Source organism: Erigeron canadensis, chromosome 1, assembly GCF_010389155.1.
Source record: "Erigeron canadensis isolate Cc75 chromosome 1, C_canadensis_v1, whole genome shotgun sequence".
NCBI classification, from domain to species: Eukaryota; Viridiplantae; Streptophyta; class Magnoliopsida; order Asterales; family Asteraceae; genus Erigeron; species Erigeron canadensis.
The window spans coordinates 42,632,850-42,693,797 of NC_057761.1; the positions used below are offsets into that span (position 1 = coordinate 42,632,850).

General features: G+C 33.5%; 5 protein-coding genes and 1 non-coding gene across 6 annotated transcripts; 5 read left to right on the top strand and 1 right to left on the bottom strand.

The window, feature by feature from the left end:
• The first annotated feature begins 1,737 nt into the window (after positions 1-1,737).
• On the top strand, positions 1,738-2,770 carry LOC122585912 (zinc-finger homeodomain protein 11-like). Its single transcript, XM_043758030.1, has one exon. It carries the CDS (start codon positions 1,862-1,864, stop codon positions 2,720-2,722), a length of 861 nt encoding a protein of 286 aa, XP_043613965.1. The 5' UTR covers positions 1,738-1,861; the 3' UTR covers positions 2,723-2,770.
• A 7,288-nt stretch (positions 2,771-10,058) lies between these two features.
• Positions 10,059-13,883, top strand: LOC122592834 (TMV resistance protein N-like). Its single transcript, XM_043765155.1, has 6 exons — positions 10,059-10,669; positions 10,776-11,874; positions 11,970-12,251; positions 12,433-13,395; positions 13,510-13,808; positions 13,868-13,883. Exons 1-6 carry the CDS (start codon positions 10,059-10,061, stop codon positions 13,881-13,883), a joined length of 3,270 nt encoding a protein of 1,089 aa, XP_043621090.1.
• An 18,545-nt stretch (positions 13,884-32,428) lies between these two features.
• On the top strand, positions 32,429-36,857 carry LOC122585545. Its single transcript, XM_043757673.1, has 5 exons — positions 32,429-32,713; positions 32,850-34,240; positions 35,340-35,753; positions 36,068-36,300; positions 36,402-36,857. Exons 1-5 carry the CDS (start codon positions 32,457-32,459, stop codon positions 36,654-36,656), a joined length of 2,550 nt encoding a protein of 849 aa, XP_043613608.1. The 5' UTR covers positions 32,429-32,456; the 3' UTR covers positions 36,657-36,857.
• A 4,511-nt stretch (positions 36,858-41,368) lies between these two features.
• On the top strand, positions 41,369-42,727 carry LOC122585006 (60S ribosomal protein L34). The gene is made up of 3 exons (XM_043757099.1): positions 41,369-41,534; positions 41,622-41,701; positions 42,392-42,727. Exons 1-3 carry the CDS (start codon positions 41,456-41,458, stop codon positions 42,593-42,595), a joined length of 363 nt encoding a protein of 120 aa, XP_043613034.1. The 5' UTR covers positions 41,369-41,455; the 3' UTR covers positions 42,596-42,727.
• Positions 42,121-42,210, top strand: LOC122586222. Its single transcript, XR_006321927.1, has one exon. It is a non-coding gene; the product is annotated as a small nucleolar RNA R12 (small nucleolar RNA).
• A 14,916-nt stretch (positions 42,728-57,643) lies between the features above and the next one.
• On the bottom strand, positions 57,644-59,236 carry LOC122592845 (adhesive plaque matrix protein-like). The gene has a single exon (XM_043765164.1). The coding sequence runs from the start codon at positions 59,234-59,236 to the stop codon at positions 57,644-57,646; it is 1,593 nt and encodes a 530-aa protein (XP_043621099.1).
• Positions 59,237-60,948: the final 1,712 nt, after the last annotated feature.

Sequence of the window (60,948 nt, forward strand, 5' to 3'; positions counted from 1 at the left end):
TTATGTAGACAATGTATTTGATTAAATATCTGAATTTTTTTTTTAAAAAAAAATTAACTACAGGGATGAAGATTGTAAAAAGAACAAACCACGGGGATGATTTTAGAGAAGTGGGAGAAAAAATGAAGTGAAATTACGAAAATACTCCTCACGTGACTTGCACATGGAGGGATTTAACAGAAGTAGGAACGAAGTGCAAACCACAAAAATGATTTTGGCTAAAAAGTTATCGGAGAATGAAAACTGCAAATTTGACAAACCACATGGATGATTTTTGTACTTAACCCTATAATAAGTTTATTAGTAATACAAATAATGATTTCTTTATCAAACTGTACAACATTTATAGCATTCTATACAAGTCAGTAAGACATATGTGTGGTAAATATATCAATTGTTTTGGTATGAATATCACTTCCCTTTAATAATGGGGTTAACCATCGATTTTAACTTTTAAGTAGCAAGGAAATGTTGTTTTGTAATTAGAAGACGAAAAAATATTAGCTGAACTAATCAAAATATTTCTCATCATTGTTTATAAAATTTTAAATCATTAGAGTTTACCGGCAAGTTTTGCATTTTCTCTAAGTTGAGTATTTTAGACTTTGAGAAAGACACCCCAAAATAGAATAAAAGGGCTATGTTAGTTTAAGTGGTTTGCTTCTTTAATCCGTTTATAGCCACCAATAAAGGGGAAAAGAACGGAATATATTTAACATCTAATTAACAAATACATAAATATGGTTTAGCAAACTTAAAGCAAACCTGCCGCCAATATGTACCTAACTACACATATATCAGCCTGGATTATAATAATATAAACTTCTAACCACAATCTATGTTGCATTATCATTGTGATAAAAAGATTATAAATCATCAGGATTAACAGGGAATAACAATATCAATTGTTTTCGTTGCTCATTTACAGTTTTGCATGTTGTTATCTTCTTCTTAAAGTAATATTTATATATATATATATATATATATATTTGTATCATAAACTTAATACTAGCTAAATTTCGTTCGTATTCTAAAATAAACAAATGTACACTCTCCCTTTAATTTTTTTCCACAATTTAAACAAATTAAGACATATCACGTGAACTTGCGTCAGCTTCAAAAACACTACAAAGTGAATATCGGTGGTTTAGCCTCCATTGTGAAGATTTTTCTCATGTCTCACTTTCTAAATTGGACGAGTTTATCAACTCTTTTTGCTTACCTCACAGTTCAAGTCTTAAGATGTATCTAAGATCGTTGTTCCATACTTCCATATGTTGATCTCCTAGATATTGCAATCGACTTTGTAACCCTATTTAACATTTAGTATTTTGCTGGAAGTCTGTTTATTTTTATAATATATATGTTAGCCGTTCTAATATTAAAGAGTTTCCCGGCGCGGGGTCTTTTAAAACAAATTTTTTGTCCATATGATAAGGAGCATTTGATTATTTGCTTTTAGATATTCTCAAGCATATGTCTATGTGTAGAGTAAATATTCTTTTTCAAACTTCAATTGTAGAATAGTAACTAATCTATACATATATCCAAATCCGGATGTCTAATCCACTATTTATCTATAATTTATTAAAAATAATTAACATACATAAATTCAAAAAGTAAACAATTTATGATATTGGAGAGATAAAAAAAAAGCGGGTGTATATATACACGCAATTCCTTAAGATCCACTTTATTATCCAAAGTGCTTTTCATTTTCATCACATATATATAAAGTCTCTCCAACACATCCAAACATATTATGTACCAAAAACACAACACCATTTAGCTCCAAAAAAAGAGCCATTTCTCTAAACAACACTTTTTGTAATATTTAGACCACAAACATATATATATAATAATGTACCAAAAACACAACACCATCACCACCGCGGATAGCCCGGACACCGACGGCGAAACCCCACTTCATTCTCAACTAATAAAACCCTTGTCCAAATTTCCTAACCACCACCAGCCATCGCTAGTGGCATACAAAGAATGTCTTAAAAACCATGCAGCCACCATCGGCAGCCACGCCTTAGACGGCTGCGGCGAGTTCATGCAATCACCAACTTCCGATCCAAAACAGCCCACATCTCTAAAATGCGCCGCGTGTGGCTGCCACCGTAACTTCCACCGCCGTGAAGCCACCACCAAACCGAACTTCATTGACTATAGCTATGCATGTGCACCTCACGTGTTACTATCTCTAGCTGATCATCATCAAAATCATATGGTGGCGGCAACATCACCAGGAACTCCGGCAGCATTCAAGGTTGAAAATCCTATTGGAAGAAATAAAAGATTTAGAACAAAATTTAGTCAAGAACAAAAGGACAAAATGTGCAGGTTTGCTGAAAATATGGGGTGGAAAATGCAAAGATGTGATGATAAAAAAGTTGAAGTCTTTTGTAATGAGATTGGTATAAGGAGAGGGATATTTAAAGTATGGATGCATAACAATAAAAATACATTTGGCAAGAAGTTGGATAATGATGATCATACTATATCTCCGACCACCGCCGTTGCCGGTGATGTGGACAGAGTGGTGGTTAGTAGTGAGTGTGATCATGATGAGAAGGATGATGTTAGAAATAATGTTGATCATCATCATGGAATATTATGTGATAATAGTACTAATAGTAGTGATGAAGAAAATGGTGGAGGTGGTTTTGGTCATTTACAAGCTTCTACTTATAATGGATCATCATCTTCATGTTGATTTTAGTTTGTTAAGTTTGTATTATGATATATAAGTTTGTTCATAGCTAGGGGGTTACAATCTTACTTTATCATCTTATTTTCTTTTTTGTATTAACAACCCTAGTGTTAAGGAATTTAAGTAACTTGAAAAAGAATTAAATTTTAATAAAATGATCAAAGTTTCTTTAATTTATATAGCTCTATAATCGATCTGTACCCTTGGTTTTTCTAGGACTAATAATGTTTCATGATCATTTTGCTTTTACCAATATATGGTTTGTTTTTTTTTTTTTTGTAACTTTTTAGTGGAAGAATTTAAATTTGCAATTGCATTGCCTCAATGTGTTGATGTCAATTACCATATTCCAATTTGTACAATTAGACAAGTTTTGGAATGGTTGAAAATTATAGTTTATTTATCATCACATCCATGTAAGTAGACATACTAATTAATTTTAAGGGTATAGAAATGAGGCTGTTATGCATTAAATTTGAGTGAAAAATCTTTCATGTACTAATATTTTAATATTTTGAATAAATGTTTGTCCTCTTATTTTTATGGTTTAAAAAAATATATGTAAGGAATTTTTACCTAACTTAGGTACCTAACAAACTCATATTCTCTTTCCCTTGAGGGTATGGTCATATATTTGCAAGTATTTTGGTCATTTCTATTTGTTTATATAATTGTTTGTCTACGAATTGAAAATGTACTTGTTTTAAGTATTTGCATTTGATTTCACATTTCAGATTTTGGTCATTTCTATTTGTTTATATAATTGTTTGTCTACGAATTGAAAATGTACTTGTTTTAAGTATTTGCATTTGATTTCACATTTCATAAAGAAACCAATGTAAAAAATACGAAGTAAATAGAACAAAATATTGATGCAGAGCATTAATAAAGTGATAAATTATTCAAATAATGTCTACGACAAGAATTGTGACTACAAAGATCATATCGTTCGTTAGTTAGGAGCTATTCGATCATTCCGCCACATGCCGATTGCCGAAGGCTCCATGAATGAATAAAATAAAAATTAACCTCCAAACTTGTAAGCTCGTCGGTTATACATTAAATGCAGCATTCACATTATTCGTACATTAATATCGATTAAACCTATGCATATTATATATGATCATTCATTAGCCATAGTTGAAATATCCTCAACTCATGTTGACGACACATCTATATACCCTTTTCGTGTCTCCCATAGAAACATGATAATTGATAGATATTTACCTTAAAAAAATGAAGATAGATATTGCTCTAGACACAAAGGAAGTAGTGCCGGTTTAACCAATTTGTGTTTTGTTTCATTAAAACATATCTAGCTAATAACAAAAACTACCTGGTTTATTGGTTGTCACTAGGGATGAGCACGGGTCGAAACCCGGCCCGACCTGCGACCCGCGAGATCACGAAAACGTGAATCGTGACTCGGACCGTGAAGACACGAGTCGGTTCAGTTCGGACGGGTCACAGCTTTCCTTCACACTTTTTTCAGTTTTTGCCTTCACCCGACCCGGCCAAACCGTGACTCGGCCCGTTAGGGCTTCGGGCCGGCCGGTTCCGGGTCGGGCGCGAGTCAACGGTGTTTTTGCTCATCCCTAGTTGTCACAATGCTAGCAAATCATTCTTTCATTATTTTTTGATATGGAAAGTATACATTTTTTATTCACGTTAAATGCAAGCCTTAGCATTTTCCTATAATTAAACCAGCCTCTAACTCTCTCTAATACGAGTACTATACACTAAATTAACGCTCATCATATTATATGTTCTATAGCTCATACTACTACTACAAAGGGAAGTGTTATTAATCTGTACCGTTGTACCACAAGTATTATATATATTTATCATATAATTGGCGCGTTTGGTTCGCGGAATGTTTTTGGAAGGAATGAAATCTTTCAAAGGAATTGAAATTTGAAGGAATGGAATTTGACGGAATGTTTTTGATTTTTTGAAGATTCAAGTGAGAGATGGAATGAGATTCCTTCTCCCAACCCCAAGGAATGGAGATTCCATCAAATGAGGGAATGTTAACATTCCAACGGAATGTGATTTCTCCATCTTTAACCAACCAAACACACTAAGGAATGAAATTCAATTCCAATAGATTTCATCAAATTCTGTGAACCAAACACGACCTTACTTTATTAACTTGTAGAGTATGTTATAAACATTATGCACCACGGTAAAATATCAATAATAGTATGTTATAACCTCATTGTTAAGTCATAATATACATCTATCTAACATTTTAACCAATGATTGTTATAGATGGATAAAATGTCATGTGGATTTATCACCACGTACCCTTCAAGCTTTAATACTATATCCCAAATAAAAAATTCACCATATGTTTTTTTAACTCAATAGATTAGAATACCATATAAGATTTCCATACATTCTCGATTTCCCGTCATATAAGTTTTTTTCCATTTATATCATAATCTGGGTGCTAGGTTATATATATAAAAAATAAAATAGAAGGAAGGCAGTGGTTGTAAGACCAAGCAAAAATAAGACTCCCTCCATAAGATACTATGTTAAGCGGGTTTCAATATTTTCTTCATACATGATATATCAAGGTGTAAAATTTTTATTATGGGATCGTCGAACAGTTTTTATAATATTAATAAGTGTAAAGTTAAACTACACAATTCAATTACTAAATGAGCTATCAATTACCTGAAAAATGATTAAATACTAAAAAAAGTAAAAATATTAAATTTTATGAAAATTATGAGAATGCTATGACCAGTTGACCACCCTTAGTCACCACTTTTCAAATTAGTTGTACATGGAATAGTGAGAAGTGACAAATGGTTTAATGTAGACTTTGGTCCATCCTTTTTTTGTTTTGTTTTTTTTTAATTTTTTGTTGTAGCAACTTATGTGCATGTCAGGCAGCACACACTTGCCTTGCTAACCAATTAATTTCGGTAGTTGGCATTTACACCTATTGAATTTTGGTTGAAGCAAACCCCACAACCCTAATCCATTCTAATTGTCCTCCTCTAATCATTGCATTTTGCTATTCATTTTAAAACTACAAATAATTTTACGCTTAAGAAATGTCTAAAAATAGCTTGAGTCTATGAATTTATATTGAATTAGGATAATGATAAATCGACCTAATCGGTGTGCCTAAAAATATGCCTAATAGTAAGATGATGACATGTGAGAAAATCATGGGGCAAGATTGGGAAAGAGAATTAGTGAAATCCACATGTTAAATTTTTAAGGTTTTAGTTTAATTTTTAGACATATGAGTTAGGTTGATTAATCATTATGTTTAATTAGTTTTAAAACAATCAAAGGAGCCAAGGAGGCATTTATGTCCTTTTGTTAATTTAAATATATACTTCGATTTGAGCTCGGTTACCTTGATTTTGAAGAAATTTTTTGAACAAAAGCATTTAAATAAGACCAACTTCATGTATCATACAAAACTCGTCTTAATTTATTCTCTAAGCCTGATAATGAACTTGTTTATATGAACTCATAAACAAGATGTTTTGATCTTCAACTAACTATTGTTCTGCCACGATTGATTGGTCACTCACAAGCTAGTATGTTAGCCGAGCCTATGAGGTGCAGTGGCGGATCTAAGAATAAAAATCACTGTGTTTAAATTTAGTTTGGCCAAAAAGTTTTTTTATAATTAGCGGTATGTTATGTGTGTCCAAACTCTAAAAGTTTGGTGGTATGCTTCTAATGACCAATTATGATTAGAAGAAGAGCGCATGTATCTTACTATAATGTTTTATTTTATAACTAACGGATCTAGTAACAAAAACTACGTATATCTAACTATAATTTATTTACTTTATATAAAAGACTTACTTTATAATTTACCTAGGTCCAAACTCTTAGATAACATGTGTCCAATCATAATTTTCTGGCTATAACAATTCCGATCTAACGTAGGTATGTGGACCTAGTTTGGACCAACATGTAACCGCTCTTGATGAGGTACAATGAGTATAGCTGTACATGATTGGAACCGTAGGGAAGTTGAAATGGAATGAAACTGTCATTGTTAGCATATCAATTGATGTGACGATGGAAACGCAATGAAGAATGAAATTATCGTGATAAATTTTTTTTTTTTTTTTTGTTGTTGTTATGTTCTTTTTGATAAATAGAAGTTAAAGTCTAGCTTTGCTCATGACTCCTTATAGTATCAGAACCTTAATCTGTTAAATAGTAGCTTTGACGCGGCTGAGAGGTTTGGTCGACCTCTTAGGTCTTTAATTCACAGTTTGGTTCTTTGGGGTAATTAAATAGTATATGATTATTGTATTTGGGTTGAAGCAACATCTCGATCCCCCATTTCATTATAATCCTGTCCTTCTCCCAATTATTATTATTATTTTACTACTACTATATATCTTGAACCTTTAGTTGGTCGTGTGTCCTTCTTTAATCAGAAACACTTACCAAATTAGATGTATTGGTTCTTGTACACTTGTTTCATGGTCACATTTTGAGGCAGCTTAGTTAGTTGGAGTATAAAATATTTATTGATGCAAGCTAGCCTCTCAACATTAGTATTTTTCTTCCCCCTAATCATTATTTTATAAAACTCTATTGAGTAATTGGCCAATCTTAATCCTGGTGACATTTACTTTTTCCAATATGATGCGCCACTAATCAAAGATTCAAAGTTTTAAGCATGGCGCATCAAATACACAATAATACAAGAAATATATTAACTTTTCTTTTGTCATTCCACTTTTTTTGCATAAGAAGGCTTTTGTCCCTGATTTCCATACTTTGATACATTAACTTTGAAATTATGGTCCATCGATCAATATCAGATCAAGGTCAATTGCTATTCAACATCCTCCGACTGTCTATTGTCTAATTAAAACATTGTTTCTATAGGTTTAAGAATCTTTTCGATAACAGGTGTAATATCAAATTTGCCTTTTTGAACGTACATAAACGTCGATCTAGTCACACGTTACGTAATTAATTAATTTGATGTCGTGGTTTCAAAACAAGATCAGATCAAAATATTCCCCGTTTAGTCTAAACTACTACTGTTCTGTTAATTTTCCCTTCATTAGTGAAGGGAGGTTAGTAGGCTTTTTGACACTTGATTTAAGCACGAAGCCTAAAGCAAAAAGCCTAATGGCCGTACAATTAGGATATGGATGAACTGTGAAGACCCAGAGAATAATATAGTGTATCATAATCTGAACATCAAAGAAGTTGAATTCGTAGTTAGCTACTTGCTAATTACAATATAATATTAGCTTTGAAAATCGCAATCCTTGACCCTTTCTTTATGGGAGATGATATACGTACCAATTTACCATATATTTTTGATACATTTATCACACTTATATATTACTGATTTATGTGTTTTAGAAATTGTATATAATCGTAAATGTATGACACTCATAGTGTGGTACTTGTATTAGTTTTTGGTTGAAATTAAATTGTTGGAGGCAACTTTTGTTTCTACTATTTGCCTAAATTTCAGAATCTAAGTATTCGACAAGTTTTTATTTTATTTTTATTTTTTCACCTTTCTATGACATCTTGTTCAAATCAAAATTTAAATTCTATGTGATTCATTTAGATGATGACAATAGTTATTTCCATGCCTAGCAATCCACCAATAACATACCTTCACATCATTCCATGCCTAAGTCATGTCTAACCATGTTTAACCCATAGCAACCATGCCTCAACATTCATTTTTACTATTTTCCTCTAATCATATCAATTCTCTCTCCTACCCTCCTTAAATCATTAAAATTCTTAATAAAGGGTATCTCGTTAGTTTTTGACAGACGGAGCTCGTTAATTGCCACGTCATCATTTTTGTTGACATGACACTTAACTTTGACCGGTCAAAGTCAAGTCAATTGCCACGTCAGCAAAAATGATGACGTGACATCGATGATGTGGCACTTAACGAGTTTCGTCTGTCAAAAACTAACGACTTACCCTTTATTAGGAATTTTTTGAAAATAGGATCCTTTAAATAGACGAAAACAAAATAGGTTACCTTTAATAAAAAATTCGTGTAAATAGGTTATTTTTTATGGATTTAACCCAAAAATAATCTAAGCGTATAATTGAACACCTCCGTCCCACGATCCATTTCAACCAATGAGATTTTAAACGTCTAAAATAATGCAACCAAATATGAGCAAGTTGTCAATTTAAATTACGTTAACCAAGACAGAAGTAAGCACGGTTGATCATAACTAAGCTAAATATTATTGCCACGAAAAATTAGGAAAGACATGACATAACTTTTTTAAATTTTGATTAGGAGTGAGGCATCCTTACTTAGTTATATAAAAGGTAATATAGTTAAATCGTGTGGATATTAAATGAAAATATTTTACCAACGACATAAACCCCTTACAGGATGAAATGCTGAGGACCAATGTGGTTCCGGAAATAAAGTGTCCTCGTTAACCCCTTTTTAGACTTATAGTCATGAATTTATAGTACTATACTACATTACTACTAATACTATAGTTTGATGAGTAGCTATTGGGCTTGATTGACCTTAGCCTGATAATGTTTTGGGCTTCAGATTTTCTGGTCGATTCATTTTTCAGTGTATCTTTGAGTCAATTTACTTGATACAACCGTCTCCAAGTTTACTGCTTGTTCAGTAGTTCAGACTTCAGAGATACCATGATATCACTGCCGACTCAGGGCAGTAGGTGATGACGTAAACTAACAATACTTTATGGAAATTATATTGGTACCATTCGTTTTTATTGATATACCATACATGTGCAATACTGATTTATACAATCAACTGTAAAACTTATACATTGTGATACATTAATAAAAATAGTGGTATGAATATAACCTCCCATACTTTATATATTAGAAAAATAAAAAACCCTTGTTAGTTCAAAAAAAATAGCAAGTATAACCCCCAAAATTCATATGGAGCAAAGTGTACGCACCTAATTAACTTTTACTGAGAGCTTAAAAAACTGTAATTGGCTAAACCCTTTTATTTATATTTCGTTTTGTCTCTTTGACTTTGAAGGCAAAATAGTGTTGAAAACAAAAATAACAAGTTTACCAGGAAGCTTCGTATATGCATTTTCTATCTCAAATAAAGAAACTGTGCCTCCTTTCCACCACGCTACCATCTTAAACAAAGATCGGATCGGCTTTTGTGATGAATAATTGAATATATATAAACAATTCATGAACGACGACTTTTATTTAATTAATTAAAAAAATAAGTTGGACTTTCTTCTTCAATTCATACATACATGTAATGTGACAGAAAACGATTATTCGTATTCTCGAGAATCAAAACCATATCATAAGTTCATTTTGTCTTTGATAGATGACAGAAGTTACGACCGGTGCTCTCGTTGTTACGGCCGTTGTGGCTATACTTTCAACAATATTTTTGATCGTTGTGATCGTGCTTTCACGCAGCTCACGAGTCGCTAGTAGACCGCTTCCAAACACATCAACTATGATGACATCTTCGTCGTCTAGGACGACGTCATGGAAATATGATGTGTTTCTTAGTTTTAGAGGAGAAGATACCCGCAAGACTTTTGTAGACCATCTCTACAATGCACTTGTACAACAAACAGTTTGTACCTATAAAGACAATGAAAAACTTTCTAGGGGTGATACCATTGGTCCGTCTCTCTTGAGGGCTATTCAAGAATCGCAAATTGCACTTATCGTATTCTCTAAAAACTATGCCGAATCTTCTTGGTGTTTGGACGAACTTGCATACATTATGAAATGCAAGGAGGAGAGAGGCCAAATCGTTATTCCCATATTTTATGGTGTGGATCCCTCTTATTTAAGAAAGCAGAATGGGCAAATTGGCAAAGCTTTTTCCAAACATAGGAAGTCAGCTAGATTTGAAACATGGAGAAAAGCACTAAATGATGCAAGTAACATTGCTGGATGGGAAACCAAGCACATTGCCAATGGGTAATCCTTTTTTCCGCCTTGTTTATCCATAAATTGTTCTTTTTTAAAAAAAAATAGATTTAGTATATATATGTTAATTATCTACATATATATTTTTGATGTGTAGGCATGAAGCAGTAGGCATCAAAATAATTGTCGGTACCGTTCTAGATAAATTGTTATATGTGAATTCAGATGTTGATGAAAACCTTGTTGGAATGGGGCCTCGATTTAAATACTTTGAGTCACAATTGCAAATTGGGTCACATGGTGTGCGAATGATTGGGATATGGGGAGTTGGGGGTGGTGGTAAGACGACACTTGCCTTTTCTGTTTATATGAAAATTAGGGATAATTATCAAGGTCATTGCTTTATTGGAAATGTTTGCGAAGAATCAGGGAAACATGGCTTACAAAAACAACAAGAAAAAGTTCTATCAGAAGTTTTGAAAACAAAAGTGTTGGTGGGGAGCGTTCATGAAGGAAGATACAAGATTCAGAGTATGTTATGTCGTAGGAAAGTGTTGATTGTTCTTGACGATGTTGATGACCTTGAGCAATTGGAGGCATTAGTAGGATCACATGATTGGTTTGGCGGGGGGAGTAGGATAATAATCACAACTAGAGATGAGCATTTACTAACAACTCACAGGGTAGACGAGGTGTGCCCTGTGAGTTTATTATCAGATGATGAGGCTATTCGGCTCTTCAAAAGACATGCATATAAGGAGAACAACCCCGTAGAAGATTATGACAATCTTTCTTTTAGGGTGATTTCTTATGTTAATGGGCTCCCGTTAGCACTTAAAATATTGGGGTCTTTTCTTTATGACAAAGACAAGAATGAGTGGATCAGTTGCTTGGATAAGTTGAGAGAAATACCAAACCGTAAGGTCACAGATCAACTTAAAATAAGTTACGATGGACTTGAGCATGATGAGAAACAGATATTCTTAGATATTGCATGTTTCTTTAGGAGGTGCCAAACAGAAAAGGCGATGAGGATACTTGATGCTTGCGGGTTTCACCCTCACATAGGGACAAAAGTGTTGATGCAAAAAGCTCTCATAACAATTTCCTCAGAAGGTTTTTTTGATATGCACGATCTGGTTCAAGAAATGGGCCAACACATTGTTAGAGGGGAATATCCCAACAATCCTGAAAAACATAGCAGGGTTTGGCGATCTGAAGAAATTGAAGACATTTGTTCAAGGAATGCAACAATGGTAAGGGTCCCTTATGATATATCAGTAAGATATCCACTAAATGATACAAAGTCACAGGCATTTGATCTTTTCATTGTATATTATCTTAACTGCAGGAAAATAACATGATTGAAGCCATCCAATATGCTAAAAATGATCCTCCATCAAAAAACTTCACCACCCTTGTTTCCAACTTGAAGATACTAAGATTCCTTGAAGTGATTACTTGGCATGAGGACAGCTATGATGAAGGGCCTACCTTTATTTCAAATGAAATGAGGTATATGGATTGGTATGGGTATCCAGCAAGTCTGCTTCCTGAAACTTTTGAACCAAGGAAGCTTCTTGTTCTAGGTTTAGATTCCACCTTGCAGATAGAACTTTGGAAGGGTCAAAAGGTAGATCATTTTTTCTAAACTTAAACCAACATTTTCTTAGATATATAGATATACAAGTGTTTAATAATTAAGACTCACTTGAAGCATGGACCACGAAATATGTGTATGAGATGTATGTAATGCATTAAAATGTTATTCCTCGTATCTAATATCTATATTCTCTGACTTGCGTGTGCATCAGCATCTACCGTGTTTGAAAGAGCTCATTCTCTCATATGCGAAATCACTAGTAAAGACACCTGATTTTTCTGGACTCCCATGTCTTCAAAAGTTGATACTCCTTAATTGTGACCGTCTAGAAGAGATTGATGCATCACTTGGAAACCATACAAGTGTTGTTAACATATATGTAGGTCATTGTGAGAAGCTTATAAGGTTTCCAACAATTGTTCGGATGAAAAAACTGGAGATTTTCGAAGTTACAAATTGCAATGCACTTCTTGAGTTTCCAAAGATAGAAGCAAACATGGATAGCTTGGTGAACTTGCATTTAGAAAATGTTAGAATAGAAGTTCTCCCATCATCAGTCGGAACATATTGTACCAATCTTATTTCGCTAATGTTGAAAGATTGTTCAAAGCTAAAGAGCATAGACAGCAAGTTGCATGCCTTAAAGCATCTGAAACAGTTTAAATTAACTGGTGTTACACAACTTGAGAAGTATCCAAAAGATCTGTTCGATGAAAATTGTTTTCTAGAGGAGCTACTTTTCGACCTGAAGTACTCTTCAGGAATGAATAATCTACGACCCAATCCTCCTAAATTGCCACGTTTGTTAAAAAAGTTGAATCTCAGTGGATTCAAACTGAAAGATGGTGAAGTACCCTGTGAGATCAGTGAATTATCCAACTTACAAGAGCTATATCTATGTGGCAATCATTTTTCACGACTGGATTTCAGCCTCTCACAGCTTACTCGGCTTAAACTCCTCAACCTGAGTCGTTGCCACAACCTTGTTGAATTGCCCATGCTTCCATCAAATATAGTTATTCTTCAAGCAGACTATTGCTACTCACTTGAAGCCATCGGATATGATATATACTCAAACAGTAAATGGTTATCTCAAGTCTCAATTACTAAATCAGACGGGGAAGGGTGCGGAAGCTTAGTTGGTGGTGTCAAACTACTAGAATCAATGCTTCAGGTATGTATGCCTCACTGTTCTCTGTACGTTGTTGAGTTTAACACCTGTTAATACATATGTAATGTAATATGAATATCTAATTAAATGCATGATTTGTTTTCAATTAATATTCAGGGAAAGAATATTCAAAATCATCACTGTATGAGCCTCAATCTACAAGGCTTGGAGATTCCTAAGGCGTTTGAGCCTCGTTTGGTTAGAGGGAATAGATTTAGATTGAAACTTGCAGAGAATTGGTACAATGAATATACTGGATTCCTATTCTGCGCTGTTTTGAAGGAATACAACCGGAACCGGATTGGTCCTGTAAAGATAACAATGAGGCAGGAGGTGGTGCACATAAGAATGTGGGATTCTCAAGTGTTTTGGGAGCAGGAGAGTGTTAATGATGATAAGTTACACACATGGGTTGGGTATGTTTCATTTGGGTCATTGAGATCTACCGTTTGGTTGGATCAAACATCCACTGCAGTCGACTTTTCCATTGACCTTCCGGATTTATCTTATGAGTACACAAATGGTGAGTCACCTATTAGTTGGTTTGGAGCTAGACCCGTCTCCAAAGAAAATCAGAGGGAGGAAACTACGACGACAAATTCATCCTCCAAAAATTCTGACGATGATTATAAATGTAAATTAAATATCGACCAAGATTCAATGTCTCTTTTGGAGTGTCGAGTTATGCCGATATATAAATCTGACCCTTTTTATTAATCACGACCTTACATTATACACTAGTTACCCTACACAAACAAACACCAAATCGGGGAACACACACTACTCCGCCAGTACTTTATTGGAAACTCGCAGTCAAAAACATACACTGATGTACAACTGAATTCCAGTGACAGTCGCACCACCAATGCCTTGCAGGTGAGCCTTTGATTTATTTTTGATAGTTTACTTAATTATTATTGTATGTTAAGTTGGTTTACTATTATTACTAGTAATTTGTCAATCTTTATTTAGGTTATGTTATACTACTTAATTAAAATTAAAAATATGGCTGATATAAACAGAAAAAGCTTGTTGAAGGAAAGAAAATATAAAATAAATTGTTCCAGCTTTTTTTGTCTACAAATTTTGCTACTTTACAAAATAAGACAACTAACCATCCTTTACTTGATGCTATAAATCTTGGTCCACAAGATTATTTATAAAGTGAACCATTGTGGTTTACCATTTTGAGGTGGAATCTTGATACAAATAACTGCATGAGCTGACCCGATACCATATGTAGAGCCAAAAATATGGATCATGGGGCAAGAACAGTGGGTCAACGTATGGGTTAAGATTACCATTTCCTTACTTTAGGACTACCAAAGCTAACTTGCAATGTACCAAGAATTACCTGTTTTGACTTGTTATCCGACCCAGTTGATCTACCTATTTGGGCAACTCTCTTTCAGTGACAATATGTGAACTATTTGAACTTAATTGTGATACAGAATACATTGAAATCAACTTGGACCCTGCTGGAAGGCGAGCTTTCTTTGAAAAGTTATTCGAGCTTGAATCTAGCTCGAGCCGAGTAAATATGAAACAAGTTGGTCCTAAATTTCTGATACTTGGCTCGACTCGACTCTCTCGTTGACACCCCTAATTGTAGATATCAATTGTCATAGATTTCAAATGCCTGTTACTCATGTATACCTAGGAGTGTGTGTGCCTGTTTTTTTGTCTTCATTGATCACCAGGTAATGATTTCTCGTATTTGTATTCCATGTTATGTAAATCATGATCAGTTGCTTACAATTGTTCAGTGTCAACTTATTTCTCGTCTCATGTGTTCTGTGATTTCCAAACTTATATACTACAATGTGGTCTTGGTGTTTGGAGGGAATGGTTTACAAAAACAACGCTAAAATGTCACATTTTCTCTCTTCCAAGCGAGCTCTATATCGTCATGTTTTCCTCAATAGCATCCCATTATCAACCACAACATGCCCATATCAACAAAAAGAAAAACACCTTACTGTTTAATTTTAAATAAGAAGTTGTCAAAATGAAAATGAGAACATTGGTTTACTAGGAATGGGTGTGTGATACCCACTAACCCGCTTGACCCAAAACAAGAAAACATTTGAAACTCAGGACAATGTAGCATATCCGATTATTTATTTAATTTCAAGTATCCGTGGCGGAACCGAACGGAATATACTGTATGCATACATTTATAGGCACACATACATATACATTGAGGGAATCTAACTATTATATATTCATTTAGTTAATTGTGTACATTTTTTTTGCTCAGATGTTTTAAAATAAAATATCAGACAGTCATATACATAAGTATCAGCATGAATGCGTACTTACACGACATGTCCCACCACTAGTACATACTTGAAAGTAGAAACAACCAAATTAACTGACAACGGGATAGATATCAATGTGGCACATCACTTATTGATGCAGCACATTCACCTCAAAAACACTTTAATGAGGCGTATTCCAACTTTCTAAGTATGCTACCAGCACATACATACTTAAACTTGGACACCATCCATCCATATCCACAACCAGAACACACTTTCAACACATTAAAATCTTGGATCTCTTCTATACGACATATGAAAGACTTCCTATTCAGCTCTTCCCAAATTTGACACCAAAATTCCAAACGGGCCAAATGACCAAACCTGGATTACTAAGCTCATCTTTGCTACATTATAGCCAAACTCCATCACATTTACATCAAAATTTGCAGAAACCACACGGTCATTTCTGGCCACATACATACCATATACTTTTGACCAAAACAAACATCGATGTCATTAATCAAAAAGGGACTACTAGTATGATTCATAAAGAAAATGCAACCCACAAGATTATACACGCTCCCTCTTAAGAACATTCTTCCAAGCCCTTTGCCCAGTTTCACCACTTAAGTTCCCGGCACCATTAACAGCTAAAACAAGAAGCAACAAAGTGTAGTGAATACATAGAAATTAAACATAAAGTTTATTGCCATAATATCGAACTGCCATAATATACATAAAACTGCCATAATGTACACCATAATAATCAACATAGTTTTTGAGGATCTGTATTGCCATGACATATTCTGGCTATTAACACCTTAACTATTAGACATAAATCACATACAAATAACAAGGAATAACTGCCACCAATGCTGCCAACTACACGATCATATTAAATCTCTTAGTAATCCGATTCCGTATGATTGAATAATTGTCATATACTCAACGACATGTCAAATGATGGGAAATCTACACATGATCACTTTCGAGCCCACTTAACAATATGCTAAGAACAAATTTTCAGCCCATAATCATATTGACCAGTAAAGTCAAACTTCATAATTAGTCACTAACTAATGCGATAATCCTACTTCGTGACTATCAAAATCAAACTTCAATCCAAATTTAATACATTTAAATGAACTTGTTTAGCCCACTATAATCATGGGTTAACATCTTTCTATCCATTTTGATCATTTACATAAATCAAAATCATTAACCAATTTCAATCTTATACAAAAAACCTTTCAAAAATCTAAAGTAATGTTTCCTAGATGTTTAATAACATCACTAAAATAAAACCCATGCTTTAATTAGTCTAATCCTAACTTTCCAACCCAAAATCATCATAATCTTCCATTTTAGCTTTACTTAGTCATGAACTAAAAAACAGTTCCTCATTTAGTGTATGGGCATGCGACATTAATTAATATATACTACATGTCTACATGATGGGCAATGACATCCACTTAGTTTAGGTTGACTATGAGCCAACTTCTTAACTTTCTCAAAACAATACATCCCTAAAACCTAAACAACTATATTAATCAAATTTCCAGTCAAAGTGATCTTGATATGTACTTGATGTAAAGCTAGCGAACATTTCATGAATTACCCATTTTCTTTTGGGAACAAAGTTAATAAATGTAATTCTATTTATTCTATCATCCAGAGTCGCATATAGACGTGGTATATTCCCCAGGATCAATGCTACAAGGTTATGACACCAATATCAGACTAATCAAAGTCTTCAACTTAGATACAAACCAGGGAATGCTGGTATGCTGTTCCATAAAGGCATGTTAAACACCAAAAAGCTATCTGACTAGACTCGGTCCTTCGAACCAACTATCTACAAAGCACCAAATGTTTACATAAGCTACCACCCAGACACCAAGCCTAAACCAGCAACCAGTCGTGCATCGACAGTTCAAAACATGTATTCATGAATTGAGACGAGGTGCCATTTGTGTCCCATCAGGCACGCGAGCAATGTGATCGTGCTACAAAAATATTGGTCAGATTGTGAGATTGCTTGCCAAGATGTAGGCATAACTGATGCAGGCTCACTGAGACACTGATTGACCCAAAAGGATATCTTTGAATAACAGTTGGTCTTAGTCACCAGGCCTTGTGGCCAGATAACTTGCAGGATGATCTAGTGTCAAGCCCCGGATGTTATATCTTAATCGTGAACAGAGCATGGTAACATCTATTTGGTTAAGGCACTGTCGAGCAGTTTGTGTGTAACTATAATTAGATAAGTCAGTTGTTCTTAAAAACAAGCAATCACCCAATACTACAGGTGGCATGCCACTCTAACAATTAATGGGCCAAAACTCGGCACTCAATGAGCCATTTAAGGCAACCCGTTTCTCACACACTTTACCTCAAGTTGACACTAAGATAATTGTTGAAGAACATTAAGGTCCATAGCACTAGGAGTGTTTTATGTAACCATCTCATAGGTAGCCTAGTGGTAAGGGGCCCTAAAGAACTCAATTCCTAAGCATAAGTGCATAACATAGTTTATGTTAGAGTGCACTCACAGACAAGAATCTAGTTCAACCAGCTAAGCCATATTTCAACTCTTTGGCTTGTAGAGAAAGGCTTTTAGGGCATGCATGACAAAGCTTAGACATTCAAGCTCATAATGTAAGACTATAAGAGTGCAAAGATTGCCGTGCATATGTACAAGCCCCCGACATCCATTGTTAGCTTCAAGAAGAAAACAAATAATCTTATAATCGACTTATAAACCAATGAGAGGGAAAAGTAAGCTAAAGAGGGGGGAATATTAGTAGAGCAGCGTCAAATGATGTTTAACTCCCAGTGGAACCATAATGGAGAGTTATTGCCAGTTATTTCTATTTTGCAACTTTGCAACTTTCCTTTTATTTCATGTTTTGTTCATTTGCTTGTTTATATAATCAAAAATCTGATCAAAATTGGGAGACCAAACCCTTCTCGAATCGGGCCTTGCATTCCGCTAATCTACCAATTTTATTCCTTGTTCTTAACATTTTGGTTCCATTGCCTGGAATCGAATGGCACCGGCGACCTGGAGCACCAATGTAGAATCCAATGGCACCAATCAGGATCTGATTGCATCTCAGTTAGCAACAATCGCTTGGCTAGAGCCTAGTCACATGAAGATGTGGCAGCCCTCAAGTCCCACATTAATTTAAAGGAGAAATCCAGTGGCGGCTTCAAACGCTGGGATGATGAGGACTCATCATGGAGGTATAATCAACACAACACTCGGCCAAAATTTTATTACCCGCCTTTAGCAAGGGTGACCCAAGGGGATGGATACTTAAGGCCGAGAAGTACTTCAGGTACTCTAATGTTTCCGATGAAGATACAGTAGATGTTGCAGTCATGCACCTTGAAGGTGATGCCCTAGATCTATACTCTTGGCTATCTTCTGATGAGCAATCGGTTTTTGGGGGGAACTAGTCGAGGCGTTACACAAAAACTTTGGTTCGACGGAGTTCCAGAATCCGGATGAACATCTCTGTAGTATCAAACAGACAGGTACCTTCCAGGAGTATCAGCAAAAATTTGCAAAACATTCTGCCCATGTATCCAACTGGCCTGATCATTGTTTAATAGGGGTGAATTTTAATGGCTTATAGATGAACTGAAAGGCAATATCCGCATTCATAAACCCCTGACCATTCATAACGCTATGAGCCTAGCAGGAGAGTTTCAGTCGAAGTTAGGGCATACTTGAACTGACCAAGGACCTGCCTGAATACCATTCCTAAGCCTTCCCTGTTGATAGCAAGATCAAAACCACTTCAACAACCGTGGCGCCTGGCCAACAAAAAACCAAATTACGCATTTCTGATACTAACAAACAGGCACGCTAATTGAGGAGTAAATGTTTTCGCTGCGGTGACAAATACGGACCCAGACATCAATGCAAAACGGGTACATTTTAAGTTTTGGAGGCTGGTGAAGATACATAAGAGCAACCCGATATGGCTTCAAGAAAAAACAAAGAGAATCAGGAAGATGTTGCGAAAAAATAGGCTCCACCGAATTCTGGGTAAGCCTCATCCCACTACCATGAAAGTCCAGGGTATCCTTAATAACAAAAAGGTACTTATTTTGATTGACGGTGGTTCTACCCCATAACTTTATTTCGGATTTTCTTGAGCGTGAAACGGAAACTAATTTTCCAATCGGTAACACCTTTCAATGTCCAAATCGGAGATAGAGATTATATTCGGTGTGACCAAGTGTGCAGGGATCTTTCAATGCAGATTAATGAGCTCAACTTCGTTCCAGATTTCATCCTCTCTCTCTATTTCTATGTGTGCGGGTGGTGGTTGGGAAGAGTGGCATCTGGGGCTCATAAGTCTTCCAGTCCTTAACACTTCGCCATTGATCTTGAAGCTAAAACCAAAATACCCGCGCTCCACTACACACCTGCATCCAAACTCTACCCACCTAACCTCCGACTCTACCGCAACCCTCAACAAAATCTGAAATTCAAAGGCAGATTCAAGGGCTTATGATGCAGATTTTATTCAGCCAAGTGTAGGCCCTTTTTCGAGTCTTTTTTGGTCAAGACAAAAGATATTGTGGCGAATGTGTGGTGACTTATCACTACAAGCCCTCAACAAAATCATTATACCCGATTCCTAATCTTGATGAGTTATTAGACGAATTATATGGAGCAACTGTCTTCTCAATGCTTGATTTGCAATCTGGCTATTTCCATATTCGAGTAAACCCTCAGGATGTTGAGAAAACTGCTTTTCAAACCCATTTGAGCTATTAAGAGTTCAAAGTCATGCCCTTTGAGTTGATGAATGGACCATCTACTTTCCAATCCATAATAAACGAATTGTTTTGTCCCTTTTTACTCAGCTTTATATTGGTATTTTTTGATTATACATACTTGTGTACAGTCCCACAGTGGAACAACACATTCAACATTTACAACAGGCCTTTTAGTTGCACCATAATAAGTACTAATAAACAATTTTTTGCCAAGCTCTTCTGTTTTTGGGCCAAATGATTACAGCACAAGGTGTCCAAGTGAATCAAGACAAAACCACCATCATTAGATCTTAGCCAACACCCAAAAGTGTGAAGGGAGTTCATGGGCTTTTGGGTCTCACCAGGTACTATCGCCAGTTTGTGAAACAAAGGTTTAATTTAGTTAGATGAAGCGTTTGAATAAACAAAGGTTTAATTTAGTTATAAATGGTAATAAGGGTAAATAGAGTATGGTAAGCTTCCAAGTTTAAAGCAATTGATATTGCTTTACTGGTTTAGGATAATTGTCACCGTCAACTTTCTATGTGCCTCTTTAAACCAAAAATACAAGGGGCGGAGTGAAAAGGAATAAATTTATTAATCCTCCCAAAATCAACCAATAAAATCTCTCCAACTCAATCTAACCTTCCAACCCTCCCAAATTATTATTTTTTTTCTTTCTTCTTTTTTTCTTCTTATTATTAAACTAGACAAATTATTCAACTACAAATATTCAAATAAAACATGTCCATTTTACTATATGTTTTAAGTCGTTTTTGTATGCATTTGGCGCGTTTATAGTGTTTGTTAGTGTTTACAGGCTCTGAACAGGTTACGCGTCCATTTGGTACATTTTCGGGTGATTATTGGCCAGGAAGTGCGTTATGTTAATGAGAGTTGATTTGAGTGGAAGATACGACAGAGTTTGGCGAGTAATCAAGATCGAAATAAGTTTTCTTTGTACAAGCTCGTGACTGCGCCGCAGTGGAGGTTGCCATGCCCATTGCACTGCAGCCCTGATCCACGGAAATAAATAGACAAACCCCCACTGCGCCGCAGTGGGGATGACTAGGAGATGACTGCGCTGCAGTCAAGTAAAGTAGAAAGGAGGTCGTGGAAATGTACTGCGCCGCAGTGGTGGTTTGCTTAGCCACTGCGCCGCAGTCACTTGAAGTCAAAGGTCACGATCACCTCACTGCGCCGCAGTGAGGGAAGGCTCAACCCTACTGCGCCGCAGTGGGTGCACGGGAGGACAGACCTTTCCTTGTTTCTGCATCAGATTTTGGAGGGGTATATAAACAAAACCCTAGGTCGAAAATCAATCATCAAAATTCTTTCTAGGAGCTGTTCTACAAGGGTTCTTCTTCCTCCAATCAAGATTATTTCTTAGGCGGATTCGTTGAAGATTCACGGGCACCCATCTAGATCGTATCTACTTATTGTCTTGCATTTTATTTTCCTCAAACGATTGGTACATCATGTTTCTCTTCTATTTTATTCATTATTGTGAATTGATCATGAGTAGCTAAGCGTTTAATCATCTACCTTGATAAAACTAGACGGATAATTTGATTGCAATACTTTTAATTCAAAAGGGTTTATTCAATTATCGTTGTTCTGTGATCTTGATGTTATTAACTTTTTTCATTAATTGTTTTAGATATTGGTTGCATATGATTCTTCGTTGGTGGTACCAGTTGAATGTGTATGTGATTTTAAAACGGTTACTTGTCTATAAGTAATTATCACTAGTTCATGGTATGATAGTGAATATCATTTTAAGAAAAGATTAATTTTGTCAACGTGATTGATATCGATTGGTGGTACCACGCTATTGTCATATAGGTACAATTGATAATTTGATAGTCAACAAAACTGATTGTTAGAAGAATTGTCTTAGTTTTGGTGGTACCGGCTTGGGTAATTCGACTAGTAGTTAAGTGATTCGATAATTTGTTCACGGTTGGTGGTACCACGTGAGTAGCTTAATCTTGTCACGATTATCTTTAAACTCTAGAGAATTTGTTCTACGTTAAATGCAATCACATTTGAAGTCGAGGGAAGTCAAGGTGGATGACTTTTAATTATATTGTCTGAAGTGTTTTTTTAAATTTATGCAACTATTTTGCAAACCCATTTACTTTATTTGTCAAAAGGATTTTCGAAGCAACACCCGTTTTCCAAACCATTTCACAAGCAACTAATCATTTCCCAATCCCTGAGAACGAACTCAGACTTATCTTTTAACTATATTACAAACGATCGGGTCCACTGCCCGTGAGTGTGTAGTAGTGAGTTTTTTGGTAGTTTTAGTTTTACAAATTTAAAGCTCGATTTTGCACATCAGGATTCGATTTTGATTTTGTTGTGGGATTGAAGCTCTCGGTGGTGGCATATTGGCTTGATTCGGTGTTTGATTCAGGGGATTGAATGGTGTCCGATTCACTGGAATTCGTCCTCGTCCACCACCATTTTTTGTTTGATTCACTGGCTTCCTTGGATCCATGGAAGAGAAGAAGAAAAGGGGGGTTTTGTTTGATGGGAATGAAAAGAAAGAGAGGAAGACGTCGATACAAAAGAGGGGATTTTTTTTTATTATTTAATGGGCTGCAACGTTCACAAGACATGAGGCCCACACTCTCTCTCTCCATTTATCACCAGCGGGTATATTACCCTCCCACCAAACCGCTAGCCCATAAATTCATATGTGGCGGTGGTGTAGCCGGCGGTTTCGAGCCATAAATTGGCCATGAATTCATCCACTCCGTTCCCCCTAACTCACAAGAATTACCCCAAAAAGTACCATTGCCAATGGAATAATGTAAACGGCTCCGTGAACATCCACAATGGTTGTGCTCAAATCTATATATGTGCCTCTTTGCAACAATTAAATAGGCTGGAAAACTTAAAAGCAAAGTTTTGTCAAACTCCCGAACATGATATTTTATATTTCCAATTACCCATCCATGATTATCATGGGGATAATATTCCAAAGCTCCACATAACTTATGAACCTCAAATTAATGTTTAAATTGAGAAATGCGAAACTCCGTCAAACTAGCATTGTTAAGTGTCATATCTTTTTTTATTTTTTTATTTTTATTTAATAATTTTTTTTGTTAACAAATATAAACAGAGTAAGCAAAGTTGTATGCATCTCAGGGTATAATTACCTTGATAATCGTATTAGCCCAAAAGTCTAGCCTAGTCCCATTTCGACTTTTCATCAAACATATAGTGTGTGTAAAATAAGAAGTATGCAAAACAACCATTTAAGAACCGGCTTTAGTAGTCTTGATGTTCAAACTCTCATTAAGTTATTACCACCTGCCCACTGGTATTAGCCTGTTATGATTAGAAAAGCTTCTGATTGATTTGGGATTCTAACTAGTTTGTACATGCATAATGTACGTGTCATAAGTGATGAATTCTTCATATAAAGCTTTTGATTAACGTGGGTCGGTTTGGTTTAACTTTTACATAAACAGAACACTCACTATAATATTTTAGACTATCCAGAGCAAGGCGTTTTTTCCCATTTTTTTGCTCTGGAACACCCCGGAACGCCCAAAACATTTGCTGATGGATGTTCTTTGACAAAAAAAAGGGTATGGCGTGAAGAAATGGACGCCTATTTCTACTTTACTTTTTGTGGATCCCACCTGCCACTTTTCCACCTCCTTCTGCTTCTTCCCACTTTTTCAATTATTTTGTTTAATTAATAATATATAAATTATTAAATTGTGGGTCCCTATGAGTAGCCCTAAATGAAAGTCTTGTTCCCATAAAAAGTAAGAAACGCCCTTTGTTGATTGTACTGTCACGTGTCGTGAGATGCCCCTATGAGAAGCCCTAAAAAAGGTCTTGCTCCGAATAGTCTTAATATCTTTGGTGTTTGAAAACTTTAATTCGGTTTTGTTTGGTTCATTTTTGTTTTTGGCTTATATAGAAAATTTACTCTATATTGTTAAACATATGTATACAAATGTTCAAGAAATAATATGGCAATTAAGCTAAAAATATATATATATATATATATATGTTATTTACTTAGCTAATTTTTTAAGGGTTATGCATTTTTGTTAACTAAAATTATTTTATTGCATAATTTCTCATAAAATATATAATTGATGTTATTTTGTACAATTGAAATGCAAAAGTTCGAATATATTAATAAACTAGCTAATTAATATATTATAAAAGCTTTTGGGTAAAAGGGTAAAAATATATCCCAAATGATATATATAATAAGGGGTTGTTTATTGTAAAATAAGTATTAAAGTAAAACAAATAACAATAGATCTTGACTATTAGATCATGATAAAATTGATGCACGAAGATTCACGAAGTAAAAGTATATATGCTGATACATAATGATTTCATGATGCACGGTAATTTTCAGTGAAAAAATACATATTGTTTTATTTGTTATACTTTAATACTTGTTTTATTTTACTTAAAACCTATATAATAAAAGTTTTGTAAATAATTATATATGTTATTTGTGTTGTTAATTAAAACCAAATCATCATTTAATAAAAGAATTTAGGGTTGAAAACAAATAGAAAAAAGAAGTTAGTATAAAGAAGTCTAACATTAAAAATAAGTTTTAAATAAAAATACAATATGACATCATGCATTTCTAGAAGACAACTTGAAAAAAATTGCTAACTTGTCGAATACTCGAATAAGAAATTTTTTCAAAAATAATTTTTAAAAGCAATGTTGTTTTATTGATATGAGTGAAGTGAATTGATGATTTACTAAGCATACATGATAGATTTAATTACAATATATATGCGCATAGTTGTTAACTTTACTTTAAAACATGATTTTTTACTCAGAACTTGAAACGTGACTCAACTCGTAAGAAAAAATATTTTTAAGTACTACATAATATCATATAATTATATATATATATGACGTCTTTAAAAGCAAACTATAAATTTGTTATCTTAATAAATTTACATATTCAATAGTTTTGAAACGTAAATTTAAAATTTATTTTTAAATAAGCAATAAAATGATCAAAACTACATATAACACACAAAATAACGTAACAAAATAGGTATAATATAATATATAACTATAGTATCAAATTACAATAATCATAAGTTTGCGACTCGTCACTAAGTTCAAGTTTACACAACGACTCGTAAGAGTCTGGACAAAAATGAGTTACTTAACGAGTTAACTCTTTTTTGGTGTAAACCGACTCGTTAGAATCGACTCATGACTCGTAAGTGTTGATTTCATCATAACTTTACGAAAACAATGGAATTATTATAATAAAAATATAAAGACTTGTGACATTTCACCTCTCAAACTCACTACTTTAATACTAACATATATATATTATTTTTTTTTTATCTATATTTAGATTAGATTTAGATTTATCAGATATTAAGTTTTGTTTAATTAATTTTATAATAATGATAAAGCTAAAGGAAAAAGTGTTATCAATAACTTTAGTGTTTGGACCTTTTCCTAGTTGGTCCGTCCAACACGTTCACTTTTAAAACCTCCAGGTTCCATCGCCATGACCTAACTCAGTCAACAACTGTATTAGGCTGGTCAACTGCTGAACAATTCTTTGGAACTTTGGAAGGATGACCCAAAAATAGACACATCGTACGTGTAGGCATGTATTGTGCTTTTTGACCTTTCTTTCAGTTTTTTCTTTTTGTTTCATATGATTTTGTCTGCTTATTGTACAAAAGTGGGTTGGGTGAAATATTAATATTCATGTCATGTAGTCATGACACATTTTATTAAGCCAAAACAAGGGTTAAACAACTAATAGTTTTAATTGGATGCCCAAAGATGGTTAGGACCGGCTATAAAAGAAAAAAAAAAAATAACTCGTTAGCTTGTTACATCATAAAGCCTAAGGTCGCATTTGGTTCACAGAATTTGATGGAATCTGATGTAATTGAAATTGAATTCCATTCCTTAGTGTGTTTGGTTGGTTAAAGATGGAGGAATCACATTCCGTTGGAATGTTAACATTTCCTCATTTGATGGAATCTCCATTCCTTGGGGATAGGGGAAAGAATCTCATTCCGTCCCTCACTTAAATCTTCAAAAAATCAAAAACATTCCGTCAAATTCCATTCCTTCATATTCCAATTCCTTTGAAAGATTCCATTCCTTACAAAAACATTCCGCGAACCAAACGCGCCCTAAATTTTCACATATTCAGAACATAAAGATCTCATTTGTTTTACATTAATAGTTATTAAATAAATATTAGTATTCATATTTATGTTTACATTAAATATATACTTAGAAATATTTTAAGAAAACGCCTACAAAGTTACGTATTTTTGGCACCACTATTACTTGAGATGAAAAATTCAAGACTCGAACCTGAGACTTTCAACCCTTTCCTCATGGAATATTGAGATGAGAAATCCAAGACTCGAATCCGAGACCTTGAGAAAAACTCACCTCCAGGACCCACATAGTAGATTTAGAAGACACCTATATCCAATTCACCTAAGTGGAGTTTGTTAATGTGATAACTTTTAATGTCAACTTTTTTAAGTATATTCAATATTATAGAATATACTGTATATTGTATGATTGTGTATTCTTTAGTTTCTTTTAATGTCAACTTTTTTAAGTATATTCAATACTATGAAATATACGAGTACTATATTAATAAACAAACTACCTATTTCAACTCTCTACATTTAAAATGCCCAAAATACCCGTAAATTTTAACACATTCCTAACTCTCACACTAAATCTACCCAATATATTCTTAAAATATTTTACACTCATATTTATCCAAACTGTATATTTTCTTTATTAATTAATTTAAAAGTTTCCACCTAATATCTTTATAATATTCTTAATAAAGTTATTTACAAAAGAGACGTACATCCCTTAACCATAAAATAACTACACTACCATTTACGTCAATTACTTTTAGATTAATAACCACATCGTTACCACCACCGCCACTAGCACCACCCGTTGCCGCCACCGCCGCCGCATTGCGCGGGTACCCATCTCGTCCTCATAAAACAAATTGGCTATCTATTTTAAGAAATTCAGCACTTTTTTCAATATCTTCAAACTACCCTTAAGTAACCCTAACAAATATATTTAGATGGGTTAGTTTTTGCACCTTATTATTTTTTGCACCCAATCCTCGACTTATATCTGAAATGATGACCACGGTTAGATGTCTCATCGTTGCATCTCATGAAAGTATCCTAAACAACCTGTATTATCGTTACGACATCTCACGCATTATAAACCGTTGCGGCGTAGGCGTTGCAACGTGCGGACACCCTTCTAGTAGAGAAAAATAGGATTTGTAGGCGACCCTTTCTAGCAGGCTTATATATCGTATCATTCTAGTTGTTTATTAAGAATAATCTGATGATTAATTTTTTTAATTTTTTGTTTCAAGAAATTATGGTATGGACTCATTATAATTGATTAAATTATAAAAAATCTTTAAAAGACTTTTAAAGACAAGCGTCTCATTTCTTCATTTAATAAAACTATATGAAGTTTTAAATTAATTATTTGACATATATCTACATGTCTACCAATCTATGAATAGAATCATATAACCTTTTATCTATATTTTTCTTTTTACGTAAATGGAATTAGAATTAGTTAAAAGATATTATACAATGGGTCTTAGTTAAAAAATATGATAAGACAAAAGTCTTATTTCTTCTGCCATTGCCGCTGCAATGTGTAGATATCCTTCTAATAGAGAAAAATAGGATTTGTAGGTGACCCTTTCTAGCAGGCTTATATATCGTATCATAGACATTAATTAATAAACTAATAAAAAACTTGATAATCAAATATAAAAATGGAAGAGACGTAGAAAGAACCACCGGCCATATTGTATATTTCATGGATTTGTGATTCAAAAGGAGCAGAGGACCCAAAATATCTCTTTAGTACGATAAAGATATTCCGAAACATCCATTTAGATATGTAAACGCGTTATTCTAAATTACAAATGTTGTACAACAGGTGTAACTAAAGAGCGAAAACTATTAGAAAAATACAAAATGATTTTCAACAATCCGAATTAATGGCGTATTGGCGTTCGATCTACTCACAAACCCAAATTTTAAGTGCTCTTAAAATATTAAAAACTTCACATGTGAATTTTACATATTCACTCACCTAATCTCATCTCTTAATTTTGACATATGTCATGATTTTGTCATTGATTATGAAAATTTATCATTTCCCATGTCAGAAAAGTGTTACAATGAAAGAACCTTCCAATAATCCAAATGTTTTCTTCAAATTAACCATTGTGGAATTATTTTGCACAAACATTCAATAAACAAAAATTTCAAGTGATCCACGTATTCTTGTTTGACTTAGACATATCAAATTTTAACCCACATAATACGTGACAAATGATTATGCGTTTCAAGTATTTAAAAAAGTAAAATTAAAGAATTGAGGTGATAATTATGACGTTTTTGGTATTTATTCATACCTCATAATTAAATACCACAAATCGCATACTATAACTAGTTTACACCATAAACGTCTTACCAACACATATTACTACGTCGATTCAAACATGTTGGTTTTAAGCAGATAAAAAAAATGAAACCATCACCATAACTATAATAGAAAAAACGCCAGAGAAAAAAAATGTACACAAAGAATGAAAGAAAATGTCAAATACTCAAAGTGGCGAAGAGCCCACTCAACGACCCAACCGACAAACCTTTAATCATAAATTACTTCTCCTATCAAATTTTTTTCGCCCTTATATCCAAAAGCCACGTACACATCCACTAATATTATCATGCACGATTTTGATAAAATATATAATCTACCGTAACTACATTCTTTAAATAATAATAATTACATTATCTTCCTTAATACTCCGTACCTTATTATAACGGTATCCGCGCGTTGCAACAGTGGTGGAGGTGGCGGCAGTGGTGGTGATGTAATGGTGACGGTGACGACAGTAGGGGAGCCATGATTTTCATCCTGGGACCGCTAAACCGTTTCAATGATACCTATAAGAGTAAATTTAAACTAAAGATATAGATTAACTAGTATGGGGTTGTCAATTACTTTTAAAACTAAAAAAGTAATATAATTAGTACTAAAAAATAGAGTTTAATAGAACTTGTGGTGTTATCATGTCCACCCTTGGCGACCACATAGCTCCGCTATTGGGTGATAGGTGGTGGCGAGCGGCGGTAACGATGGCGGCAGATATTAATTGGTGGTGGTTGGCGGTGGTGCCAGTATGGCGGCAACGAGTAATGTACGTTATTGATGGAATTTGGTTTTGATAAAATGTTGAAACTTAAAATATTAAACAAAGACTATTTGATTTATAATATAGTATAGATAAAAGTATAGATATAGATAAAACAAATTTCAAGCATACAATTATTTTATTTTAACTTTAGTTTTTATTCGTCATTTAAAACTTTTCTACCTATACGGATAACTATATTGATAAAATAAACTTACTATATAAATTTTTCATCCCTTACCATAATTGCATTACTTTTTTTTACATAAGAAACTTTTTAATTCCATACGACATTGCCGAAAGCACCACTACCACCCATCGCCTCCAGTGTCATCGTTGCTACCACCACTTCATCGGCGCTATCAGCGTCGTCATCGTATCTAGTATTTTTTTTATTTGTTTTTGCAAAGTGAGTTTCGATTCAGAAGTGTTGGAGACAATTTTAACCAGAGATTTTTTGGACCTCTAAGGCTCCAACCCGAGATCTTAAGTAAACTCATCTTAAGTGAACTCATCTCCGAGGCTTACATAGTGGATTTAGAAAATATTTCTAACTGTTGGGGTTTAAGCTTATATAAGGATAATCTTTAGGTTTATATGTTACTACTTTACAATAATATTATCACACTAATGTAAACTTTTGAAAATAGATACATATGAATACATGAATACTAATATACTATATGGGATTAGCGTACGAAATTATAAAAGAACTTCGTTTGTTTTGCCATTTTTCTGTCTATTACTGTGTCAATTAATCATAGTCCATACCATTTAACATCTTTTATGACAACAAAACGTATACTAAATTGGCCATTTACAACTTAGTAATTGTAGGTACAGTATTAATCTAAGAAATGCTATATAACAACAAAATTTATATTAGAATGGCATAGCGAGTATGCATATATTATTTTCTCGTATAATTGCTTCAATGATATTGATATTATTTATATGTGTCACCTATCTCCTTAAAAAGCGACTTGGTGGGAACACCACCCTTGTTCGAATCCCTGCAAAAACATATCCAACCAGCCAAGGTTTCCAGGGTCTCACCGCCAGGCAGCGTTGCAGGGTCGCTAGCTTGAGAGGGAAAATTCCTTTATGGGATTAAGGGGTTCCTAGGCATTTACCTTTTTTTTTTTCCTATTATTTATATGTAAAGTTATATATATTTGTTTATAACTTTATATAATATATAGTTTAAGATAACGTTAATAGTTAGAATTCAAAAATTCACCCAATCAACCTCATTTATCAGATACGATACTAAATCTTGTGTTATTCTCAAAAACACATTTTACAGTTGTATACTTTTAGATTCAGAACAATGCAACTTTTTTCAAAAGCCACACACATAAGTACATAACATGAGTTCCATGAAAGTTCTGTTTTTTTCTTTTCTTTTTGCCTCAATCCCTCTCAATCACATTATTCACCGTCATCAATTAAAACGTTGTGAAATTCCTTACAACCACTACCATTGACATCGCTATTCATTAAATTCCAAGTTTCTAGTTTCTGTTATATGGAAGCATCATCAAAACCTAAACCCTATACACAAAAGTGACAAGACCTTCTACAAACCATAAAGACCAAAAAGAAAAGGTAGAGAAGACAATGACAAAGGTTTTTGAACTTGTAAGTAAATTGTATATATAACTAAAATATACGAGTAGTATCAGTATTCAGTGTAGTACTTTTTTTGGTTGTCTTCTAAGTATAATATAATTTTTTTTTAAAGGTGTGATTATTTGCTCAGATCTAGCTTATATTGTCTTAACCGGGTCCGCGTTAAAGAGTCCCCTCACCCTCAATACCTAGTAGGAGGATAACCTCTCAACTAAACCGCATAAAGACACGTCATTTATTTGAGATAAAACCTTACACTCTATTCAGGATTTAAAGCTGTTTCACTGGAGGACTATATTTGTGAGTTCATTAAAAACCTTTAACATGTAAAAATAAAACTGATACTTAACCACTTAGCTATAAAGAGCTCTACATATAACTACTATAATATCTATTAACTACTTTTACAAAAATACTTTAACTATTCGTACATTTACTTATTATGTATACCTACGTATACAAACTATTCATATACTTTTTTAACGTTCGTGTCATGGGACGGCTAACCGCTACATCCATTCGGGCAGACAATCATTAGCGATCGATCCACAAAGTCAGAGACTACAGGGGAGGAAAAACCCACCAATTTAACCGCTATAAAAGGCTCGACGTTAAATTGGAGGTAAAACCTCGCCTGCTCAGACTCGAACCCTAGTATCCCAGGATCCAAGTATCATTGCAGGACTTCGAAATGTCACTGGGGTTTTAACCCATTGGCAAATTATTCATATACTAATCTCACTCTTGACTCATGTTAGTAGCCACCTAAATCTTTGTAGCACATTTTTTTATGTTATATTCCATTCATTCAAGTAGTAGTAAATATAACATCATCATATAATAAACCTTTTCTTCAATTTTGTTATAATGATGCCATTCCCACCCACAATCCTCGCCAAAATGGCCGCGTATATTTACACCACCAAAAAACACAACTCTCTTCGTCTCCTCCTTCTTTTCCACTTCCATGTTTTCCCTGTTTCAACACTCTTCTTTTCTTTCCCTTTCACCTTTACTTCTACAATGAGATAAATACATACATATACATATACATATATTTTTCTGTTGATATGTCGCCAACCCACAACCTAATTACCCTTAAATCTTACTTTAATTTTATGATCGAATCGTTCCCAGCTGAATTGATGCAAAGAATGATGATTAAAGTTTGTAGCTTTATTTGGGTTTCTTTCAGGCATTTGATCGAACACTTGGTAGGCTTGATTCCTTTTAGAGCATATTATGATTATGTTTGTGAATCATGTACAGCTGATTTGGTGGAGAAAAAGATGGTTCAATTTTGTGGGTTCTTGTGGGTTTTGGTTTGTGATTCTGTTTTGAGTTCTTCTAGGCATTTGATCAAACACCTGGCTGGGTAAGTTCATGTTTATTCAATTTTATCATGTATCACTTTTACTTTTATTCTTGTAGTTTTTATATTTATTTCTTGTTCTTTTTTGTATGTGACTTTTTTAGAAAATATTTTAAGAAATGGTATTTTTGTTATGTAGTTCAAAGTTTGATGATGATCATGGGAAAAACTTTGATAAAAGTTTGGTTTTTGATGAGCAAGAAGATCAATTTATTCGAAGTTTAAGTGATTCGGGTTATTCGATATTTGATGACCAAAAAGATCGAATTATTCGACGAATAAGTGATACGGACTCTGTGATATCTGATGGGCTTGGTGAAGAAGAGAAATCTGAGTTTACTTTTGGGTTTCAATATCAGATGAAAGAAGAAGATTTGATTAGTTATAATGATAACAAAGGTGTAAATGATGTTAAAACAGGGGAAACAGGGGAGGTTTTTATGAACACAAGTAAGTATGAATTTGTGCCTGTTCAAGATATAGGTGGGTTTGTTGTAGAGCCAAAAGCAGGTAACTTTACTGTTCATGAGGTGTTTGTGGAAGAGGGTTTAAAGGATGATGTTTTCACCATTAAAGAAAAGCGAAAAAGTCAAGATTTTGATGAAGTAGAAGTCAAAGAAGAGGCTAAAATTGAAGTTGAACAGAAAGATTTGAATGAAAGTTCAAGGCTTTTGTCAAATGTCAAAGTTGATGATATCATGGATGCAGAGGTTTCTTTAAGTCCAAATCTTCAAAGGGTAGTTGAGTTTTCGGATATAGTTGAAGAAACATCGGAAGAATCTGCAGTGGATGATTCAGGGTGTGAAGAAGTCCAAGATTTACAGGAGAAAAGTGAAAGAAATTCGGGTGGAAATGAAGATTTGAAGCCGGATCAAGTTAATTGGCTGGGAGATTTTTTCATGAGAAATGATAGTTTTTGTCATGGATATGATATATCAGAAGAAGTTGTATCTGATTCGCCTGATCATCATTTGGAGTCAGAGGGTTCCAGTGGATTTTTTTCGATTAGTCCTCAAAATGTTAAGTCTGTTGATGAACAAGAGTTGGAAAGTTTAATTCCTCCTGTTCAAGAAGAGGCTGATGATGATTACGTTGAATTCGAACCAAATCTACTGAAGGAAAAACATAATTCTGATTCCAGCAAACACGAATTAGATTCTGGTTTTGACAACTCAATGGAACCAGAAAATGACATGATGGAAGGTACCGAATATGAGGAAGAAGGTGAGGTAAACATAAAATCATGGGATTTTGATTCCGATGAAGAAGATGATGCTGATGTTTTATTGGAACATCAAGAGTTGATCGGTCAGATGAAAATGGAGCTGAAGAACGCAAGAACCGGAGGCCTTCCCACCATTCTTGAAGAATCCGAAACTCCAAGAGTGAATGAAGATTTAAAACCATTAAAAATCAATGAGAAGTTGGAGCATAGAGATCTATTGGCTGAGATTCAGAAGTTCTACAAGAGCTACACTGAAAAAATGCGAAAGTTAGATGTCCTGAATTACCAAACATTGCAGGCCATTAGTAAGTTCTCTAATTATATTTCCATATTCATCATAAACACTTCTAGGATTCCAGTTTCAATACCGAATTCGATTATTTTAATTACAAAAAGTTTTTTGATTTTGCAAACTTTACATTATTAATCTTAAAACTTGACCAAACCACGTTTTCTGTTAAACAAATGGACAACATGTGCACTAGTGTAGTTCAAACTTCAAAATGATTTTGCTAAAGTCTTTATTTTTATTTATAGATTCTTGCTGTACATATTGCTCCCATAGAGGATCTTTTTGTTGGAAAATTCATTGAGGAGTGGGTCACCATATTTTTATGACCATTAATATTTGGTAACAAGATCCTTATTCTATGCAAATGGCAAAATGCAAAACCGCCCATGACTATTCTTAGCATATATCGTCATGTGTACTCGTCCCGAGACTTACATATGGTGTATGATCATCTTCATGTCAATTACAATCAACATATGCTTTTTCATACATATTCCCCACTTCATTTAACTTTTAAATGGCCATTCATTAGTTCATTGAATTAATGGCTTTGTATTACCCACTTAGCTTCTAAAAGTCAAGTTACACTAGTATCTTGGATCTCACTTTTGCCGTAAACTATTAGGATTTAAATTATAGCATGGGTAGAGTGAATATCTTAAGACTAATATGATATTACCTGCATATTTTACAAATTGGTTAAACTAATTTTTGCCGATGTCATTTTCAAGAAAAGCTAACAAGTATGTAGCTAGCACGTGTATCGTCTTGTTAAGATGGGCGATCTCTTTCTCTATATCGTAAACGCAGATGAGAAAAGGACTTTTATTGTTTTCAAGGAAACTTAAAAGACTTGATTTCACTTATTGATGAATAATTTAGTCCATAATATTACGTATAATATGATATTCTGATATTATCAACTTGCATATTTATAGTAATATATACTTGTAATTGTCATATGTAACTATGTAAGGATGTCCTTATCACACAACATCAAAAACTCAAGGGGCAAACTCTTACTTAATATGGGGTCTTATTATATTTAATTTAAAAGGATTATCAATCACCAATAATGAAACATTTTGATAAATTTCTGGTTATTTCTATAGATTTTCTAAGGATGAAGCATCCAGAGCAGATGAGCACAGGAGAAAACGCATCACTTTCAGCAATAAAATCGGTTCTTTTGCCTAGCTTATGGCCATGCAAATTAAGAAGAATTTATGCAGATCCGACATTAAAATCCATCACTGAATTGCATAAGGATTTAGAAATTGTATATGTTGGACAAGCTTGTCTTTCATGGGAGATTCTACATTGGCAATACAAAAAGGCCAAAGAATTACAGCTATATGATCCTCAAGGGTATCGATCTTATAACCAAATTGCCATTGAGTTTCAACAGTTTCATGTTCTTCTTCGAAGGTTCACTGAAGATGAGTTGTTTCAAGGGCCCAGAGTCCTTAACTACACAAAGCAGCGTTGCACCTTTCGCGGCCTTCTTCAAGTTCCTGCAATCAGAGGTAATTTTGAAAGTATCTCAATACGTAAAGGTGGCAATATAGGTGGCTCAGGTCAGTGGTAAAAATAAGTTTGGGTCAAAAGGGTAAAATTTTTGTACAGACAGCAAATGGTCAGGTTTGGCTTAACCCCGCTGTTTCCTCTAATAATTCGTTGCAATCTTAAAGTTGAAATCTTTTAGATTGATTATTTGTAAAGTTTACAATTGCGTCAAATTCTAAGACGGGTCCAGCTAATTTGACTCTCAGAAGTCAAAAGTTGACTTTTTGTGACCCTTCTTCAACATAAGAAAATTGTTTTTTCTTTCAATTTGTAGATGACAATTTGAAAGAAAAGAAGGCAAGAAAAGAAGAAGAAGAAGATGCAGTTTCGATTTCAACAATGGCCAAAATGATTAAGGAATCCATGACGGTTTTCTGGGAATTCCTTCACACTGACAAAGATACTACGAATTTGTTCTTAACAATAATCCTTCAAGGCAGTAAAGCGCATCTTCAAGACCCTGCAGATTCCGAGCTTTTCATGGATATCAAAACAATTCATCAAAAGGTTTGGCTTTCGCATTATTCTGAAATCTTGCTTACATTATATTATATTACACCCTTTACACTTGTACAACCTAAAACTTTTACCTGAATTTTGTTCTACAGAAAGACAGGAGGCTCAAGGACATGCTGAGAACAGGAAACTGCATTGTGAAAAAATTTCAAAAACACCAAGAAACTGTTATGGATCAACACATGTTTGTTTCACAAGTTGAATTAAGGTTGGTTTCAAGAGTTTTGAGTTTGCCAAGATTAACCAGAGATCAACTGCTATGGTGCCAAAGTAAGTTGAATAATATAAAGTTCATCGATCGAAAAATTCAAGTTGAAGACAGTTTGTTTTTGCTTTTTCCATGTTGAAAAACATAAAACATATACAAATGTCATTAGTAGAGTCTGCCCTCATCCCACTTCTTTATCTTTTATCATGTGTTTTTTTTGTAAGGTAGATGGAGAAGTTGTGGATCCTGTAGTACATATTAGTAAAAGTAGCAGCTTATTTTGGAGGGTTTAATATGTAAAACTTTTTAGAATTTTAATATTCATTGAAGTTTTGAATAAGATGAATAAGCAGGTGACAAATTTTTATAAGAATAAAACAACTCTCTTACTTGACTTTAATTACCATTTGTAGATTATGTGCATGTCTTGAAAACGAAACGCTTTAAAGCTATAGAAACAAACGTCTTTTTATTTTTGTTCTAATGTATGTAACACACTCCAAAATACCAATACACTTTGTCAAGAAAACAGGGATTCTACGTTGACATTGAAAACAAGGAAATGATTAATCCTCCTAACAAAATAGCCTAAAAATCCTCTTAACTATTGGAAAATGACATGTGAAAAAATCAGGGGCAAAATTAGGAAAGAGAATTAGTGGATACCATATGTCATCTTCTTAAAGTGTTAGGAGGATTTTTGGATGGATAGAAGAACATGGTTCTTGGATTCAAAGAAGATATTTGAATCTTGACCCTTAATTTTAATCTAAGTGCCATGATTCTGTTAACTTGACTAGTCAAGTTCCCCAACTTTAGGGAATCCTCATCCAGGATTTTTAGGCTATTTAACAAAATTACATACATTGATATTTTTTGGATACGTTGTATACATCGAATAAAAGAAATAGTTTACATTTTTATGGTTTATCCGAACCAGAATGGGCACTAATGTGGATGATGCAGTTGGTTTTGGCCTTTACGTACGAAACATAAATGCTCCAAGTTTCAAAGTATTGTATATTTTTTAGGTGTTCATGATCATAATATACTCGAAGGATTTAACATCTTAGAACTTCAACACAATAATCCTCCTAATAATACAAAAATTTGACAGATGTAATCTACAATCTCCTCTCTAGATGTTCATATAATTATATGTGTCTTGGTCTTATCTGCGCGTAACAGGATTTTTTACAAGGCTAGATAATCACTCATATAGTATAGCTTTAAAAAAGGAGAATGGAAGATTTATTGCCATGCCATGACAGTATATAGTCTTTAATGTGTTTGCCATTTTTGTGTGAGCAGTCATCAAAGACTGTATGGGATGGCTTTGCCAAATATGAATGAACATGATATTGATTAGTATGAATGAAATAGATTGAAGTATTTCACAAACCAATCAAGTTTGCAAACCCGACAAAATTCAATCATATTCACATGAAGTGATAACATAGTAGTGGTTGTTTCTCATTTGATAATAGTTGTTTTATTACTTTATCTATTGCGTTGTTGGTCATAAATTTAATTATCACTAAATCTTTTTTATATCTAGTCTTTCACATCCTAAATATATGTGAAAGCAACCGTTGTTTACTTATTTCTTTTACTATCTGCAATCATTAGGTTGGTTTTAGCTTAGGAAAAATCAATAGTTATCCTTAGGGGTGTTCATCGGTTCGGTTTTTAGTTATTTGGTCTATTTGGTTCGATATTTTCGGGTTTTTTATTTTTATTTTTCAAAACTAAAATCGAACCAAAATCTATTTCAAAATAGAAAAACCAAACCGAAAACCAAATTAGAATTCGGTTCGATTTCAGTTTAAAACCGAAAAAACCAAATATGAAAAACACAAATTTACCATTTCTTTTTGTCTAAGTTGTGTTTAACCAAAACAGGTTCATAATTTCACTTTTCACCAAAGTAGTAAATTTAGACTTCAAGCACCATATGGATAAACAAATAACATAAGCGAAACAACTAAACTCTTGTTTGACATCATTATTAAAAATATTTATCGAAATTGAATTTATCTAATTTTAGAAAAATGTACGTTACTCATAATATAATAAACAAATAGACATAAAAAGTAAAAAATACATTAATAATTATCCATAAAAAAAAATATGAATTAAATATTTTTAATAATACATAATAGTAATATAAGTTATTCGGTTTAACCAAATTCATTATCTTTTACCCATGACCAAACCAAAAACCGAATTAAACCGAATATATAATTCGATTTCAGTTACAAACCAAACCTAAAAACAAATTCAAAAATAGTTTGGTTTTTTCGATTTTTTAAACGGTTTGGTTTACAGTTTAACCGGGTAAAAATCAAACCGCAAACACCCCTAGTTATCCTTCTAAACTTTAGCTTAGACGTCAAACTAATTGATATATGGCATGAATCTAGGAGATGGAGTGGACATCATGTCATGTTTACAACGAGTATATGTAGCATCTAGTTACTCTTGAAAATAAAAGTATATGGCGATTTAAAGTTTGTCACTTATTAAGAGCTTTATCTTTTTATACAAAAGTTATTCTAATTAAAAGAAATTAAAGTAAATGTCATATTAATCGAAAAGGATAGGACGGACTTCCAAAAAAAAAAAAAAAAGTTGACAAGGATGGCTCATTGACATATGCCATGGTAATCGTATGAGATGATATTGGACCTTTGTGCAATAACTACAAGGATGAGTTCTTGTTATTTGAAGAGGATAAAATGTTACAAACTAGTCCTGAAAAGTTATTGTATACACGAATTCAAGTCGATCTTTATTGTATACACGAACTTTTATCTATTTTTTTTATTTTTATTGTTTTCCTCATTTATGCTATTTGAAGAGGATGAGTTCTTATTTCAGATATAAGGATTCGTTCCTATGTAGTACCGAAACGGGTACGGGAACGATACGGGAACAAGGAACGACAAAACTAAAAAATCCAGGATATGGGTACGGCAATAAAAATATATACAAATATAAATTATATCAATTTTTTCATAAAGAGAAACTTGAGAGATTATGTATAATTATATATGTAGAACTGTATAATACATGCTTGATTAGTGATCACTAATTGAATGTTTAGTGTTTAATAATTGGTTTTGGAATATAAAAAATTTAATGTTGATCAAATTGTATACAACCTATGTTTGGGTTTGGGGATTAAAAAAAGTTCTTTAAAACCTTGATATTAATTAGAAACCGTATGGAAACTTCAAATAAACGTTTCGGTATCTATAGAAAATTATAGGGAATGTTTCATACGTGTTTCGTACGAGGAAACGTTTCCATGGAGTTTCGGAAACGGATACAACTACCTGTTTGGAGTTTCAGTGCATCATACATTCGTTCTGATCTAGATGTTCTTTTAATATTCCCGAACTCCTATCATCCACTCATTTTTATGCGTTTGAGAAGGTTTGAACAATAAACCTTTTGTAAAAAATTTTGAAGATGAATAACTTTTTTTTTTTGGCCATATCAAGTGAAATACTATAAATTTTCCAAACTTTTATAAAATGAGTCACATAATTTAAGTCAAAAATAGGCCCATCGATATATTTAGTCATATTATAAACGTGACCACTACTTTATACATAAATAAATACATGAAGTTATCACATATATTTCTGTAATTCATACATCATACTACAAACCTGACCACTTATATTAATAGGTGTAGTTAACATGTACTTCTATATTTATCCATCATAATAGATGGACGTTAGTGCAAAGCAACAACAATGATTGGTAGCCATATAATACCTCAAGTCTCCACCTCTTTAGTAAAGTTTGAATGTCTCACTATTTACGTCAAATGACAATTGACACATATAATACTTTCAGGTGGAGATTTTTTCCAGTTAAATAATTTGAAGGGTCAAGTTAAGTTTTTTTAGTCATTTGATGAAAATCAAGGATCAAAATAAAAAAATAATTTTTTAATCTCAGCTCTTGATTTTTATTTAAAAATCAAGATTATACTAACACGATTATATGTTAGAGTAACTTGAGGGAACCCACTTCCTAATACTTCAAGTCATTTCTCGTAAATTTCGTTACCATCAAACAATGGTTGTGAATAAATAAGACTTACCATACAATATATTAGTATTTCTTTTTACCTAATGCGCAGTGTCAATGTAAGTGCTGGCAATTGAGTACCTGTTAAGACCTGTTAAAGTAGCTATTAAGCAAAAAATATACGATAAAACTTTTTCTATTTTTAAAAATAATTATTTTTAATATTTTAAAGTTCAACATTTAACTTTTTTGATACATAAAACGAATAATTGTCATGCTCAAATCATCAAAGGCAAGTGTTAAATGAGTCGTTTTCATGTTTAAAACTGAGAATTTTATGCGTACCGAACCTATTAAGACCTGTAAATACATGATTTGCCAGCCTTATATTAACATTAAAATAATAGATTCTACCAAATATCTATACTATATTATAAAAAGAATAACTCTTTTTATTTTTGGTAATGTTGAAAATATGTAATATTTTTACTTGACACCCCTTAAAATACTTTCACATTCATTACCTCCTTAACCTTAATGATTAAATTACACTATCAATTCTTTATGTTTTAAAATATGTCCATTAACCATTTACATCAATTATATACACAACTCAACGTCGCTCCATCACCAACCGTCGCCCAACCATCATACCGTCGTTGCCACGCCTACCGTCGTATCGTACGGGTACCGTGCTAGTATTTTATATTATAATTCCACGATCTCAATACTCCAAAGACAAGCCCAAACATATGGTCTTATAGGCCCAAAATAATATTTGCCCTAGGGTACCTTCAGTCTTCACACACACATATATATCTTGTATGATTCTCCACCATTCCCCTTCCTCCGAGTAAAAAATAAGAAGTCAGCAGATAGCCGCCAATCTTGAAAATGGTTCAACGTCTCACATACCGCAGGCGCCACAGCTACGCCACCAAATCAAACGTACATCGTACCGTCGTAACCCCAGGTATCATTTCTTTCTTTTGGTTATTTATGAATTTTGTTTTGAAAATAGTAATAATATTTAATGTTTGATTTGTGCGTTTTTGAATAGGTGGAAAGTTAGTGTATCAGACTACTAAAAAGAGGGCAAGTGGACCTAAATGCCCTGTTACTGGCAAAAGAATCCAAGGGGTATGCTGTTTCATTTTTGTGTGTTTAATTGTTTTTTAGTATTTTTTTAAAAAACATTAGGTTAAACCTTAAACTTAAATGTTCATGTTGTTATTGTTACATATTTGTTTTAGAGTTTTACATTTATATATGTTAAATTAAGTTGGTATTTGTGTTTTTGATACATTGTTTTTCTACAAGTTTATTGTTTTAATTCGAAAATTATGCTAGAGGTACGGGCATGGAAATGTATTTAGTTATAGTCTTGAAATATATTGTTTGTATCCAATTTTAAATGATTTTATCTATCGCTATTGTATATATCCGATTAAGTTAAAATGTGACACTAGGCATACATGCTATGTATTCGATGCTCTAAAGATGGATATTTAGTATTTTATTTTATTTGATACACTAGTTAGCTGTTTTGTGTATCGATAATGAGAATGATGAAAAAATCAGACGGATTCCCAATGATGTCTCTTTTCATAAAGAGAATGTGATCTTACAACCAGCTACTTCTGACTCATTATCATACACAAAACTCCCAATCTAACTTATGCCTTTCTTGTTAGTTAAATTTCGCCGCCTGTATTACTGTATTTTGTATGCATATGTTTTGAAAGAGTTATTTGATTTATACTCTGATATTGCTAATAGTATGGACACTTGAACTGGAATAGCTTGACAGACTTGGTTTTAACAATGCAGATTCCACACTTGAGGCCGACTGAATACAAGAGGTCAAGATTACCCAGGAACAGAAGAACTGTCAACCGTGCTTATGGTGGTGTGTTGTCTGCAGGGGCTGTACGTGAAAGGATTGTTAGGGCCTTTTTGGTTGAAGAACAAAAGATTGTGAAGAAGGTTTTGAAGATTCAGAAACAAAAAGAAAAAACCGCCTCCAAGAGTTAGAATTTATAATAATGTGTCTGAATCAATGTATTTTTTCTTTTGAAACCTTTGGAGTTTGTTTTGGATACAAACTATTGTTACATGTGAATGCCTTTTTTTTTAGTATGATATTTGCCTTGTCATGAATCAAAATAGTGAGTTTAGTGTTTGTTTATGATATCTTTCCGGATTTGTTCTTTTACAGATATAATCATCATTGATCAACTCTAAAGAGAACTTATAATAAAAAGTGCTTTTTATGGAACTCTTGTGAAGTCCAATGTGGCAATGTTAACAAACTGTTGCTTAATATTTATTTCATATTATTAAAAACACTAACCATAATACAGTATTACATGCATCATAATCAAACTTGCATTATAACATCTAGATTCCGACCTGGACAAAGTTATAAACATGGTTTATATGCGTATGGGTCACTTAAGACGCAATACTAAAACTTCAATACATAGGTCTAAGATTTCATGACATAAAAGGGCCATGGTACTTGTTCATTGCCTCCTGACTTTCAATACTTGCTTCATGTATTAGTGAAGTTGTGGCCGATGCTGTTAGGTGAAGGAGCCAATTGAAGGCGTGTGTACAATGGCCGTGGTGCAGTATTATCACTGATATTGGTAGTCAAGGTTGTCAAAGGATTGGGCCTTGCCGGTGGACCTAAACCTTGTACCGGTTTATCAGGACTAGCAATATTTTGGGTCCTAACAGGACTAACTCTAGCCAAGTCATGTCCTGAATGAACACTGGGTGTCTTAACAGGACTAACTCTAGCCAAGTCATGTCCTGAATGAACACTGGGTGTCTTAACAGGACTAACTTTAGCCAAGTCATGACCTGAATGAACACTACGTGTCTTAATAGGACTAACTTTAGCCAAGTCATGTCCTGAATGAACACTGCGTGATTCTTCTGAAGGGTAACCATGGACTGGCCTTGAAAGAAGATGCTCATTTGGGTTTGAAGCATAGTTAGGTTTCATATATGGGCTTGAATTCTCATAGTTGATCCCATAGTTTGGCAAGTAGCCTTGGTAATGGCTCATTGGTGCATATTTGGAACCGGCCGCCATGTTTGGGCCATAAACATATTCCTTTAGGAGCTCAAATTTTGTACGCGATCCAGAAAAGTTGTACCCAAGTGTCGAGATAGGACTTTGCTTCTTCGTCTTGGTCTCAAAGTCATATGGGCTGACAGGGTTTTTTTGCCCGTAATCAAGATCACCTTGTCGAGCAGGTATATTAGTGTATGGTGAGTAGCCTTTTGTCATATATGTATTACCTGCCATTGTTCGTTCTATACAAGGATATGTGTTTTTGTATTTGATCGACTTTTGGCTATGTTTGTACACGGATAATGTTGGGTCTCTTTTATAGCACAACTACTTTATAAAAGCTTATGTTATAACTTATATAATAATAATAATTAAGATTCTTATAATTTGGACGCCTTGAAGAATCAAAATGATTAATAGAATTTGCGATTCAGAACAAATTCTTAGTTATCGGGTTTACGGTGTAGTTCCATTTGGTACCGTAAAAGTCATAAAGATGGAATAAACTTTTTGACGTGTTGATTTGATTTTAAATTTGATTTCAGACACTGTTTATTATCTTTCCGTATACGTTTGGTATGTTACTATGCATCTTTGAATATAATCTTAGCTTCGGTATGTATCACATGTGTTCGGAATTTTTATACGTGGTAACCAACCTATTTGGTGTTCCCAAAAATATGTCTAATCATAAGATAATGACATATGAAAAAATTAAAGGGCAAAATTAGGAAAGAGAATTAATGGAATCCACCTGTTAAACTTTTAAGATTTTAAGTTAATTTTTAGTAATATGAGTTAAATTGATTAATCATTTTTCTTTTTATATATCTATATTCATCATGATTTGCTAACTTGTGTCATGACTCATGCTATAGTTAATAAACTGAAAGTTTCTTAGCAAATGAAAATATACATTTATGACTTATATGAAATTGGTAACTGTTAAATTAAATTTAACACATATTAAATACATTTGTCGATTATTTAGAAGATATCGAGTTCATTAGGGCATAAGTTAGCAAAAATAATTTATTGTGTTAATAATGAGAGCATTATCAAAGAGCTTCTAACTTAGCCATATGTAGATTGGTCTGATAACAATTAACAAAGTTTCAAAAAATGTTTGAATTACATGCGGTGTATGAATCTTAGTCTTTATAATCTTTGTAAACATAGATATGTACAGGGTCGCAGAAGATCAACATAGGATCTGATCTCATCTATAGCATTATGTGACCCCAGGTTGATTTAATCTTACTCGTCTTGAGTTAACATTATAAAGTGGACAATTAGAGGTTCCGGTTTATTTAAAATGGTGGTTCGTACTTAAAACTTGTTTTAAATACGTACACTTTGATTTACAGAGTCATTAGACCTGACCCAAATCACATGATCTGTTATATTAAACAATAAATTTATTGCAATACTGTTTAAGACGGATTTTGCCTTCACAAATGGCTTGTTTCTGTTGATTGTTGTATTGTACTAAATATATTTATACAAATAAAACCCACAATCTTCGGCTCAAGCTACAAGCTTCTTTTATGAGCTTCTAGCTAGCTGCAATAAAGTTGACTGAACCATCTGGGTTACAGCCCAGTGGCCACCTGCCCCCCAAAAAAGCGACTTGATGAGAACACCAACCAGGTTCGAATCCCTGTAAAAGCATATTCAACCAGCCAAGGTTTCTGGGGTCTTACCGCCAGGTAGCGTTGCAGGGTCGCTAGCTTGAGAGGGAAAATTCCTGTATGGGACTAAGGGGTTCTTAGACATTTACCTTTTTTAATAAAGTTGACTGGAGATATAAAAAAGTCTCATTGTGTATATGATCGAGTATATGCCTAACATCAATGTTCTTAAGCCTAGACTTGTTTTGGGGTCCCAAATCTCCTCTTATTGCCTTTACCCAACACTCCAGCTGCAAGACGCTGAGTTTTGTCAAAAAGGAATGCTTATTGCCCTTTACTGTTGCGGGTGGTAAGACTAGCAAGGCGAAGAATCAATCACCTAATCTAAATTAATAAGCTCTCATTCATCATTAGTACGTATTATATTATCGATAATTTATCATTGTGTGTGTTGTTTGTTGAATACTTAAATTAGTCTTCCAAAACTATAGTTTGAATAGTTTGTTGGTTTACTACATAGATAGGGGAATGTGCTATTTATGACCGACAACGACAATGGGACCCAATTCTGACATAAGTGAGATATTGGGAAGGTATGATGTAAGATAATTTTATTTCTACTCAAATGTAAAGAGACTGTTTGTAAAAGAAGTCAGCCTAAGACTTTACGTACCCCAAGCCGTAGAGGGGAAACCAAAAGAGATCTCTCAATCTAAGATTTAGAGGGAGAGATATCTCTCTCTTTAGAGATAACTCAACAGAAAAGGACAAAAAAAGGATCAAGATTCAAGATACATGATACATCACGAGAGATAGTGCCCGTGCGTTGCGGTAGTGAGATGGTGGGGTGGTAGATCAAGTCATAGAGTATGATAGCCAAATGCCTTAGCCGTACGGGCTCCGCCCTCGGATTTAAAAATTCGTCGAAAGTATATCGAATGACATCTCTAATGAAAAAAATGAAATTTTAAGAACACCCGTATAATTTTTATAATTTATCGATAAACGATTTTTGAGATAAAAAATTTTGAATCAATTAAAGTAATAAAATGATTTATGGATGAGTGAGAAAAAAAATGAGTGGTTGAGATTTGAGAAGAGAAAAAAAAAAGAGTGGTTGGGATTTAAGATTATTATAGATAATTTAGGTAGAGATATTTAAATTAGTAAATAAATAATATGGGTATTTTGGGTAGTTCAAATCATATTTTTTTTAAAAAAAATACGAAATGCCCTTTATAAGATAGTATTAGATATTAGATAGGATACCAGATATACTAAAAGTTCATAAATTCCATTGCAAGTACATACATGATACATCATAGGATATCAAACCCAAGTTATGCGAAAAGAGAAAGAAGCAGCACACCTAAGCTTCAGATACAACATTAGGAACTTAAAACTTAACAGTATCTAGATATAGATAGGTATGAGTCATCAAAGTGCGAATACTAGCTAGAAGCTAAGCTTTTGAAGTGTTTAGAAGCCACGGTACCTCCTCACAGCCTCATGATTATAAGCATTACTTCCTGTATTGTAGCTATGACGGGCGTCATGGGTTTTAGCAACAAATGCAGGACGTGCGTACCGGCTTTGTGGTTCAAGTGGTTGTGCACGGGTGGACAGATCATCAAGCACACCTCTTCGCCTTGGGTCTGCACGTGGTGAATAATACACAGATTCTTCCAGAAAACCCAAAGCCTCGTTGATATTGTTTGTCGGGGTTGTAAGAGGATGATGGGTTGGTGGTGGACCCGTGGTCAGCCAGGATTTGTTAGGACCAGAGTTGTTTCCGGTCCTGGCTCCTTCCAAGCCTTGTCCAGAATGAATCATGTCGGCATTATTGACACGTCTTGAAAAAGGATTCTTATTTGGGCCGACGCCATTTTGAGAATGATAGACGTTGGTGTTGGTTGGGCTCAAGTTGTCGTAGTTGAGCCCATTGTTTGGCCCGTAATCTTCAAACTGGCTAGTTGGTGAATATTTGGGACTACTCGGCAGGCTTGGGGAGCGAACGTATTCCTTTAGGAGGTCAACCCTTGCAGGCGGACCAACAAAGCCAGCAGCTGGGGCATGAACCCGCTCAGTAGTTGACTTGGTGTCAACTCCATATTGGTTGACCGACCCGTGATCATAGCCATCTCGCCGAGCTGCTGGAATATTAGTGTAGGTCGAGTAGCCTTTAGTCACATAACTCTTACCTGCCATTCCTAGTTATTAGGTACAATAATTGTGTTTCCTGTACTTGATCTTGCTATGTTTGTGAAGTGATCGATAATAACTTCAATTCGGTCTCTTTTTATAATACAATAATAGGGTTGCACTGTTTTAAGATTAAGATTCTTTTGACGGTTTGGAGAGAATCGAATTTGAAAAGGTAGATATTTTTAGACAAGTAGAACATATTCCTACTTATTGGGTTTACTGTGGAGTTCCGTTTTTATTAACATCATAAATAGAGCCCGAATACTACTTTTTACCCTTTATTAGGTTAATATCCGTGAACACTGTTTAAGATCTTTGCCTATACACTGGGAATAACGTTAGGCAACTAATTATTGTGCGTTAGGTTCGAAAAGTGACCCACTGACACGTATCATATTCTGTGAGATAGCTCCTAATGCACTTTTATTATATGTTTTAAATTGTAGATATTTGTGAACTTCACAAGTAGATGATCAAAAATCAAAAGGTGAGATCAATCACCCATTTAACTACTAACGTGTCCCTGGATATGGTAGATAGTAATAGATGACACATTGACACGTATTCGATCATATATCGATATCCTTTGGGATGTTAACGATGTATATATATATATATATATATATATATATTAGGTCTTTTACCCGCACGATGTGCGGCTATTTAAATTAACCTACGTAAAAAGAATAAAAATGAACATGAACTAATATATAATAATACATTAAAGCATATAAACTTTTTGAAAAATATAATGATGTATAAAACACATAAAAATTGACAACCCAATTACTTTTTATATTAAAAGTCGAAAAGAATTTGAAGATGAAATCAAAAACCAACTTTAAAAAAAATTTATGACAATGGTGTGATGTGTCGACACAATTATGTAATCTATATATGAAACTAATGTTGGTTTTTAGGAAACAAAATCAATTTTATTAATTTCATAATTTTATTTTTTACATACCAATATATATTTAATATTTTTTATTGCATAAATAAATAAATATTGTGGAAAATTATAGAGATGACACATAGGATGAATTCCTATGTGGCAAATTTTAAAAATAGTTTTAAATTAAATAGGGTTTTAAAAAGCTAGGATTCCTACTGTTTTAATATTTATATAGATATATATATATATAGTAAGGTTTTTTACCCGCACAATGTGCGGCTATTTAAAACAATCATTAAACAAAACAATTATTAAACAAAGTTTTAACTAATATTCTTTATTTTATAGATATAAAAGAATAAAAATAAAACAATATCATATGTAATATATCTAATCACATAGAATAAAAATTACAATGATAATACTTTTCATAATAAATACTTGTAATTGTGTATCAATACCACCACACCGTCGCTGTCACAACCACCGGCACATTTGCATTAATACCGTGCTAGTAATTAGTTATAGATAAATGAACTTTACAAATAACATATCTTTTGCTTCCATCAATCATAGCATCTTAATTAACCATTATCAAAGTATCAAACTAAAGATCTGAATTGGGAACCCATGAACTTTAAAAAATCATTGTATTGAATTAAACATGTAAGAGAAACATGAATGAGAAACCAAACTAACTTACATATTGAATTAGAGATTGGTCGAGGAAAAACCAATCTAATAAAAAATTTTGATACGTTGATATGATATTATCAATATGATTTAGCATATTGATATATTTCAAGTAATATAAAAAATTTTTAAGATATGTTATTCCAAGTAATATGGAAGACTTTTAAAATCTAGGGAAAAAAAAAGATTTGTCTAGAGTATACGTGACTTCTTATATTTAATGTAACGTATTTAATATACAATATAATTTTAAACTCAAATAAATATGGTTGATTTAGATGGAAATAATTTTTTCTTTTTTTTAATCTATATAATTAATAATATAAATAAATATTGATAAAAAATTGTAGAGATGCCACATTGGATAAAGTATTATGTGGCAATTTTTTAGTGTAGCTTTGGGATTGAAGAGTGTTTTAAAAGATTCGGTTAACTACTGTTTTAATATATATCAATATATAATATATATATATATATATTAGTCCTAATAACTGTACGATGTACAGTAGTTATAGATTGTATTAATATATATATAATATATATATATATATATATATATATGCCTATACATGATTTATGAGATTGAAATAAACTGTGGTTAAATAAACTGATTATCGAAGCTAAATTATAATAAATAGTAATGATATATATAATAAGTATTAATACTTGTGCGTGATACACGGATTAAGTCATGCATAATTATTTATCTTTATATATAATAAAGTTTATTATTATCATCTACAAACCCGGAATCAATTGAACAACAAAGAGGTATTTATCTTGTTGTCGAGTTTATTCATTAATTTCTTTTCATATGAAACATATTCATATTTAGGCACGGCCAATAATGAAAATTCTAATGCTGTGAAATCGTATTCAACATTCTTACTACTTACAAAATAAACATCAACAATATACATTACATTAGTATTTAATAAATTGTTTTCCATAAATTGTGTTTTTCTTTTATTTTTTGGAATATATTTAGATAAAGCTAGATAAACACATTTAACAAATTCTATCTACCAAAAGTCATATGAATAAAATTTAGGGGTTTGCTAAGGGCTGTGTTTAAAATGCATAAATTGTTTGTACATTTACCATGAAAATCAGGGGCGAACTTTTAATATGAAAGATACAAGTTTTTTATGCACGTTAAATAAAGCCCTTAGGGCTGTATTTAGCATTTCCCTAAAATTTATATCATTACCTTGTACAACGCTTTTTTTTAAACACATTTAACACATTCTATCTACCAAAAGTTATATGAATATGAATAAAATATATATCATTACCTTGTACAGCTCAAGCTTTTTTTTAAAACACATTTAACAAATTCTATCTACCGAAAGTTATATGAATAAATATATATCATTACTTTTTACAGCTCAGGCATTTAAAAAACAGAAATCCTGCGTTAATCGTGTTCTGCAACAATGTCTACTTTTTGATACACATACAAAAAGAAAAAATTGAAATTTAATTAAAATTAATCAAGTAACTACAATACTTAGAATTAATCTAGTAATTACAATATGCATACCTTAATAAAACTTCCATGAAAAACCTAGTCGGATAAAAATAAACATATACATACATATACATAGATGTATATATAAGACTAAAAGTGGACGTCGTTTAGTAGAATATGAGAATTTGTATTAGAATTAGGAAAAGGATACAACTAACTTATAATAATAATTTAGTAATTATTTATATATTTTAGTTTAATTACTTTTTAGTTAATTTGATTAAAATGCCACATGTCATTTTAATAAAACACCATGTGTCGATCAATGGAGTCTTCAATCTTGTTTGCGTTTAGGGTTTATTAATCACTGGATACACCATGTACTTTCTTTCTTGTACACGGTTGCATAATATCAAATTTTATTGAAGTGGAACACCCTTATACTTTCATTTTTTGTATGTGGTTGCATAAGGTGACCGGCTATAGACTGTAAATTCTATTTTCATTTACAAAAAATTCTTACGTATAAATATTTGCACTAGACCTAGTTGACTCTTAAGTCAACATAATATGTTTCAAACTAGCAACTTCGAGATCGAATAACTTGTAACCGAAACACGATCCAACCAAACGGCTTTCACACATGTATTCTCTAGACCCCAATCTATATATATCAACTAAGTAACAACCTTAAAACTTGCACAATCAACCCGAAAACCTTACGAGAGCACAAAAACCAACTTTCATGTGAACGATCAGATGGTAACGAAACTTCACCAAACTTTACACATAACTTAATGAAACATAAACGAACTCATAATTTCCGATCAAACATTCCGTTTGATCAAACAGAGGCGAACTGGGAGGGAGCCTGACAAACTCCCGCAACTCAACCATTTCCGATCAAACATTCCGTTTCACATCACCAATCACTTACAAATCATCACTAGATCATTCACTCATAATTTCTAGTTGTGTAGTTGTATATTTTGTAAGTTACAACGTGACCCAGTTAAACTTTCGTTTCAATTTCAGTTCAAATTTCCGATCATTATTTCTTAAATTCAGTGTGTTTCTCTTAGTTAATCTTATTAAAATCATTTGCAAGTTACGGTTTGTGATTTGGTTGAGTATATCTCTCATTACCATTTTAGTGTTCTTAAACTTTATGTGTTGCGCAAAAGTTACACGTTAGAATTTCGTTCTGAAAGTTTCTATGAGTTCGTTTATGTTTCATTTAGTTATGTGTAAAGTTTGGTGAAGTTTCATTACCATCTGATCCTTCGCATGGAAGTTAGTTTTTGTGCTCTCGTAAGGTTTTCGGGTTGATTGTGCAAGTTTTAAGGTTGTTACTTAGTTGATACATATAGATTGGGGTCTAGAGAATACATGTGTGAAAGCCGTTTGGTTGGATCGTGTTTCCGTTACAAGTTATTCGATCTCGAAGTTGCTAGTTTGAAACAAATTATGTTGACTTAAAAGTCAACTGGGTCTAGTGCAAATATTTATACGCAAGTTTTTTTTAAAAATGAAAATATAATTTATAGCCTATAGCTGGTCACCTTATGCAACCATGTACGAAAAATGAAAGTATAAAGGTGTTTCACTTCAATAAAATTTGATATTATGCAACCATGTACAAAAAGGAAAGTACATGAGGTATCCAGTGATTAAACCCTTTAGTTTACTGGTGTATGTATGTATGTATGTATGTATGTATGTATGTATGTATGTATGTATGTATGGGGACAATCAAATAAGAACAGTCTTAAAATAAGAACACAGTAAGAACACTTAAAAACTACATTTTGATGCACTAAAAGTCTATAAATCTAGCATGGTGTATAATTAATTATCATTATTTAAGTGTTTAACAACACATTGGTCTGTCAAAATCGAAAAAATCATGTTTTTTGTTTTGTGCATCCATCTTGGATGCATATTCATCAAAATGATGCATCCAACAAAAAACGTGATTTTTTGATTTTGACGGATCAATGTGTTATTAGTTATGCACTATATTAGTTTTATGAACTTTTAATGAATCAAAATGATATTTTTAAGTGTTCTTACTGTTCTTATTTTAAAAATGTTTTAACCGGAATGTTACCTTATGTCTAGGTTGCACGGAAACGGATACGGGAATGGGGTATGAAGACGGGAAACGGCAAAACTAAAAAATCTAAGATACGGGTACGGCAAAGATACGACAATAAAAAAATATAAAAATATACAAAATATATCCTGTAAATGAACTATTGTAACAGAAAAAGTCACGTGTAGTTGAAGTACAAGTTTATATATTATTAAAAAAATGTATAATGACAAAACTGATTATATAGATATTACGGAGTAGTTATTTATGTTCAAGAAAAAGTTCGACAATTGGGCCAAGGCGCCAAGCCCATAAAAGAGAAATAAACCCTTTAGCATTTAGTCCCCACCCGTTACATGTACTATTCGTCTTCCTTATCTAGATTTTAGGTTTCTTAGTTTTTTCATCACCACAGTCACGCAGTCACACTTGATATCAAATCCACGGCGTATGTAACTCATCATCATCATCAGATACTCCTCTCTTCTTTCTCTATGTTTCTGTTTCTCCTCTCTTCTCGATTCGGTTCGCTGTACCAACTTGATTTTGTGCACCGACTGCCGGCAATCAGATCGACATGGAAACGTGTTGGAGACGTCCCCTCAAATATGGAAACGTTTCTAGCCGTCCCCAAGGCGTTTCCATCCCGGAGGAGTCCCCGAAACGGGTACGAGCACCTAATTGCCGTCCCCGTGCAACATAGCCTTATGTTCCTGTCAATAAGTTGGAATATTTAACTATATATGTAATGTTCATTTAGCGGGTTTCACTCAAGCTTCAAATATAATCTAGCCCGCTAAGGCCTATACTAATAAGGAACCACTTCTAACCCACTTCTAATACTATTCATCACTTTCAGACACACCAAGAACACCCCCTCTTTATAAACCTCACTTCTAACACTATTCATCCATTATTATATTATTTCATTTTTATTTTTCACAAAACTAAACAAACACATTTTATTATAATTAAAACACATTACATTACTTAAAAATAAAAGATACTACAATAATAAAAAAAGACAGTACTGGAAAAAAAAAGAAATACATAATAATGATACGGTTACTCTTCGTCGTCTTTGATTGACATTTTTCCGATTCCACGGTGAACCGTTTCATTGGCCCACCACTTGTCGTGTTCTGGACATTTCACTTCCCATGTTGATTTGCCTTCATCGCAGTTGTCGTGGAACGATTCTGCCCAAGTGCATTGGTCGGTCAATGTGTGACCGGCCTTAAAAACATGATTGATTGCCCTCTTCACAATTTTGCTCTCCGCCTGCAGATAATACGAATATGTCTCTTCGTGTTTCGAGATCGTGCGACCTGGTGCTTCCATTTCCTGAGCTTGTTGGTCGCATAGGTGTCTCTTCTTCCGTAGGTAAAGCAGTTCCCCAGAGAGTTCATTTTGAAGGAGCGTGTCCTCTTTGACATGTTCCAGGATTTGTGCTTTCATCTCCTCTTCGGTGAAACGAGGTCGGTGAATGTTCTTTTTTGATGATGATGATGATGATGAAGCCATTTGGAATGGTAAGTGAGTTAGCAGATGAAACAAGTTTGAAGATTGATAATGTGATAATCTGATGAAGCCATATGGATTGGTATTTATACATGAAACAAGTAGGTAGCCGTTAAGGGACTTTAAACGAAAATTTTTGAATTTTTGAAGGACTATAAATGTAAATATTTTTTTGGCCGTTGGAGGGACTGTAAATGTAAATATTTTGAATTTTAAACGTTGGAGAAGCGTCTGTGATTTCAGCTATAAATATTGTCTCACTACCAAATAGTTCATTTCAAAACTCACACTTTAATACATCTGCAATAGCTTCTTCATCAAATGCCCCTAACCTAAAACCACAAATGGCTGTCGACCAAGTGAATGACAGTATCATGGCTGATATCCTCGACCACGAAATGTGCAAAGACAACCTTTTTGAAATTGATCTAAAACTTCAAGCGAAAAAAAATGGTGTGCAGAACAAATCAAGTATATACAAACATGACATTGTACTGAGCTTGAGTGTCAATACTTTACTTATTTGCAGGGGAAGTTTGACAAGATTAAAGAAGCTGTGGAAGAAATTGCTTGTGCAGTCATGACCCTGGATGAGTCCATCAACATGGCTAGAGCAGTTTATGCCCAAAAGAAATAAGTAGGCTGTTTTAATGTTATGTTGTACGTTTTTCTTTATTTCCGTTTGTAATGTTTTTAAAATTATGAATAAACTTATGTTCTGAATGTAGACTTAATTTATTAAAATACTTAAAAACATTACAATAGTAGTAGAAAGAAAACACACAATTCAAACTGCTAAAACACACTTAATCAAACTACAAAGTCTACTTAAAAATCCAGAACAACTTAAAACGCAACAAAGATAAGCTGCCTGAAGACATGCTCGTATCTGAATCCTCTGCCATGCTTCTCCTGATACATTCGATGCGCCCTTGCATATTGTTCCTTATCGTCTTCGTTCCTCACTTGTGCATTCAACTGCATCCAAATTACCTCAAACTCTTTGCATTCCCTCCTCATCTTGCTCCAGTGACCTTGCAGTTGAGCCTTGCTTCGTGGTCCTCCATTGGTCTCCTCGTTGAACATTTCAGTAACATCAGTCCAAAAGCAGTTGCCGGGATTATTCGTTTCAATCCTACCCGTAACAGGGTCGGGTCTCCTCGTCACCAACATCTCGACAAACAAAGATCTTCTTCTTGAGTCCACAGAGTTCTAGACATTCTGAATGGTTTATGGAAAATGGGTTATGAAATGGTTTATTGAAGTTGAAAAGGAGAAGAAAGAAATTAAGTTGTGATATGAAATGGAAGTGTGAAGTTGAGAATAAATAAGGGTTTAACGTTTGTGTCATAACGTTTTGGACGTCGCTTACGCTTAAAATAACACATCATCGGCAAAACTTCAACTTGTTAGTATGTTTTTATTTGACTGTCCCTCTATATAGGGTAACACTTTGGTAAGAACAGTCTTAAAATAAAAACAGTGAGAACACTTAAAAAATATCATTTTGATGCATTAAAAGTCCGTAAAACTAACATAGTGGATGCATCATTTTGAAAAATATGCATCCAAGATGGATGCACAAAACAAAAAACATGATATTTTTTATTTTAACAGGCCAATGTGTTGTTATACACTTAAATAATGATAATTAGTTATGCACTATGTTAGTTTTATGGACTTTTAATGCATCAAAATGATGTTTTTAAATGTTCTCACCGGTTCTTATTTTGAAACTGTTCTTATTTGATTGTCCATATATATATATATTGCATATTTTTTAGGTATATATTATTTATTATCTAGAGTACAATATTTACTTTTTCTTTTTTGTAAAGTTAGTTTTGATTCAGACATGTTAGAGACAATTTTAACCAACAAATCGCTAGACCTCCACCCCCTCCCCATGGAAAATATCTTGAGATGAGAAACTCAAGACTCAAATCCGAGACCATGGGAAAAACTCACCTCTGAGGTCCACATAGTGGATTTAGAAGATACCATGCAACCCACCTAAATGGAGTTGGTTGAGTACATTATATACTTATCTTTTTAATAATACTTTTCATTCTATACTACGTACAATTATTTTTGTTTTTAAATTTCATGAATACAAATTATATTTCAATCTTGAAGATTTAGAAATTATGCGAATCATCCACCCTATGAACAATCTTTTTTTTTTCAAGTCATGATCAAACACATATGGTAAAAATTTGGTGCTGTGTAATTTTTATGTTTTAATTACTATATTTATTTTACTTTTATGTTACGATCGTAAATGAGGTATCTATTTTATTAAATATGTGGGATGAATGTGAAATATTTTATGAATTTAATTTACTTTTTTTTAATGATAAATAAATTATTTTTTGTTATATGAAATAAAAAAATTAGTTATAAGTATTATAATGTATTAAATTTTTTTTTTCGTTGGGTTATTAATAAAAGTGTAAAAATTTGTTTTAGTTGGGTGTTGGTAATTTGCAGACAATAAAAGTTTTATCCACTATTAAAAAAGGAAAATAATAATGACAGTCCTGCCCTTAGGGCTGTCACTAACAACATATTACATGCTTAAAAACTTGTACATTATATACTAAAAATCGCCCTCTGATTTTTCTAACAGCAAGGTACAAATTTTAATGCACCCAATTAGTTTTTACTGACAACCCTAAAAGTTGTCACTAACAAAACCCATTAAAAAATCATGTGGAGAGTTTTATCGCCGACATTTTGTCGTTGCTAAGAACCCACTAAATTAAAAAAATAAAAACAATTCCACTTTTAAGTCTTTTATGGTCAAAATATAGTATATCTTCGCAAAATTCATTGTTAATTTAATTTTCGTATCTCAACATAAATATAAAAAAAATTCGCCCAGGCTTAAATGACGACACTATCATTGACAAGGTCCAACCTGTATTTCATATTTTTATTTTTTTTGACATAAATAAAAAAAAACTTCGCCCACGCTTAAGTGACGACACTATTATTGACAAGGTCCAACCTGTATTTCATGTTTTTTTTTTGGTTAATGATCAATCTTCCTAAATTGTTAGCCTAAAAATCCTCCTAATTAATAGGATTGTGACATGTTGAAAAATCAGGGAGTGGGATTAGGACAAGGAATTAGTGGATTCCGTGTGTTAACAAGTGAATATATTAGGAGGATTTTTAGGAGGATTTATCATTTTTTTTTTTTTTTTTTAGTTTTATACGAAAACCATGACAACGTCTAATATATCCAAAACAACATCCTATGTATTAGAAAAGTGAATCATTAATTATAACAATATAATATTATACATGGAAATATACAATATTATATGATGACTAAGCCATTAATTGTTAAATGGCTTTCAAAAATAGAAAAAAAACCAAGAAAAAATTACAACATAAAAAGGATAGTGATACACCATTAAAATACATTGATACTTAGGTATCGGTCACACGATCCAATATAAAGGTCCTTTTTGGGAATACTTATGGAACAGAAGCACCACCGTACTTCTTTATTGCCTCTTGACTATCAATGGTGTTTGATCTGAAAAAACGTCGAGCAATTCCACCACCAAATGTTGGCTTTGGGTTCGGTTTTTCGGTTTGGACTGGTTGTACATGAGGAGATAAATGATCAAATTCTCCAACCCTATTTGGTTCAGACCTTGGTGAATGATTCCCAGATTCTGTTTGGTAACTTACGACTTCATCAATATTGTTGGTAGGAGGCATAACAGGATGACGTGTAGTAGGCAGACCGATACTTTGCCAAAGATTCTTTGGGCCTGCTCCGACCCCATCTATTTTGCCACCTTGTGTTGACGGTTGATGCTTATTTGGAACATATAATCTTTCGGTATCGAGTGACGGACCTTTGGATGGAATGTTATTAATTGGACTAGTAGACCGAAACATATTTGGGTCTCGTATGTTTTGTCCCACATTAAGGTGGCCTCCTTTAGAGGGATAGTTTTGTGTCAGACTTGCAGGTTGGTACGTATTTGGGCTTGTTGGCCTGTACTTATTTGGGCTTGAAGGCTTGTACTTAATGGGGCTCGAAGGATGATACTTACTTGGGCTTGATGACCGGTACTTGGTCGGGCTAGAGGGCCGGTACTTATTCGGGCTTGAGGGCCCATATTTAATTGGGCTTGAGGGACGATACTTAGGCGGGCTCGATGGGTACTTATTTGGGCCAGAGATTTGGTACTTACTTACATCAGAGGGTCGGTACTTGTTGGGGCTAGAAGGCTGATACTTAATTGGGCTAGAGGAACGATACTTAGGTGGGCTTGAGGGTCGATACTTTGGCGGACTTGACGGGTACTTATTCAGGCTAGAAGGCTGGTACCTATTTAGATCAGAGGGTCGGTACTTGTTCGGGCTAGAATGATGATACTTAATTGGGCTAGAGGGACGATACTTAGTTGGGCTTGAGGGTCGATACTTTGGTGGATTTGATGGGTAATTAGTCGGGCCAGATAGGGGGTACCTATTTGGATCAGAGGACCGGTATTTGATCGGGCTAGAAGGCCGATACTTAATTGGGCTTGAGGGTCGGTACTTAGTCGGGCTTGAAGGTTTATATCTATTTGGTCCTGGAAAATTTTGGGTCAAATGGGTGTCTTGTAAGGGATAAACATATGTTAGGGTCTTAGGCCTATTATTATTCGGAATTGTAGGCGTGTACCTATTTGGGCCAGAGTTGTTGCTAGGTTTTGTAAGACGACTTGCCTCTAGCTGGAGTTTTTCGAGAAAGTTGTTCATAACATCTTCATGTTCCTGGAAATTGGGAGGGCCAGAGCTTTCATAAACCGGCCCATAGTTTATCTCATAGCCTTCATGATAGTTGTTAGGTGCATATGCAGGCATATATTCTTTGAGAAATTCATTTTTTTTACGCCCACCACTGAAGTTGGTATACCCGGAAGCTGGGACTCGAACATGCTCAACTGTTGTAGTCTCAACAATATACCCCCAATTGGCGTGTTGATTTGTGCCATGAGCATAAGCCTTTTCTTGAGTCGGAACATCATTGTAGTTTGAATATCTGGTCACATATGTACGTTCATCCATTCTATGTTAGCTAGATGAAAGTATTTTATGTTGATGTATGTGTGTTTCTTTTGTCTTTTTAACTTTGCTATGTAGAATAGCTAAAATTAATTTAGTTTCTTATATAGTACAACAAAGATATTCTCAAGTATATCAAACTTTCAAAATTAGAATTTTGTTCTAAGAATCCAATTCTCCACCCAAGTTATATGGTGGAAGATGAAGTCGAACATGTTCTATACTTATCTATCCTTGTAAAGTTTGAATTTACCATAGCCATTAAGGCCGAATACTTTAGAATTTATGTTGTAGACTTTAGATACGGGTCGGTATAAGATAGATGCAATACTACAAATATACAATAACACTAACACCTACAAACGTAAACAAGGTTGTATGGAGATCGTAAACACTTAAAACCCATGAGCATAATAATATAGATTTTGATCATATATGACTAGTAATATAATCTCGACCATATTAGTTCTTCTGGTTGCTTATGAACGAAGGCTTAGCATAACGTAACGCAGGCTGAGTTGGTTGAGGACGGTTTGACAAATCATCAAGTACTCCTTTCCTTGTGTATCTCAAATGTTTATTACCATCATTAGCACGAGATACAAGAGGATGACGAGTAATCAGTAAGATTGCAGTATGCCAACAATCATTTGGGCCTAAGAAGTTTCCAACCTTAACGGGCCGGGCATTCTTTAAGCCTGACCCGTTTTTAATAGTCCATATGGACAGAGTATCTTGGGATATGTTGAGCAACTTCTCAAAAGCATCTTCCAAGTTACAATGGCAGTTTGGGCATGAACTATTCATGGGCCTGGCGATTTGAAAGAATGATGCAAGAATTTTGGTGTTTCTTTTTCTATTATTTTTATTCTTTTGTTTTTTCTGCTTGATGTGTTTGTAAATGTTGTAGGTTCTTCTTATATAGTATCAAAACTCCACTTAAAGATGCTTTTTTGTGTTGCATACTTTAAGATATATTTCTGTTTATCATCCAAATTGAATATATTCATATTCATATATTCTCACTTATCGGCCCGTAAATGATAAATCCTGTTATCACTATGTTAGTTTTTTCGGTTATATGTACTTTTTCAATCTAAATTCTCGACGTGCAAGTCTATGTTTTTTTTCTTCTTCTTTTGTAATACATTCCCGATAAAAAGGAGATATCGTGACGTAAAGAACTCTCATCCACTAAATGTAGTTTTCCTTGTTTTCTAGTGATCGAATGGCAACAGAAATGGGCAAAGTGTCGTATATATACTTGTTCTTACAAGAAATCGTACATTATCAGATAATGCTTCCAAATACATACATGTTCAATTAATCACATATTCTAACTAATCAAATAAGATACTGCATATACAATAATGTTAATACTCCTATATATATATCTTTCTCGTTTATGTGTGTAAAAAGGAAAAAAAAATTATCAAGTATGAAATCTCTGAAGTCTTGACGCTAGAAGCCTGCAAATTCCTGAGAAAGAGTAGTGTTAAAATATAGTATATTTTTTCGCTTTAAAGTTTGAATGAATACATGGATTGTTTTATAAACTAATCACCTGCTGACTTTTTTTTCTTTCTTTTTTTTTTTCCCAATCATTTTATTGTCAACTAAATAGCCAAAGTTAATAATGGGTATTGAAACTATAAGTTTAACCCTCAGTTTAATGAGTTTGGTCAAAGCTAAACCACCAATGCCAAGAGTCAATT

What these genes read in the sequence shown, in the direction of transcription:
- LOC122592834 (XM_043765155.1), top strand. Translation starts at nt 10,059, where the DNA reads ATGACAGAAGTTACGACCGGTGCTCTCGTTGTTACGGCCGTTGTGGCT. An exon ending in GTTCAAGGAATGCAACAATG is followed by an intron (nt 11,875 to 11,969) that starts GTAAGGGTCCCT and finishes TCTTAACTGCAG; the next exon opens with GAAAATAACATGATTGAAGC. An exon ending in AACTTTGGAAGGGTCAAAAG is followed by an intron (nt 12,252 to 12,432) that starts GTAGATCATTTT and finishes CGTGTGCATCAG; the next exon opens with CATCTACCGTGTTTGAAAGA.
- LOC122592845 (XM_043765164.1), bottom strand. Translation starts at nt 59,236, where the DNA reads ATGGATGAACGTACATATGTGACCAGATATTCAAACTACAATGATGTT.
- LOC122585545 (XM_043757673.1), top strand. Translation starts at nt 32,457, where the DNA reads ATGATCGAATCGTTCCCAGCTGAATTGATGCAAAGAATGATGATTAAA. An exon ending in CCAAACATTGCAGGCCATTA is followed by an intron (nt 34,241 to 35,339) that starts GTAAGTTCTCTA and finishes TTATTTCTATAG; the next exon opens with ATTTTCTAAGGATGAAGCAT. An exon ending in TCAAAACAATTCATCAAAAG is followed by an intron (nt 36,301 to 36,401) that starts GTTTGGCTTTCG and finishes TTTGTTCTACAG; the next exon opens with AAAGACAGGAGGCTCAAGGA.
- LOC122585912 (XM_043758030.1), top strand. Translation starts at nt 1,862, where the DNA reads ATGTACCAAAAACACAACACCATCACCACCGCGGATAGCCCGGACACC.
- LOC122585006 (XM_043757099.1), top strand. Translation starts at nt 41,456, where the DNA reads ATGGTTCAACGTCTCACATACCGCAGGCGCCACAGCTACGCCACCAAA. An exon ending in TCGTACCGTCGTAACCCCAG is followed by an intron (nt 41,535 to 41,621) that starts GTATCATTTCTT and finishes GTTTTTGAATAG; the next exon opens with GTGGAAAGTTAGTGTATCAG. An exon ending in CTGGCAAAAGAATCCAAGGG is followed by an intron (nt 41,702 to 42,391) that starts GTATGCTGTTTC and finishes TTAACAATGCAG; the next exon opens with ATTCCACACTTGAGGCCGAC.